A 72,089-nucleotide genomic window follows, 5' to 3' on the forward strand; every position below is an offset into this window, starting at 1 on the left:
AGCAGCAGTACCAGCACCAAAAAAGCACGTAGTAATAATACAATTGTCTAAGCTTGGCGACAGCACACAAAATTGATAACTTTATTCATAACTTCATTATTACCCTATGAACAATTCAATAATAAAATGACATAATTTCAGTGGATTAGTTACTTTAGTTTAATGTCTTTATTATACACCCCATACTCATGGTGTGGGTAGTAGTCAAAAGATTACCGAGGCACAAAATGGGTCTAGGGACTGGGTTGCAAAGTTCTGATAGCTAAACACATTACAGTAGTACATAATGAACTATTTATGTGTTTATGTCTAGTTAAAATTGCAATTAGTTATTTATGCAGACATGAATTAAATCACAATTTTTTTTTTTTTTTAATTAACACACTGGCCGATTCCCACCAAGGCAGGGTGGCCCGAAAAAGAAAAACTTTCACCATCATTCCCATCACTGTGTTGCCAGAAGGGTGTTTTACACTACAGTTTTTAAACTGCAACATTAACACCCCTCCCTCAGAGTGTAGGCGCTGTATAATCCTATGGGTTTAGCGCTCCCCCATGATAATAATAATAATCAGAGTGTAGGCACTGTACTTCCCATCTCCAGTACTCAAGTCCAGCCTGCCAGTTTCCCTGAATCCCTTCATAAATGCTAATTTGCTCACACTCCAACAGCACGTCAAGTATTAAAAACCATTTGTCTCCATTCACTCCTATCAAACACGCTCACGCATGCCCGCTGGAAGTCCAAGCCCCTCCCACACAAAACCTCCTTTACCCCCTCCCTCCAACCTTTCCTAGGGATAGACTCAGAAGTGTCCCTGTTCGCAGATGATGTGAAGCTAATGAGAAGGATTAAAATGGATGAGGATCAGGCGGGACTACAAAGAGACCTGGACAGGCTGGACACGTGGTCCAGCAACTGGCTTCTCGATTTCAACCCTGCCAAATGCAAAGTCCTACCCCGCCTTCCTTCTGCTGCAGACTGATACACTCTTGAAGTCATTCTGTTTCGCTCCATTCTCTCTACATGTCCGAACCACCTCAACAACCCTTTCTCAGCCCTCTGGGCAACAGTTTTGGCAATCCCACACCTCCTCCTAACTTCCAAACTGCGAATTCTCTGCATTATAATCACACCACACATTGCCCTCAGACATGACATCTCCACTGCCTCCAGCCTTCTCCTCGCTGCAACATTCATCGCCCATGCTTCACACCCATACAAAAGCGTTGGTAAAACTATACTCTCGTACATTCCCCTATTTGCCTCCAAGGACAAAGTTCTTTGTCTCCACAGACTCCTAAGTGCTTAAATGTGATTTATAATTACATATTTATATTATCTTTTATTTTAGCAAGGTCAGCAGATGGGTTTATGAAGGATGAGGTTAACCATAGAACTGATGAAGGAAAAAAAGGTGACTGGTGAGTTGAGGTATCTGTGGAGACAAAAAAACGTGGAGGCAAAGAAGGGAATGTACGAAAGTATAGTGGTACTAACACTCTTGTATGGGTGTGAAGCTTGGGTTGTAAATGCTGCAGCGAGGAGGCGGCTGGAGGCAGTGGAGATGTCCTGTCTAAGAGCAATGTTTTTTTTTTTTAATTATCACACTGGCCGATTCCCACCAAGGCAGGGTGGCCCGAAAAAGAAAAACTTTCACCATCATTCACTCCATCACTGTCTTGCCAGAAGGGTGCTTTACACTACAGTTTTTAAACTGCAACATTAACACCCCTCCTTCAGAGTGCAGGCACTGTACTTCCCATCTCCAGGACTCAAGTCCGGCCTGCCGGTTTCCCTGAATCCCTTCATAAATGTTACTTTGCTCACACTCCAACAGCACGTCAAGTATTAAAAACCATTTGTCTCCATTCACTCCTATCAAACACGCTCACGCATGCCTGCTGGAAGTCCAAGCCCCTCGCACACAAAACCTCATTTACCCCCTCCCTCCAACCCTTCCTAGGCCGACCCCTACCCCGCCTTCCTTCCACTACAGACTGATACACTCTTGAAGTCATTCTGTTTCGCTCCATTCTCTCTACATGTCCGAACCACCTCAACAACCCTTCCTCAGCCCTCTGGACAACAGTTTTGGTAATCCTGCACCTCCTCCTAACTTCAAACTACGAATTCTCTGCATTATATTCACACCACACATTGCCCTCAGACATGACATCTCCACTGCCTCCAGCCTTCTCCTCGCTGCAACATTCATCACCCACGCTTCACACCCATATAAGAGCGTTGGTAAAACTATACTCTCATACATTCCCCTCTTTGCCTCCAAGGACAAAGTTCTTTGTCTCCACAGACTCCTAAGTGCACCACTCACTCTTTTTCCCTCATCAATTCTATGATTCACCTCATCTTTCATAGACCCATCCGCTGACACGTCCACTCCCAAATATCTGAATACGTTCACCTCCTCCATACTCTCTCCCTCCAATCTTTCATCACCTAATCTTTTTGTTATCCTCATAACCTTACTCTTTCCTGTATTCACCTTTAATTTTCTTCTTTTGCACACCCTACCAAATTCATCCACCAATCTCTGCAACTTCTCTTCAGAATCTCCCAAGAGCACAGTGTCATCAGCAAAGAGCAGCTGTGACAACTCCCACTTTGTGTGTGATTCTTTATCTTTTAACTCCACGCCTCTTGCCAAGACCCTCGCATTTACTTCTCTTACAACCCCATCTATAAATATATTAAACAACCACGGTGACATCACACATCCTTGTCTAAGGCCTACTTTTACTGGGAAAAAATTTCCCTCTTTCCTACATACTCTAACTTGAGCCTCACTATCCTCGTAAAAACTCTTCACTGCTTTCAGTAACCTACCTCCTACACCATACACTTGCAACATCTGCCACATTGCCCCCCTATCCACCCTGTCATACGCCTTTTCCAAATCCATAAATGCCACAAAGACCTCTTTAGCCTTATCTAAATACTGTTCACTTATATGTTTCACTGTAAACACCTGGTCCACACACCCCCTACCTTTCCTAAAGCCTCCTTGTTCATCTGCTATCCTATTCTCCGTCTTACTCTTAATTCTTTCAATTATAACTCTACCATACACTTTACCAGACTTATCCCCCTATAATTTTTGCACTCTCTTTTATCCCCTTTGCCTTTATACAAAGGAACTAAGCATGCTCTCTGCCAATCCCTAGGTACCTTACCCTCTTCCATACATTTATTAAATAATTGCACCAACCACTCCAAAACTATATCCCCACCTGCTTTTAACATTTCTATCTTTATCCCATCATTCCCGGCTGCCTTACCCCCTTTCATTTTACCTACTGCCTCACGAACTTCCCCCACACTCACAACTGACTCTTCCTCACTCCTACAAGATGTTATTCCTCCTTGCCCTATACACGAAATCATAGCTTCCCTATCTTCATCAATATTTAACAATTCCTCAAAATATTCCCTCCATCTTCCCAATACCTCTAACTCTCCATTTAATAACTCTCCTCTCCTATTTTTAACTGACAAATCCATTTGTTCTCTAGGCTTTCTTAACTTGTTAATCTCACTCCAAAACTTTTTCTTATTTTCAACAAAATTTGTTGATAACATCTCACCCACTCTCTCATTTGCTCTCTTTTTACATTGCTTCACCACTCTCTTAACCTCTCTCTTTTTCTCCATATACTCTTCCCTCCTTGCATCACTTCTACTTTGTAAAAACTTCTCATATGCTAACTTTTTCTCCTTTACTACTCTCTTTACATCATCATTCCACCAATCGCTCCTCTTCCCTCCTGCACCCACTTTCCTGTAACCACAAACTTCTGCTGAACACTCTAACACTACATTTTTGAACCTACCCCATACCTCTTCGACCCCATTGCCTATGCTCTCATTAGCCCATCTGTCCTCCAATAGCTGTTTATATCTTACCCTAACTGCCTCCTCTTTTAGTTTATAAACCTTCACCTCTCTCTTCCCTGATGCTTCTATTCTCCTTGTATCCCATCTACCTTTTACTCTCAGTGTAGCTACAACTAGAAAGTGATCTGATATATCTGTGGCCCCTCTATAAACATGTACATCCTGAAGTCTACTCAACAATCTTTTATCTACCAATACATAATCCAACAAACTACTGTCATTTTGCCCTACATCATATCTTGTATACTTATTTATCCTCTTTTTCTTAAAATATGTATTACCTATAACTAAACCCCTTTCTATACAAAGTTCAATCAAAGGGCTCCCATTATCATTTACACCTGGCACCCCAAACTTACCTACCTCACCCTCTCTAAAAGTTTCTCCTACTTTAGCATTCAGGTCCCCTACCACAATTACTCTCTCACTTGGTTCAAAGGCTCCTATACATTCACTTAACATCTCCCAAAATCTCTCTCTCTCCTCTGCATTCCTCTCTTCTCCAGGTGCATACACGCTTATTATGACCCACTTCTCGCATCCAACCTTTACTTTAATCCACATAATTCTTGAATTTACACATTCATATTCTCTTTTCTCCTTCCATAACTGATCATTTAACATTACTGCTACCCCTTCCTTTGCTCTAACTCTCTCAGATACTCCAGAGCAATGTGTGGTGTAAATATTACGCAAAAAATTTGGAGCATGGAAATTAGGAGGTGTAGAGTTACTAAAAGTACAGTGGACCCCCGCATAACGATTACCTCCGAATGTGACCAATTATGTAAGTGTATTTATGTAAGTGCGTTTGTACGTGTATGTTTGGGGGTCTGAAATGGACTAATCTACTTCACAATATTTCTTATGGGAACAAATTCGGTCAGTACTGGCACCTGAACATACTTCTGGAGTGAAAAAATATCGTTAACCGGGGGTCCACTGTATTAGTCAGAGGGCTGAAGAGGGGTTATTGAGGTGGTTTGTTCATTTAGAGAAGGAAACAAAGTAGAATGACTTGGAGAGCGTATAAATCTGTAGGGGAAGGAAGGCGGGGTAGGGGTCCTCAAAAAGGAGGGAGGGAAGGGGTAAAGGAGGTTTCGTGGGCGAGGGGTCTGTACTTCTAGCAAGCATGAGTGTGTTAGATAGGAGTGAATGGAGATAAATGGTTTTTGGGACCTGACAAGCTGTTGGAGTGTGAGCAGGTTAATATTTTGTGAAGGAATTTAGGGGAAACCAGTTATCCAGACTTGAGTCCTGGAAATGGGAAGTACAATGCCTGGAATTTGAAGGAGGGGTTTGGAATATTGGCAGTTTGGAGGGACTTCTAAACTGTCGTATCTGAGTGCCTCTGCAAAGGCAATGATTATGTATGAATGATGGTGAAAGTGTGAATGATGATGAAATTTTTTTCTTATTTTTTAGGTTTTTCTTTTTTTGGGGGGTCACCCTACCTCGGTGGGAAACGGTCGATGTGTTGAAAAAAACAAAAATGTGTGATGGAGGGAGGGGGTAAAAGGTTTTGTGTGCAAGGGGCCTGGACATGCAGTAGGCATGTGTGAACGTAGATAGGAGTGAATGGAGACAAATGGTTTTTGGGACCTGACGAGTGTTGGAGTGTGAGCAGGGTAATATTTTTGCGAAGGGATTCAGGGAAACCTGTTAGTCAGACTTAAGTCCTGGAGGTGGGAAGTACATGCCTGCATTTTCAAGGAGGGGTTTGGGATATTGGTTGTTTGGAGCAACATCTAAACTGTCATATCTGGGTACCTCTGCAAAGACAGTGATTATGTGTAAATGATGGTGAAAGTGTTGAATGATAGTGAAAGGTTTTCTTTTTTGTGTCACCCTGCCTCAGTGGGAGATGGCTGGAGCATTGAAAAAAAAAAAGTGTGTGAATTTAAACATGTTTAAGTGGTTATATGTTATGTACAGTGGGCAAAGTCAGGGTATTTCCAAAATGGATGGTAATATGCCACTGTGGATAAAATACTTTGACATTTCTTGAATATTTCCGAGTGAGTTGTCTCTGAATTCATTTTATCACATTTCAGCACACAATGATGCAAGGTGTAATGATAGTACATCTGGCAAAGTTTACATTTGGTTATGTCTACGTCAGTTGATGATGAAGACAACTTTCTGGTGTAAAGTTGTAGATTCATGACCCTCTGATGGCAACATTGGTTATTACCATGCACTGTATTATTTTATTTTCATTTTTTTTTTTTTCACTTTTTCTGGAGTCTTCTAATTTTTTACATTTTCCAGTAAGTGTTGTGACCCACGAGACCCATACCTTGTACTGTGTACGTATCACCACCCATTGTATACCACACATTACCCGTACTAACAGTGTAATCAATACTGCCCATGTCAATGGAAGAACCACCATCATATTGTTACAACCACTTTGAGATCGTATATAGAAGCAAACAATTAATTATTGATTTATTAGTCTTAAGATAGGCCTAAGTTTGCCCGAAATGCTCGGCATACAAAGGGGCTTTCTGAATGCACACCTAAATGTCACCCACCTCTGTACAAACATTGTATCATGCTGAAAAAATCTTTAATCTTTAACTAGGGGAAAGGAGTGAGAGTAACATGGCATGGTGGCCAATGGTAAAGATGGTATTCCCACGATGCAAAGCAGCTGCCTCAATTTTTTGTATACTGTGCACACTATCTGTACAGACCTGTTTTCTCATGTTTAAGCCTACCAGTCCTCTCATGCCAAATTTGAGACCACCTGAATATATACATAGATCTACACAAGCAACATTTTTCTCAATAATGTAGGTTTACATGGGAGACACTGAAAAGGTTAAGAGTTACGGACCTCAGATGTTATTATAGTGTTCTCTGATAGAGTATATGAGGCGTTGCATGGCAGAAAAGAATATGCGCCATGTTCAAACAACGGAGAAAAAACCAGGTATAGGGGAGATTAGAACTATGACACTTAAGTTACCATACTTTGTTATGGGCTATGTGCCTAACTTACAGATGTAGAAGACAATATCTACACATTCCCACAAAAAGATGACATATTAAAGAATCATCTTGTTCTTTTCTGCCATGCAATGCCTCATATAATACACCTACTTAATACTGGGTGTATTCTAGACTTCCTTCCTTACCTCTTCCATTGGTGATATACAGAGTACATAATGTGAAAATGAGATAATTGAAGGATATGTACAAAAACCAAGCAAACAGAGAGGATTTTTAATTGTGACCTACAAAGATCAAGCAATAATACAAATAAGTAACTATGTGTTGATAAACAGAAATTAAATTAAAGACCCTCTATTTTTTAAAAAATTAATCTTACTGTAAATTGAGAAACATATATATTAACCAAGTAAATTATTTTATAGAATTTCTTATTAATGATGTCTTGGCCATGCTTGCTCTAGGACTGCAGAGTTCCATATTCAGGAACATCACCAAACAGCTTCTTATAATGTTCAACATAAACATCACAGTGTTCACCTGCAACAGTAAGGTAGATATGTTAAGCAGAAAACACTCTACTACCCTTTGTTATTCGTTATCCCTTTATCAACATAAAGAGCTCTTACAGTACATAAAATAGTATGAAGATATTCATACACATTATACTCATTATACTGTAAGGAAGAGGAATATTTTTTAAATAATCAGATACAGTGGTACCTCGGGATACGAACTTAATTTGTTCCAGAAGGTTGCTCGAGCGCCGATACCAAACGAATCTGTTCCCATAAGAAATATTGTAAATTAGATTAATCTGTTTCAGACTTACAAAAGCACTTACATAAATACACTTACATAATTGTTCGATTTTTGAGCTGTTCGTATCCTGAGGTACCACCACTGTACTATCATTTATATAGCTAGATGTATTTGGGTTACTTTGTGATCCGAGAATTGTATCCCCACATTCCATAATTCCAGCCTCATCTACCTCAAGAACAGTGAAGGGTGGTCATAAAATTCAACAGCAGTAAAATATAAAAAATATGCATATGTGTGTGTTTTTGAGCATGTGAATTTCTATATGTATTTTAAGTTTTATATGTATACATGTGTGTATGAATATATGCCTATGAATGCATATCTGTGTATGGTAGGACCCCCATATTCATTTTTTCAAATTCAAATTCAAAGTTTATTCTCTATAAGGATTACAATGCTGAGTTTACAGAAATTTGGTTATTGTGTGGTTTATATGTAGTAAAATAGTGATTACAGAGTGTACCACTAGAACGCTTAGCATGGCTAGGCATTTCGGGCAGACTTAGTTTTATTCTTAATTGTAAAATATTACAAATTATGAGGTAAGTTGGTATTATGGCTGACTAAATACTAGTTTGTGAGTTTAGCAATGTGAATGCTTTTGTTTTGGCACAGTACATAGTTTCAGTATTGAAGTATCACAGGATTCATTATTTTAAGATTGAGATTAATATTTCTGTTTATGGTCAAATGAGTCGGTGAGTGTAAGTGTGAACCACCAGGTGGTATTCATATAGTTAGTTGACAGGGTGTATCAGGGAGATAAGATGTTTTCTAATGGTAGTTTTGAAGGTGATGAATGTGTCTGCAGTTCTAGAGTTCTCAGGTAGGGTATTCCAGATTTTAGGGCCTTTGACATACATTGAATTTTTGTAAAGGTTTAGTCGGACACGGGGAATGTCGTAGAGATGTTTGTGTCTGGTGTTATGCCTGTGGGTTCTGTCACAACTATCAAGAAAGCGTTTTAGGTCAAGGTTGATATTAGAGTTTAAGGCCCTGTAGATGTAGATTGCACAGTAGTAAGTGTGGATGTACTGAACAGGGAGTAAGTTTAGGTCTATGAAGAGTGGGGGGGTGTGTTGCCAGGGATGGGATTTAGTGATTATTCTTACTGCAGCTTTTTGTTGGGTTATTATTGGCTTTAGGTGTGTTGCTGCAGTTGATCCCCAAGCACAAATAGCATAGGTGAGGTATGGATAAATAAGTGAGTGGTATAGTGTGAGAAGGGCATTTTGCGGCACGTAGTTTCGTATCTTGGAGAGGATCCCAACCGTTTTGGATACTTTTTTGGTTATATGCTGGATATGGGTGCTGAAATTCAGGTTGTTGTCAAGGTATAAGCCTAGGAATTTGCCCCCATTATTTCTGGTAATTAGAGTGTTGTCATGGGAGATGTGTTCCAAGGACCTGCCGTGGATACCAAAACTGTGGATAGTAGCAAACCCTATACATGTATATAAGTCTTATACATACCTATTATAAAGTTTAATTGATAAATTATGCACAATAAGCTGAGAATTATCACTTTTTCATGGGAAGCACTTCACAGCTTCTCTTAGGCTTTGAAGAAGTGCCAGCTTTTATACTTTTGTGCTTTGGGGGCCACTATTATGCAAAATTTAGAGGTATTTTTGTGCCACAGTAAACCATGGATAATTGAAACCATGGATACCAAATCAATGGATACAAGGGTTCTACTGTATTTACATACAATTTTTTTCGGGTATGCAAATGGAAATGTATACTTATGCATATATAGCCTCTCCTCACTTAGCGATGGACAGTGGTACCTCGGGATACGAACAGCTCAAAACTCAAACAATTATGTAAGTGTATTTATGTAATTGCTTGTGTAAGTGTATTTTTGGGGGTCTGAAATGGAATAATATAATTTACATTATTCCTTATGGGAACAAATTTGTTTGGTATCAGCACTTGAAAAGGCTTCTGGAACAAATTAATTTGGTATCCTGAGGTACCACTGTACTTGTTTACCGACACCTCAGACTTATGACGGGCTCTCTGACCAGTATGCATGCCTAAATAATGTATATTAGAGGTGATTTCCTCAATTCTTTTTGTTACAATATACAGTACACTACTGTATAAAATTTAAAAGTATACCACAAATCTTATATATGGTACAAAGGTGACATTAAAACAATATCAAAGATAGATGACACAAACTGTACCATTATAGTATGCGCCTCACTTAGCGATGAATTCATTTACCGACGTTATCTTAGGAACGGAACTCCGTCGTTAAGTGAGGAGAGGCTGTACTAGTGTGTCAGTCATGTACAGTGGAACCTCAAATATCGAACTTTTTTCGGTCCAGAAAGCTGTTCGAGTGCCTTTACCGAATGAATTTATTCACATCAGGAATAATGTAAATTAGATTAGTCCATTTCAGACCCTCAAAAATACACTTATAAAAGCACTTACAAAAATACACTTACATAATTGGTTGTGTTGGGAGCAGTTCGATTTTTGAGGTTCCAATGTATTAGTATGTGACAGACACCTTATTTATTTATTTATTTATTTATTTATTTATTTAGTTAGAAATTTTAGCATACATACAGAGGTACAAAAAAAATACAGGTAAGAGCAGCATGCCAAAGCCACTTATATGCATAGCATTACGGGCTGGCTTAAAATTAACTTAAGATTAACTAAGCAATGATGAAATCAGTGATAAGACATTATTGTAAACAGATAACTATAAAGCACAAATGAGTATTACAAAGACAGGTCATATGGTTGCATGCATTGCTGTTCATTCAGTAGAATGGAGTATTCTGTTAGGTAGTGTATTTAAAAAAATAACAAAGTTAGACTGGGTCATAGGTTTAACATTTATGTGATATAATTGTGAGTAACATTTTGGATATACAATTTATAAGGTTCAGTTATTCAGTATTTATTTGGTTTTGAGTGAGTAAGTGAACTTTGAGAAGAAACTTGAATTTATAAACAGGTAGTGTTGGTAGACAGCAACCGCCCAGGGAGGTACTACCTTCCTGCCAAGCGAGTGTAAAATGAAAGCCTGTAATTGTTTTACATGATGGTAGGATTGCTGGTGTCTTTTGTCTGTCTCATAAACATGCAAGATTTCAGGTATGTCTTGCTACTTCTACTTACACTTAGGTCACACTACACATACATGTACAAGCATATATATACACACACACCCCTCTGGGTTTTCTGCTATTTTCTTTCTAGTTCTTATTCTTGTTTATTTCCTCTTATGTCCATGGGGAAGTGGAACAGAATTCTTCCTCCATAAGCCATGCGTATCGTAAGAGGCAACTGAAATGCCAGGAGCATGGGGAGAAACTTTTGTTTTTCCTTTTGGGCCACCCCACCTCGGTGGGATATGGCTGGTATGTTGAAAGAAAGAAAGAAGACACACCATACCCCCGGCTGGGATTGAACCCGCGGTCATAGAGTCTCAAAACTCCAGCCCGTCGCGTTAGCCACTAGACCAGCTAGCCACAATAAGATGAATCTTATTGTGGCTAGCTGGTCTAGTGGCTAACGCGACGGGCTGGAGTTTTGAGACTCTATGACCGCGGGTTCAATCCCAGCCGGGGGTATGGTTTGTTTGCAATCGTGTCATTACAATTTCTTGAGTAAAGAAGACACTTTAGTGATTACAGCATGTGTGTCTATAGGAAAATAGGTTCTGAGTTTCAAACACTACTCACAAACAATTTTCAGGAACAAATTAATGTCAAAGTGGGATACCAACTGTATTCATGAAAACTGTGAAAATTCACAAGTCACTCAGTGCTGTTAATTGTATACAAGCAAGTATTGAATGTCTTATCTTTGAAAGGTATGAACAGGAGTTAGCATTAGGGATAACATGACCAAATATAATAAGTAGAATTATATTGGTGATGAGTACTTATTTCCCACCTTTAGCAAAAGTTGCACTGCCACGAAGTCTTGTGTTGCGAAGCACAAAAAAGGTAAAGGTGGAGTAAAACACCTGTGGGTTGCCACTCACCATGGCAGCCTCCAGAAATTTACGAGCTGACACTGTCTCTCCGAGTCCCACACTCCGAGCATACCTGTGTAATAAAAAACACAAACAAAATTAATAACTGTGCACCACCTATATGGATTAAAAAAAAAATTCTGAATAGAATTTTCTGAGACCAATCCCGCATTCATATTTTCTTTTTTTTTTTCCTCCTTTCTCTTAGTTTATGTACCACTCCACCAGGGTGATCGGTGCATACAGCTCATTAAGACAGCAGTTCTACCAACCCAGGGTACCATATTATCCTGCAAACCCACAATTTGAGGGGAAAGATGAGAATATATCAAATTATACTGGACTGAAAATGTTGCTTAAAGTTTCCTCCCCAAACTGTGGGCTAACAGTAAATTGTTCCCACCATGGTATTGTGACTTATTCTTCACGACACCACATTAATGCAAACACATATTAAGTTATCCCATATTTACAAACAAATCCAACCTATCACAGCAATACTAGTTGCATGTTCCTGAATCATTTCAAGTTCCCCGCTAAGATATGACTCCTGTGGGCTTTGGGAATGTGACCCCTTGTGCTGACTGCAGCTTAAAATGCTTTTCTGGGTCACTCATCCAACTGGCTGACTTTTACTCTGATTATATATCCATGTCCCATGACCTGGTCCTGGCTCCCCTCTACTTTCTGTAATCAGTCATGTATAGCCTACTCCTGTTCTGCTATTTGCAGCTATACCCTGCTACCTAAGCAACTCCTACATCACTTCGGAACTTCCAAAGTGCCTAACAAAATATATCTACTTGAGATTGTAATTCTACACCTGTGTAGAATTACAAGCTCCCTCAGTTCTGAAGCTGTGTCAGTGACACCAAGCTTATCCAGCTCTGAAGCTGTGCAAATAACACCAATAAATAACAAAAAAAGGCACAATACCATGACTGGAATGATACACAAATAACCTGCACATAGAAGAGAGGAGCTTACTACGACGTTTCGGTCCGATTTTGTAAATGGTCCAAGTCGGACTGAAACGTCGTTGTAAGCTCCTCTCTTCTATGTGTGGGTTATTTGTGTATAGATAACACCAAGCTTCCCCAGCTCTGAGAATGACAGTCACAATACCAATTACATACCAAGAGTATAATTCAGAGGGCTGAGAAGGGGTTGTTGAGGTAGTATGAACATTGAGAGAGGGAGAAAAATAGAATAAAGAGGGTGTACAAATCTGGATGGAGGGAAGGAAGGATTGAAGGGAGGGGGGTAAAGGAAGGGTTGAAGGGAGAGGGGTAAAGGAAAGGTTGAAGGGAGAGGGGTAAAGGAAGGGTTGAAGAGAGGGGGGTAAAGGAAGGGTTGAAGGGAGAGAGGTAAAGGAAGTTTAGAGTGCTAGGGGCTGCAACATCCAACAGGATGTGGTTTTTATGATTTAACATGATGCTGGAGTGTTAGCAAGGTACAGTGCCTGCATTCTGAAGGAGAGGTGGGGATGTTGCAATTTGGAGGGTCATTTGAATTATTACGAGGTGTGTTTCTGGTAAGACAATGAAGGTGTTTTCTTCTTTGTCAGGTCGCCTTACCTTAGTGGGAAATAGCTGGAGTGTTAAAAAAAATTATTGTCACTCACTGTGTATCTACCTCTCTTAACTTTCCAAGGTATATAACAAATTCAAATCACCTTCCACAGTTTACACAAATTTAGGTAAATGTAAGAGCAAGTGAGAACATGTCAACCTTGAGAACAACCTACATCATTTTTCAATATTTTTAACCTAATTGTGATAAATATCTTCAACAAACATTCCTTTACAAGGAATAACAGAATAACTTTTTTTATTATTATTATTATTATTAATATTAACACACTGGCTGATTCCCACCAAGGCAGGGTGGCCCGAAAAAGAAAAACTTTCACCATCATTCACTCCATCACTGTCTTGCCAGAAGGGTGCTTTACACTACAGTTTTTAAACTGCAACATTAACACCCCTCCTTCAAATCGTTATAGCTCTAATATATAATTTTTATTTTTTATTATCACACTGGCCGATTCCCACCAAGGCAGGGTGGCCCGAAAAAGAAAAACTTTCACCATCATTCACTCCATCACTGTCTTGCCAGAAGGGTGCTTTACACTACAGTTTTTAAACTGCAACATTAACACCCCTCCTTCAGAGTGCAGGCACTGTACTTCCCATCTCCAGGACTCAAGTCCGGCCTGCCGGTTTCCCTGAACCCCTTCATAAATGTTACTTTGCTCACACTCCAACAGCACGTCAAGTATTAAAAACCATATGTCTCCATTCACTCCTATCAAACACGCTCACGCATGCCTGCTGGAAGTCCAAGCCCCTCGCACACAAAACCTCCTTTACCCCCTCCCTCCAACCCTTCCTAGGCCGACCCCTACCCCGCCTTCCTTCCACTACAGACTGATACACTCTTGAAGTCATTCTGTTTCGCTCCATTCTCTCTACATGTCCGAACCACCTCAACAACCCTTCCTCAGCCCTCTGGACAACAGTTTTGGTAATCCCGCACCTCCTCCTAACTTCCAAACTACGAATTCTCTGCATTATATTCACGTCTAATATATAAGTAATGTATTAATGTATTAAAAAATAGTCTAGCTGTGGCCTAAGACACAGTGTAATGACCCTTATTTATCTGACAATACGTTACAGACAATTACTGTAGGTTCCTCCTTATATATAAACTGACAAAGGTAAAAAAAAAAAAAAAAGACCGCCCAAAAATGAAAGAACACTTTATGCAAATCGGCTAACAAATTTCCTAAAGGAATAAAGAATATTAAAGTAATAGGCAGCACTCACCTGAGTGCTGGGGTGACCTGGTGCTGAGAGAGTAGCACTTCAATAATCTCATCGTGAGCTGTGTTAAGGCGACACAACATGTCCAGGCTCAGCTGCTGCCCAGCAGAATAAACACCAACAAGAGACAACAGCAGACAGGCCTGATTTAAAGGAATTACACATAACCTACCATCATAATGAGAAAATCCGGTCATGCTTTTAAATACACATCTTGTCCTATTGTACTTCTACTGTAACTACCTAAGTAACTTGCTGTGTCTTCACCATCTCTATTCAATCACTCCACAAAACTGAAGATCACTGAATCAATTTGAAATAATAAATCATACTTTTGAAATTGTACCATTTGTTCATTAGTTACCTTTCTTACTGTACATATGAGTGCATAAGAAATACTACTAATAGTCTATATCTAAATCTTAAATAACATTTAAGCATTAGGGTTAGTTTATCTGAAATGCATAGCACATTAGTGGCTTTCTTTTGTGCCTACCAATGTTTTACTACATGTAAACTATATTAGTTGTACAACATAAAGAAATAAAACTTGTACTGTATTATAAATAAAGTTTTACCTTAATAATAGACACAAACTTGTGACCTTTAATGATAATTCTTCGTCAACTTGACCTATCAACATAAAGAGTATTCAGGGCAGCATCTAAGGCTCTTTAATTTTTTTCATTTACATCAGTATGCCTTCCTACTAGTTGTATTTACAGGAGTTACAACTACCATTATCTGAAATACAGACCCATTTGTCCTCAACATGAATAATAATGACCTTGTAAATATTTCTACTTGATGACAACTGACAAATTCTCACTCAATACTGACAGGACTTCTTTTTTTATAACATTTAAAAACAAACCTTAAAAATGTTTATTTGAACATTGAGGTAAATAATACACAAAGAGAAAGACAAGGTAGACAACTACCTTTTGTTCGAGTTATGCTTCAGAAAATACAACAGGTGGAGTGAGCAACTTATGGGAAAAATTGAGTTACATTCCATGCCATCTATGTCATGAGATCAGCTCACTCAGACAAGCTGTAAGCAGAAAATTTTAGCCTAGATAATGGTCTGTGGTAAGTGTGGACAGTGTCAACCACACATTTGTTATTCCCACAATTCCATCTGCAACCACACTCACACCTGTCCTGGACATGACACCCTCATGGAGCTAAACTCACGAACAGGTACAGAAGGTGCAGACAAACTAGAAAGAAAGACAGACCCTTTTCCCTCATTGATTTGGGGTGGTGAGTGACTGACAGATTCTACCATGTAAAGTGATTAATATGGCATGTTCAAAAATATGCCACAATTTTACAACTGTATGAATGTGAAGAAGTGCTAAAAGATTATGTATTAACTAATGGTCTACTGTATATTTACAGAGAAGTGCTAAACTTATTAGGCTCATACAGCAGCTGGGGAATGGGAGGCAATCAGGTTTGATCTTAGGAAGAGAACAAATCCAATTCCTTAGGTCAGGAACTTTTACTAGCATCACGGCAAACTTCCCGCTTCAAAAGCAATATCTTTTCATTTCTATATATGAATGCTGCAGCGAGGAGAAGGCTGGAGGCAGTGGAGATGTCATGTCTGAGGGCAATGTGCGGTGTGAATATAATGCAGAGAATTCGTAGTTTGGAAGTTAGGAGGAGGTGCGGGATTACCAAAACTGTTGTCCAGAGGGCTGAGGAAGGGTTGTTGAGGTGGTTTGGACATGTAGAGAGAATGGAGCGAAACAGAGTGACTTCAAGAGTGTATCAGTCTGTAGTGGAAGGAAGGCGGGGTAGGGGTCGGCCTAGGAAAGGTTGGAGGGAGGGGGTAAAGGAGGTTTTGTGTGCGAGGGGCTTGGACTTCCAGCAGGCATGCGTTAGAGTGTTTGATAGGAGTGAATGGAGACAAATGGTTTTTAATACTTGACGTGCTGTTGGAGTGTGAGCAAAGTAACATTTATGAAGGGGTTCAGGGAAACCGGCAGGCCGGACTTGAGTCCTGGAGATGGGAAGTACAGTGCCTGCACTCTGAAGGAGGGGTGTTAATGTTGCAATTTAAACTGTAGTGTAAAGCACCCTTCTGGCAAGACAGTGATGGAGTGAATGATGGTGAAAGTTTTTCTTTTTCGGGCCACCCTGCCTTGGTGGAAATCGGCCAGTGTGATAATAAAAATAAAATATGAATGTATGATGACTAAACATGATGTCAATTTTTTTTTTAACAAGTTGGCCGTCTCCCACCGAGGCAGGGTGACCCAAAAAGAAAGAAAATCTCCAAAACGAAAATACTTTCATCATCATTCAACACTTTCACCTCACTCATACATAATCACTGTTTTTGCAGAGGTGCTCAGATACAACAGTTTAGAAGCATATATAAAGATACAATATAAAAAGTGACCTGAAATAAACAATATCAGGATCCCAATTATATATATACTATCCTATTACACATCCCATCAAACTGCCAATATCCCAAACCCCTCCTTTAGAGTGCAGGCATTGTACTTCCCATTTCCAGAACTCAAGTCCAGCTATACAAAAATAACCGGCTTCCCTGAATCCCTTCATTAAATATTTCCCTGCTCACACTCCAACAGCTCGTCAGGTCCCAAAAACCATTCGTCTCCATTCACTCCTATCTAATATGCTCATGCATGCTTGCTGGAAGTCCAAGCCCCTCGCCCACAAAACCTCCTTTACCCGCTCCCTCCATGAGGACGACCCCTACCCCGCCTTCCTTACTCTACAGATTGATATGCTCTCCATGTCATTCTACTTTGAACCATTCTCTCTAAATGACCAAACCACCTCAACAACCCCTCTTCAGCCCTCTGACTAATATTTTTATTAACTCCACACCTCCTAATTTTCACACTTCGAATTCTCTGCATAATATTTACACCACACACTGCCCTTAGACATAACATCTCCACTGCCTCCAACTGCCTCCTCACTGCAGCATTTACAACCCAAGCTTCACACCCATATAAAAATGTTGATACCTCTATACTTTCATATACGTATTCCCTTTTTTTTGCCTCCATTGATAACATTTTTTGTCTCCACATAGACCTCAATGCACCACTCACCTTTTTTTCCCCTCATCAATTCTATGGTTAACCTCCTCCTTTATAAACCCATCCATTGACACATCAACTCCCAAACATCTGAAAACATTTACTTCATCCATACACCTTCTCTCCAATGTAATATCCATTTTTTTTTTTATCTAAATCATTTGATACCCTCATCACCTTACTCTTATCTATGTTCACTTTCAACTTTCTACCTTTACACACTATTCAATATTCTCAGTATAATACCATAACAGTTGTGAGTGTGGGGGAAGTTCGTGAGGCAGTAGGTAAAATGAAAGGGGGTAAGGCAGCCGGGATTGATGGGATAAAGATAGAAATGTTAAAAGCAGGTGGGGATATAGTTTTGGAGTGGTTGGTGCAATTATTTAATAAATGTATGGAAGAGGGTAAGGTACCTAGGGATTGGCAGAGAGCATGCATAGTTCCTTTGTATAAAGGCAAAGGGGATAAAAGAGAGTGCAAAAATTATAGGGGGATAAGTCTGCTGAGTATACCTGGTAAAGTGTATGGTAGAGTTATTATTGAAAGAATTAAGAGTAAGACAGAGAATAGGATAGAAGATGAACAAGGAGGCTTTAGGAAAGGTAGGGGGTGTGTGGACCAGGTGTTTACAGTGAAACATATAAGTGAACAGTATTTAGATAAGGCTAAAGAGGTCTTTGTGGCATTTATGGATTTGGAAAAGGCGTATGACAGGGTGGATAGGGGGGCAATGTGGCAGATGTTGCAAGTGTATGGTGTAGGAGGTAGGTTACTGAAAGCAGTGAAGAGCTTTTACGAGGATAGTGAGGCTCAAGTTAGAGTATGTAGGAAAGAGGGAAATTATTTCCCAGTAAAAGTAGGCCTTAGACAAGGATGTGTGATGTCACCGTGGTTGTTTAATATATTTATAGACGGGGTTGTAAGAGAAGTAAATGCGAGGGTCTTGACAAGAGGCGTGGAGTTAAAAGATAAAGAATCACACACAAAGTGGGAGTTGTCACAGCTGCTCTTTGCTGATGACACTGTGCTCTTGGGAGATTCTGAAGAGAAGTTGCAGAGATTGGTGGATGAATTTGGTAGGGTGTGCAAAAGAAGAAAATTAAAGGTGAATACAGGAAAGAGTAAGGTTATGAGGATAACAAAAAGATTAGGTGATGAAAGATTGAATATCAGATTGGAGGGAGAGAGTATGGAGGAGGTGAATGTATTCAGATATTTGGGAGTGGACGTGTCAGCGGATGGGTCTATGAAAGATGAGGTGAATCATAGAATTGATGGGGGAAAAAGAGTGAGTGGTGCACTTAGGAGTCTGTGGAGACAAAGAACTTTGTCCTTGGAGGCAAAGAGGGGAATGTATGAGAGTATAGTTTTACCAACGCTCTTATATGGGTGTGAAGCATGGGTGATGAATGTTGCAGCGAGGAGAAGGCCGGAGGCAGTGGAGATGTCATGTCTGAGGGCAATGTGTGGTGTGAATATAATGCAGAGAATTCGTAGTTTGGAAGTTAGGAGGAGGTGCGGGATTACCAAAACTGTTGTCCAGAGGGCTGAGGAAGGGTTGTTGAGGTGGTTCGGACATGTAGAGAGAATGGAGCGAAACAGAATGACTTCAAGAGTGTATCAGTCTGTAGTGGAAGGAAGGCGGGGTAGGGGTCGGCCTAGGGAAGGTTGGAGAGAGGGGGTAAAGGAGGTTTTGTGTGCAAGGGACTTGGACTTCCAGCAGGTATGCGTGAGCGTGTTTGATAGGAGTGAATGGAGACAAATGGTTTTTAATACTTGACGTGCTGTTGGAGTGTGAGCAAAGTAACATTTATGAAGGGGTTCAGGGAAACCGGTAGGCCGGACTTGAGTCCTGGAGATGGGAAGTACAGTGCCTGCACTCTGAAGGAGGGGTGTTAATGTTGCAGTTTAAAAACTGTAGTGTAAAGCACCCTTCTGGCAAGACAGTGATGGAGTGAATAATGGTGAAAGTTTTTCTTTTTCGGGCCACCCTGCCTTGGTGGGAATCGGCCGGTGTGATAATAAAATAATAAATAAATAACTGAGGTAGGAAGCTAAAAGTTTATAAGAGAAAACATTAATAAAACACTAACCAAAGGCTTTGAGTCAGCCAAAACATGGTACTGGAGAAGCTGGTGTAGCTGGTAGAATTGATGCGCTCGCACCAGAGCATTAATTACCAACTCATAGAGAAAATGTTGAACAGTCACTCCAACAGCACCCAGAGAGCGTGTGTACTCAATTACCACACCCACTACTATCCTAGGTGATACATTTTTCTCACATCCACCTGCAGATACATTATTATATTCATGAGGAAGCAATAAACCTAATTTCACCTTGATAACTAATGTAAACATTTCATATATTAGTAATGCATGATGAATGTTTGGAGTCACTGTTGCACTTATTTCTTAGGGCTTTTGCCATACTCATCTTATACCGCACATACTATGGCACATCATTCTATTCAAAGATGAATTCTTAATTTTCATTCCATTAAAATTTTCTTAAGAAGTCAATACAGTAACACTGATTTATATAGTACAGTAAAACACTCTTCTGATTAAAAAGAAAATCTCTCTCTCTCTTATTATAATTTACTCCAGTGGTATCTTTCTTTATATAAGAAAAAATTAATACCATAGTGGTAAATATACAATGTCTTTCAAATATAAATTATGAAGGCTGTGAACTTCTAGAAAAAGAAAAAGAGTTAGGGGAATGAATGAAGGTTAATGTGTTTCCTTCTTTGAGTCACTACCTTGGTGGGAAACCAGCCGTGTTAAAAATATCTACGTATGGTACTCTATTAACCCTTTCAGGGTCCGTCCCGTAGATCTACGGCTTCACGTTGAGTGTCCAAACCATAGATCTATGCCAAAATTCTAGCGCCGTCAAATTTAGTGCGAAAGCGCTCATAGGCCTACATGTGAGAGAACGGGTCTGCGTGGTGGGTGTGCGCCATAAACAAAAAATCTAGGCGCCTGCACAGCATTGTGGGAACGCCGGCTCAGTTACCCTTGTTCACCATGCCTCATCGCAAGTCAGCTCTCACTCCCCAGAAAACTGGGACTCTCCTCTTCCTATCTGATAGTTCTGACACTGATGGAAGTGGAAATGAAGACGAATTCTATGGCTTTGATCAGTTAGTGACCGAAAGGAATGACCAGGATATCGATAATAGTGCAGAAAACCCTGACGATCCTCAACCTTCTACCTCTGGTGTGGGCACTCGTGACTCACGGTCAGTTGTGCCTCAACGCAAGAGAAAACTAATATTTTCGCGTGGCCAGGCCTCTGACTTTAGTAATGATGATGATAGTGATGTGGATTGTGATTTTATTGCGCTCGACGATCATTCGAGTAGTGATAGTGAGGAATCATATTCACCAGTGAAGCGTCGGTATGTTCGCTGCCGCATGCGCTCGGGTAGTGTACCCTATGCTGTGCCCAGGGGATGGAGTACATCCCGGAGTACATCCCGTGGCCCTACACCAGTTTTAGGTAGTGATAGTGAGGATGATGTGGCTACACTTGGCATGGATAGACCACAGGCATCAGTGGATGGTGTTAGTGGTGATGGTAGTGGCACCGCCATGCGTGACTCACCAGCCCAGGGTGGGACCCACGCTGCTGACTTGTCAGTTAAAGGACAAAGCGGAGTGTCAGCCACCAGCCCACCACAACCACAACCACCCGCACAACCAGCCTATGATGTCCAGTATCCACCAGCAAACCGTATGTGGGATTGGCAGCAAAATCCCAATTTTGTTCCCAAGCCTCACCACTTTGATGACTCTCAAAGTGGAATTCTACCTACTTGTCCCCTTGGAACCACGGCCAATGAACTGGAATTCTTTGAATTATTCTTTGACCAGCCATTGATGGAAACTATTGTCAGGGAAAGTAATAAGTATTTTGAGTACACCATGGCAAATACGATCATATCACCACAGTCAAGACTACACAGGTGGAAAGAGACGACTGTTGCAGAAATGTATTTGCTTTTTGCAACAATAATGCTTATGCCTCATGTCTATAAGCATAATATAAAAGCATACTGGTCCACAGATCGGCTAATTTCTACCCCGGTCTTCAGTGAAATCATACCAGTGAACAGGTTTATCTTACTCTTACGTATGTTGCACTTCTCTGACAAAACCAGGCCTGACAGAAGTGACAGGTTATACAAGATTAGAAATGTTTTCATGTATCTCAAACAAAAGTTCAGCATATACTTTTATCCATTCAAGAATGTTGTAATTGACGAGTCTTTGATTTTGTTCAAAGGTAGACTGTCATTCAAGCAGTATATACCGAGCAAGAGGAAATGCTTTGGTATAAAACTGTTTGTACTCTGTGACTGTGACAGTGGCCTGGTGTTGGATATTGTTGTATTCACGGGAAGTAAAAAATTGAAAGATACCAAGTTGTTATTGGGTATCTCAGGTGACGTAGTGAGAAACATGATGGCACCTTATCTTGGTAAGGGGCATACATTATATACCGATAACTGGTACACAAGCCCATTACTCAGTGATTTCATGCGAGTGAACAAGACAGATGTGTGTGGCACAGTGTGTTCTAATCGTAAACATATGCTCAGGCTCAACGCAGGTGCTCGTGGTGATGACGTGCAGGTGTTTACTGCCAATGACATCATGGCATTACGGTGGCATGACAAACGAGATGTCACATTGTTGACAACCATTCACCGTAATGAAATGCAAGACAGTGGCAAAGTTGATCGAGTGACTAATGAACGTATTCGAAAACCAGTGACAGTGATTGATTATACACAAAACATGCACTTGGTTGACAAATGTGACATGCAGATTGGTTTTGTTGACTGTGTTCGTAAGAGTTACAAGTGGTACATGAAACTTTTCTTCCATCTCATGGACATTTCAATGCCCAATGCATATAATATGTACCAAATAAAGACTGGCAACAGACCACCGTATGGTGAATTTTGTTTGTCTGTTGTCAGACAACTCATAATGAAGTACCAGGTAAGAACACCTGCTATACAACAAGGTCCTCGAATTACTCAGGATATACCCAAGCGTTTGAGGAAGGAAGGTGATCATTTCATAATACAGCTTCCTTCAACTCAGAAGAAATTTGCTCGGAAGAGATGCATTGTCTGTGCACAAACAAAACAATGGCAACAAAGACGCAAAGACACTCGGTTTATGTGTGAGGAATGTAAGGTGCCTCTGTGCATGGTGCCTTGTTTCAAGGAGTTCCACAAGCTCCAGCAGTTCTAAAACCATGTCCAGTGATTGTAAATATGTAAATATATGACAGAACATTAGTATTATACAAGATTTGTGCATGTTTATTGTAATAAACAACAGTGGTAAACAATAATGATAATAACTTTAGTGTGGTTATTGTGTTCAATACAGTGAGTTTATATATATACATTATATACAGTATTGGTCTCTCAGGCCCCAAATGTTAGTAGGAATAGAAAAAAATTGGAAAAGAAAAGAAAAAACTATAAAAACGCTAAATAATGTAATGCGCGTATGTGGAATTCGTCAATGTTGCCGCCACCACATCATTTTTGACAAACTTCTTGGCACTGTATCTCGGTAAGTACTGATCAGAATTTTTTTTTTTCTTATTACCTTCACAAAAATATGCTCTTTAATTCTTTAATAATTTTTTTTTTTTTTTTTTTTTTTTTTTTTTCAAAATTTCTTGGACACTGGAGAACCACTTCAGATTTTGGCCTTGTACCCTGAAGGGGTTAAAGCTGTGTACAGAATTTGAATAATAAACAAAAGTTTACCTTTATGGCTTGGATTTTCCTTCTGCCTGGCCTCCTCCTTCTCAGCCTCCTCCATGAGTGGGGCTAGGACACTGCTGTACATGTCTGCTTGCTCAATAACCACACCTCTCCTCTCAGGTACACTGGTTGATACCATGGGAGCACTCACACTCTCACCCATCTGGCAAATATAAGAACGATCATAAGGCTAGTTGTAATATATCTATCATGTAAGCCCTTGTGCGCAGAATTTGCCAGTATCAGTGAAGTCCTTACAACTACATTTAATATCTTTTACTCTGCTATTTTATGACATATACTATTAAACACACAAAAATAATCAGTGCAAAAAAAAGACTAACAAATAACTCTACAAAACACAAAAGGAATACTAGATAAATATGTTGTATAGAGGGGATTATGAACACTCACCATGATCTGGCATGTCTTCTAGCACAAGTGAAGCAAGAAAATTATACTGTATTAGATCACTTTGATAATTTGCCCCTGTACGACCTCACCATCGTATCATTTGCATCTTCAGGTGTACAAACTGCTGAGATTACTGACTCAGGACAGAACATTTTACATAAAAAAAAATGAAGAATAATTTACCATGCCTTACCACAACATAGATACTGAACTAAACTGAAATGAATACAGTGGTAGATCAAAATACGTAAAGTCTCATGAATGAAGTTAACAAGTTATTTATCTGAATTGTTTTCAAATTTCATAAAAAATAAAGTTATTATAAAAGAAATAGCTTTTGTAACAGTGAAATGAAAGCATTAAAGTCTACATAACACCAGACTGGAGCCCACCAATAGCAAACACACAGTACTCCTGATTAACCAAACAGGCAGTATCCTAGTCAACACCTTAGCTAACTACAAACATACACCTTAGCAAACAATCTAATACCATGAAGGCCATCATAAAAAAAAGTGACCAAAACAGGCACATATCACTGCAGGGGTCATTATCATAGCTTGTGGAAACTGTGATAAACATACATGGAAGGAAACTTCCAGAGACTTAAAACACTAGAATCAAGGAATACAGATATCCTTGGCAAAGGGACAACACTAGCAACCCATGGACAGTATACTGAAACACCTGTTACTGCCTGATGGATATCCCTGAAGTGAGATTAGTTAACAAAGAAATAAACCAACATAGAAGATTGTGCTTGGAATCAGCTTTAATTACTACTACCAACACCATTTCCCAAAACTTGGGGATTTTCACCATCTCTGAGGAATTAGTAAAGTTGAGACCTACTCCTCTCCCCCTCACCAAAGATCATGATGAACTGTCTCTATGCTTCACAGACCTCTCCTCAGTCATTTTGTAACTTATTTTACTTGTCCCTGTAGTATTTAATAAGAGTCCCTGACACAATGTTTTCTAGTAAAAAACCATGGCTCACACATTGTGTAATTGTCACCATGCTGTCAGTATGTGTTATATATACTGACTTCTGCCTACAAGATTTTCAATTTAGAATAAAAAAGCACAATACCATGACTGGAACAACACACAAATAATCTACACATAGGAGAATGAAATTTATGATGACGTTTCATGGGTTTAGCATTTAACATGAATTAAATATTAAATATCCTCAAATGAGCTTCAAAATTTCAACACTGATGTATCCTACTTTAAAGGAGGTTGGTTTATTTAATGAAGTATGTAGATAGAATTTTCCCACTTTTATTCTTGAAATAATTTTTTTATTAACACATTTAGCCATTTCCCACCAAGGCAGGATGACCTGAAAAAGAAGAAACACTTTCATCATCACTCATTCTATCACTGTCATGTGAGAGGCACGCTGATACTATAGTTCAAAAAACTGCAACATATCTCCACCCCTCCTTCAGAGGGCAGGCACTGTACTTTCCACCTCCAGGACCCAGGTCTGGCTAATCAGTTTCACTGGAATCCATTCATTAATGTTACTTTGCTCACACTTGAAGAGCATGTCAAGTCATAAAAACCATTTGCCTCCACCTGCTCCTATCTAACATGCTCACACATACTGGCTGAAAGTTTAGGTCCCTCACACACTACCTCCTTTACTCCCTCCCCCCTAAGCTTTCCTAGAACAACTCCTAACATGCCTTCCTTCCACTACAAATTTATATGCTCTCCAAGTCATTCTTATTGCATTATTTTGACTTGATGTTGGGGTGAGGCTCTTGACTAAAGGAACTGGATTTATCTTCACCTTGCTTGGATTGAATTTGAAAGCCTGTACTCAAGAAGTACAGTAGATTCTTTCAATTTTCTGTGTTAATTGACAATTTTTTTCCCTCTTTACCCTTAAATGGTGCAAACATGTATATACGTTCTCTCGCGTAGTGCCCCAAATTTTTTGAGAAAAAAAAAATAGTTTTTTTTTAATAGGAAAAAAGAGCATATGGTACCCAGGCATCTCCAATTTTTTTCATATGGTGCACAGTGAGTGCGCACACCCATTCTCTTGTGTCTAGGCAACTCAGGCTTATCGTGCTAATGTTGAATGAATGACAAAGGAAACGTATACATACGTTTGGGGAGCTACGCGAAAGAACGTATACGTATATACGTTTGGACCATTTAAGGGTTAAAGCCACTTATGAGATGCTCATCTACTTATCTGGCCAGTGTGAAAATGACCATTTGACCATGCCATCTGATTAACCATTTTCCAAAATTTTTTGAAAAATAAAGCAACTCAAAAACTGGAATCCTAATATTAATAGTGATGACAACTGCTGACACAAAATACTACAAGGTACCAAAAGGCACTCGCTTAACATGTGTATAAACATATGGTGCAAGAGCAGATGGAAGAGAGGTATAATTATGTCAATATATGCCAAATTCTCAGCATATCTAATACAGTCCAAAAAAAAAAAAAAATAGTCATTAAATATCTTAAATAAATGAACTAACATATGAGGCTATCTCTAGACAGAAGAAAGCATTTATTTTGATAAAAGCACATTCAAAATCATACCTGAGATTGTAAGACAGTGTTAAGATGTTGTCGATAAGCAATATTGATTTTGTCAAATATCTGACCCAAGGATGCTAACTGGCCTGACTCTACCACTTGTCTCACAACAGACAGTACCAGAGGTTTGGCTGCAAAATAACACATTATTAGAAAAACTTACAATTAAAATTAGTACAGTAGTTTAACAACTCATAAAAGCTTTGGACAACAAGAAGTGATTCAGTCAGTGTGTAATCAGAAAAAGGTATTCCCCCCATACTGCCTAACCCTTGCCCCCAGTACATAATGAATGTGATAGGAACATTGCAGTCATAAATTATATCACAGGAAAATGTATAAAAATATGTACGTATATGTGTGTGTGTGTATATATGTGTACATATATTTGTGAGCATATGTACATATATATGTATGTATACACCAGCACTATCTGTACCTCTAGTCTGAAATTCTTAGAATAATTCCAATATATCATCCATCCCTTCACACATTTACAATTTTCTCCTTACTTTGTACGAGACTACAAATGTAATACGATGAAAATCCTCAATTCTGCCAACAATACCACCACCTAGAAATCCAAATTCCAAACTACCTGGAGGAGAAACAGCCCTAAGTGCCCTTCTGGATAGAAACAGGCTATGAATTTTTCTATGATGCCTTTTTTTTTTTTCGCTTGGCACACAATGCCTAAACTGAAACCTAATCTAAGGATTTTGTGTAAAATGGGCTTAGAGGACATCCTGTGCTCACATCAGCTTTCTTCCTGGAAATTCTTTCTTATGAATGTTAATATTAAAAATTTTATACCAATATTTGAAAAAAAATTTTTTAAACATGCTGGCTGTCTCCCATCAAGGAAGGATGAGCCAAAAAAAACAAACAAAAAAAACAAAAACAGAATTAAAATTATTAATGTATTGTTCATATAAAAAATAGGGAGAAATTTCAAATCATTCTTTTGGCTTTGTGCTCACCCTTAACCATACCATTTGTTTACCACAAATGCCAGTCTCTTTCCATGCAATGATGAATGACCATCACAGACTTACTACACTCCATAAATATAATAAAAGCTATAATTTGACATCCCTATAACTTTATAAATGTACAGTAAAACTTCTGTACAACAGATCCATATAGTAAAAGGATATCAGACAAAGCTGGCAAAAAAATCTGGCTGAACAAAGGCTTGACAATGCAATGGACCACATTCACTACATTACAGGTTTGTCTGGTGTTGCCTGCATTCAGAACTTGTCCATTTTCACTGTTCCTGGGTGAGCAGGGCCAGTGACTTGGCCCATGTCAGTTTACTATTGTCTGAATGCATGCTCGAATACTATCATCATTTGGACTGCAATTTTCCCAAAATTTACAGTGATAATCATTACTTTCTCCACAGGGAAGTGGAACAGAATTCTTCCTCCGTAAGCCATGCTTGTCGTAAGAGGCGACTAAAATGCCGGGAGCAATGGGCTAGTAACCCCTTCTCCTGTATATATTACTAAATTTAAAAGGAGAAACTTTCATTTTTCCTTTTGGGCCACCCCACCTCAGTGGGATATGGCTGGTGCGTTGAAAGAAAGAAAGAATCATTACTTTATTAAAGTACACTGAAAAGTGTGATGAATAGCCTTTAATGCAGGTGTTGTCAAGAAGGAATGCTTAAACTTAAGTGGTAAGCAGAAACTTTAAATTAATAAGGATGGTGGAATCTGGCATTGAGTGTGAGGAGTATGGCACAGCAAAGCAAACAGTGTCTCCCACACCACCTACAATGTTACTGCTGGAGCTTCACAGCTCCTCTTGACTCAGAATAAACAAAAATTCTGAGTCACCATTAGAGAGCACAGGAATCCAACAGTAAATTCACTTATCCACCAGAATAAGTAAGAAAATTATTGTACTCAATTGCATTGTATTGTATGTCAACTCTTATTTTCAAGTACCATTCTGTATTGTAATTTGTTGCTAATTTTTTAACACGCTGGTCATCTTCCACTGAGGCTGGGTAACCAGAAAAAGAAGAAACAAAAGTTTTTCTTCATTTTACATTTAGAAATATATACAGGAAAAGGGGTTATTAGCCCCTTGCTCCTGGCATTTCAGTTGCCTCTTATGATACACATGGCTTACAGAGGGAGAATTCTTTTCCACTTTCCCATGGAGATGTAATTTATTATACTGTATTGCAATACTAATTTATTCTGAGTATATTTAGTAGCCCATCAGTGCAATGGACTAACTCCACTGCTTGAACAACTGTCTGTGACTGGTAGTAGATTAACTACCAGACACAGACCAGTGAATATAGTCCACTGCACCTATCACTCTCAAACGGTGGATTTTCAATAAACTGAAAATCACCTCCCCACCATTATAAGTTCATTTTAACATTGTTTCACTGTATATGTACAGTATAGTAAAGCAGTAAAAATAACCATCCATTCTTTGAGTGCTGAATTTAATGAAAGGATATTAGTAGAGTAATTGGTTTTTAACTACAAATTCATATTATGTGTAGTGTATTGATATTTTGCACAGTTATTTGCATTGTGTGTGTAGTGTATTATCCTTGCCATAGACTATGAAGTCACTCGAGTGTAAATTTTCATTCCCTCTGTGGGTGTGCTGTTGCAGATGTGAACTCAAAATACCTCCTACCTTGTTTTCTTCTTAGAAGACAATCCACTAGCTGACTCTTATCTTCTACAGCATTTGCTAAGAAGTCCAAACATAGTCTCAGATGCCACATACACCCAAGACGAGCATCAATAACAATATCAGGCTGTTAAACAGAAATATAAAATAAATAAGATATTTCATTTTTTTTTTTTTAGCACATCGGCCGTTTCCCACCGAGGCAGGGTGACCCAAAAAGAAGAAAAAACCCAAAAACTCATACACAATCACTGTCTTTGCAGAGGCGCTCAGATATGACAGCTTAGACATCCCTCCAAACTGCCAATATCACAAACTCCTCCTTTAAAGTGCAGGCATTGAACTTCAAAAATACTCTTAGAAATTTTCAAATTAAGACCATACTACAAACAAATATAAAGTCAATGCAGTAGTTCCCCTGTATCCATGGGTGATACCTTCTAAGCCATACTGTGAATACCCGAAACCACGGATAATAGTGAACGCTACATATAACTCGCTTTTTGTTTATATACATACCTATGATAAATTTTAATTGATAAATTACACACAGTAAGTGGAGAATTAGCACTTTCACTAATAGGAAACACTTCATGGCTTCTCTTAGGCTATGAAGAACTGCAACCATCACTATTTTTTGTGTTTTGGTACCATTACTGTTATTAAGAAAAATTATGGTTTATTTTCAAGCCATAGTAAACTGTGGATAAAAAACTGGAAATTAAATCCATGGATATACCTGGAGACCTGGAGAGAGTTCCGGGGGTCAACGCCCCCGCGGCCCGGTCTGTGACCAGGCCTCCTGGTGGATCAGAGCCTGATCAACCAGGCTATTAGTGCTGGCTGCACGCAATCCAACATACAAGCCACAGCTCGGCTGGTCAGGTACCGACTTTTGGTGCTTGTCCAGTGCCTGCTTGAAGACAGCCAGGGGTCTATTGGTAATCCCCCTTATGTATGCTGGGAGGCAGTTGAACAGTCTCGGGCCCCCTGACACTTATTGTATTGTCTCTTAATGTGCTAGTGACACCCCTGCTATTCATTGGGGGGATGTTGCATCGTCTGCCGAGTCTTTTGCTTTCGTTGTGAGTGATTTTTGTGTGCAAGTTCGGTACTAGTCCATCGAGGAATTTCCGGGTGTATATAATCATGTATCTCTCCCGCCTGCGTTCCAGGAGTACAGGTTCAGGAACTTCAAGCGCTCCCAGTAATTGAGGGGTTTTATCTCCGTTATGCGCGCCGTGAAGGTTCTCTGTACATTTTCTAGGTCAGGAATTTCACCTGCCCCAAAAGGTGCTGTCAGTGTGCAGCAATATTCCAGCCTAGATAGAACAAGCGACCTGAAGAGTGTCATCATGGGCTTGGCATCCCTAGTTTTGAAGGTTCTCATTATCCATCCTGTCATTTTTTTAGCAGATGCGACTGATACAATGTTATGGTCCTTGAAGGTGAGATCCTCCGACATGATCACTCCCAGGTCTTTGACGTTGGTTTTTCATTCTAAATTACAAGAAATAAAAAGTTGGCAAAAATGAACAACAAAATGTAAATATGACAATGGCCATACCTGAAAGACAACCCAGGTTGGGGCATACAGCTCACATGGAAGAGATATAGGCTGGGAGGTAGTGGAAGGAACAGCCTCAGGTTCAACCAATGAAAATGGCTGAATAGATCTGGGCACAGTAATTGGGTATACTGATGTTACCCCAGAACTGACTTCTCCACCAAGCAAAATATCAAAAAGGAGAGATGTCTGTTGAGAGAAAACAAGATATACAATTAACACATACAGATGTGTAAAGTGTCTTATCCATATCATCATAATAGAAGTCTTATTACCTCTAGAAACTTCCCTTCTTTAAATCATCTAAAATACGCTTTTAATAAAATTTTGATCTGAATTAACGTAATTGTGAGGCCAAAAATAATGGATTTAAATTGGGTAAATACAAATTTAGCAAGGATGTAGGAAAGTTCTTCAGCAATAGAGATGCCGATGAGTGGAAGAATATACCAAGCAAGGTCACTGCTAAAATTTTGGGTAGCTTGAAAAATAAGTTAGACAATTATATGAGTGAGAAATGTTGAATTTGAGTGGGATCTGCCTAACACTGGTACTACTATTACTACTTCCACCACTAATACTACTGCTACCCATGTGACATTCCAATGAACTCCTGCCACTACATATACTTGTTTTCTTGGTTATCTCTGTATTAGGACTGAAGAAGCCACTAGTGGCAAAACTTCTTGAATTAATGTCCTGAACTGTACATAAGTGTCTTTTTCCATAAAATGTCACATTAGTTGCACTTGTGTTCTTTTACCTAACATAACCTACCATTATTGCACTATTTTGTTTACATGCATACACATGCAAGAGCTACATTCATTTACTTAAACAATTCATCCAATTTTTCAAACTTTTTAATCTTGTCATTCCGATGTGCATAAAAATGTAAAACAGCAATTTTAGTTAAATTTCATAATTTTCATCCATCTCCCTCCATACTTTTACAGCAAACATATTATTTAAGCACTAATGAATGATTATTTCAATTGTTTAATTACCTTGGAAGCCTGGTGGTGGACAATAATGAGGCTGTCAATGATATTAACAGCAAAACGCCCAGTTAACTCCAGACGGCAGATGTGATTCCTCTTAAAGAGCCCATCCCTGCAGTAATTAATTATTGATAATAAGTTTAAAAATTTGTTTACCACACTAGCTCGAGCATGTAATTAGAATGCCTGAGAGATAGCTGGTGTAAAAAAAAATGATAATTGTACAATAGTAATAACGGTAAAAAAAAAACATACCATTGGGCCAGCTAGCTGGCCCAGTGGTATGTTTAGCCACTGGGCCAGCTAGCTGGCCCAGTGGCTAACGCGACGGTCTGGAGTTTTGAGACTCTCTCACCGTAGGTTCAAATCCTACCTGTGGTATGGTTTGTTTGCAATTGTGTCATTACGATTTCGTGAGTCAGTAATAACAGTTGTTGTAATAATAATATAATCTTACAGTGGGAGGAATTTTTTTTTTTTTGGCTAGTCAAGTACAGGCAGAGGTATATGTCATTGATAGTTGGAGTTGTGAGGTTAACTGTGTGATGCCTAGTTCAGCCTCACCAGAATCACTGAAGAAATTGCATAGGTACCATTCAATGGTTGCCTATTTTTTACCTATGGCCAGTCTCATCCAAAACACCAGTGAAGTTTTTCACTATTGTTGAGACAGTTTCCTTTGCCTGAATACAAGGCACAGACACTTTTTTTCAATCAACCAATTTATTTCCATAAATACATCATTTATTATTAAATGTAAAAAGAAAAACTTTTGTTTTTCTTTTTCGGTTACCCTACCTTGGTGGGATACGGCTGGTATATTGAAAAAAATATATATACAGTGTTTGTACAAAATTGGATGACATTATATCTCTCACATGGAAAATCCATTAGTTATGCAGAGCATTTCTGGCAAGCATAAAACTAATTTATGTCTTGAAGGGCTATAGTATTTCACATATATGTATATAAGACACCTAGGTAGTAGGTTGGTAGACAGCAACTGCCCAGGGAGGTACTACCATCCTGCCAAGTGAGTGCGAAATGGAAGCTTGTGAGTGTTTTACATGATGGTAGGATGGCTGGTGTCTTTTTTCTGTCTCAAGCATGCAAGATTTCAGATACATCTTGCTACTTCTACTTACACTTAGGTCACATTACACATGCATGTACAAGAATATATATACACACCCCTCTGGGTTTTCTTCTATTTTCTTACTAGTTTGTGTTCTTGTTTATTCCCTCTTATCTCCATGGGGAAGTGGAACAGAATTCTTCCTCCATAAACCATGTGTGTCATAAGAGGTGACTAAAATGCTAAAGCAAGGGACTAGTAACCCCTTCTCCTGTATATGTACATTACTAAAGTTAAAAAGAGAAACTTTTGTTTTTTTTTCTGGGTCACTCTGCCTCGGTGGGATATGGCCAGTTTGTTGAAAGAAGAAGTATACAAGACAATAATAATTTTCACAATAAAATTGATTATATGTATATTCAACAAATTTATATAAATTTTCTTTGTTTTATGACTTGTCTGAGGGTTTTTTCTTACTGAAGAGGTATGAAATCTGAACAAGATTGTCATGTACCTTCCAGTTTGCCTAACGTAAGTGCTGTTTTAATTTTGCAACAATCTATGGTGATATTCAGCTCCATTTTAATCATTTGAAGAGTGAGAGTCTGGGAACACTGTGCTATTAATAGTAATAATAATAAAATAATAATCTTTATTTGTATAAGTAGATGATACAACTTATACAAACCCAGCTGACATCAATGCCTCGGCATGATAGTGGCTTTCTTTGCACCAATCAAATTATGAAATACAATACAATTTTTATTTCTTTGCAAGTTTGCATTGAGATTCTGTAGTTACAATAATGAGTTGCAGTGCAAAGAGAGCTGCTATCATGCCATGGCATTATGGGCAGACTAAATTAATGACTTAGAGACTACTTAATACTAGAGAAATTGATCATAGTTTGTTTAAGCAGACAGTAAGTTACAGTCAAGTTACAGCACCTAGTGTAACCTTAGCATAAAAATAAAGTTTTGATATTTTTTTTTTTTTTGAATAACATACTATATAGAAAGCCCCTGGTTATGCAGAGCATTTCAGGCAACTTAAGTTAATTTTGCCCCAAGGATGCAACCCACAAGAGTCAACTAACACCCAGGTATCTACTTGCTCCTAGTTGAGGAGGGACAGCAAGTGTCTTAAGGAAACACATCCAATGTTTCCACCTGTACCAGGGATCAAACAACCGACACTCAGCGTGTGAGCTGAGTGCACTACCAACCGAGAATCTGCTAGCTGTTGCTTCTCAACATGATCTGCTTGTTTATGCAAATCTTCAGTAAACTGTGTATCAGTGTGTATTTTCCAGTCCACATAGCCTATTTTTATAAATTTTTTCATTGAGAGAATTTATTTGCATTTCAACATGGTTCACTTTTTCACTAACTTTGACTGTTGGTCATATTTCTAGCAGGATTTTCCCTAACACTTTTTAGATTGATTAACTTTTTAGTAAGCAAGGTCAATGTGTCTTGCATAGTTTGCTGGCAGGCTAACCAAACTTCCATCACATTTTTCCACAAAGTGACGACTTTTAGCATGCTAATCCAATTCTACATACTGTACACTGAGTACTGTATGTATGGATGACAATGTTGCAGTTTGGAAGGCCAACTGAACTGTGATGTCAGAATGCTTCTGGCAAAACAGTAACTTAATGAATAACAGCGAATGTGTTTCCTCTTTGTCAGGTCAGCCTACCTTACCGGGAGACAGCCGGTGTGTTAAGAAAAAGTATGGGTAACTGTTTGCCTGGTATTAATCAATTTTGGTCCTCATTTTCTGAGGACCAAAATGAAGTTATCAATTATCTGAGGAATTTGATTCCAAACTTATGCTCTGTTGTAATGCAGATTTCCATTACAAAGCCCATTCTCAGAAGACATTGTCTGATAGGAAATGCTACACAACTACATCATGGTTTAAAATTCTTAAGTTAAAAAAGAGGAAATTATAACAGACATATTAAGTAATAAATCAGACATACTTATTTTGGGTGTAGACATCAAGGTGTGCCGCAACGGTGGGCGTAGATGGATGACGCAGCACACAGCTAGACACCAGGCCATATATGGTACCAACACACACATCCCGCTCCCCCAATGTCACTCCAGATGAGTGACTCCCACTCCCACTACTTACTTCCACTATGAAAAGCAAACAAGGAATTTGACTGAAAACTTAATTCTTGACAGTGCAGGAAACTATTTCAACATCAATATAAATGCAATCCAAGAACAAAAGCATTAAAGTAAATATACAATATGATAAACCAACCTTCAAACTTAGTGAGTTTATTAGATTGACCAGGCTTGAAGATGAAGGGTTGGAGTGTGGTGGTGGTAGGAGCAGACCCAATACACAGCAGTAATAGTGAACACTCTGTACTCCAAACAAACCAAGAGCATGTCAGGCTGTAGCTTCTTATGTGACGAATGGTAACACGATCCTTTGCAACGTGTTGTATCTAGAGAAATACCATATTTAGTTGGGTAAATCAATCAATTTTTATTTCCTTGCAAGATTATATTGAGATTATGAAATTACAATAATGAGTTGCAGTGCAAAGAGAGCCACTATCATGCCTAGGCATTATGGGCAGACTTAATTTAATGGCTTACAGACTACATAATACCAAAGAAATTGAACATAGTTTAAGTTGTACATCTTGTTTATTTACAGTACACAGTAATTTTACTCAAATCACAATAGTTTCAATAGTTAATATTGAAATTATATTATGGGAATATAACACTGTGCCAGACAGTTCAATAAAAAAAAGTATTATAAGTCAAAATTTTCACAAATTGTTCAGCTACAGAGGTAATAAGAAAAAGAAATACCCACTTCAGATATGTTATTCTGAAAATTAAGAGATGAGTGAAAATTCTGCAGAAATACTTATAAGACAAAAATAAGTAAACAAAAACTGCAGAAATACTTATAAGACAAAAATAAGTAAATAAAAATAAATTATTCATTAGGCAAGAAAGGATGATAAAAAACAGAGTATATAGTAATAAAACACTGAGGTAATACACTAGTGAGTTTGTCATCTGCTGAAATACAGCAGCTGTGAAAGTAAACCAGACACCATGAAATTGCCACTTAGCCACCAAGAAGGTTCCAACAAGCACACCTCACTATCACCCTTCGACATAAGTCCTGCCTGCCAAACATGTATCAATTTCTCCTATGTACATGTTTATTATACATACAATTATAAAATGAGACTATGGAAAAAAGAGGTTCTGAGTTCTGAACACTACTTACAAACGAATTTCAAGAATGTTGAAAGTTGGGGCCCTACATTTTGTTAATACTGTACTACACTGCACATAAAAAATTGAAGCTTGAATTGAGCCTATTGAGATATTTTTAAAGTGAAGTGAATAAGTGAAGTTAAAATAAAAGCAATGGAAAAACAATGGGTACCCTCAAGACTTAATACTATAAAATTACTATACAGTAGGTATAAATATACAATAGTATACAGAAATAGAGAAGAATTTATGACACTAATATTGACTAGTACATACAATAGCATTAAGGCACATGAGTCATTTTGCCAAAGGACAGTTGCTCTTTATGGTTATGTCTATAATCTATGTCAAAAGCAATTTTAATTTTTAATAAAATTTAGAGACATGCTTAATACAATGAATAAAATATACAATACCTGATAAAACTCAACACCATGATCTGTTACTAAGACCAAGTCATCATTGTGTGTCCAAATAAAGCCCAGCAGATTTGCACCTTTAGCACGACATTCTTGCACACTTCCAGGACCAACTTCACCCTCAGAATAAGTGAGCAATTCCTATAGTAAAATGAAGTTTTATATATAATGAACAATATTATAAACACAGAAAGTGATAAAAAAAATATGCATTATTTGTCTTAGCTTTAAGAAAAACAGAAATATAAATTTAGCTAAGAAAGAAACTTATACAACATGTAAATTAACTTGAGTTAACAGACAAAGTTTAAGTATGTTTCAAAGAAAGTGGCATAGTATCTCCTTTTATAAATATTTAAGCAATTTAAATGAAAATTTAAAATACTACTTGAAAATTTGTAGGAGGTAAACCTTAAGTCAACGTGTAGGTAGGTACAACTAAGCTACAGGATCCTTATAGTACGAAGCTAAATAAAGTTGCTGCAAAGAGAACTCTGAACATTTCTCCTCCTTCCTTTGAAACAATAAGTAGCAGAAGAATGCTATCTTTCTGCAAAAGACAAATTACATTCATGGGGGGCACTAAACCACTAAGGGTCATACAACACCTGGGAGAATGAGAAGCATTTAGATTCGAAAAGGAATTAATTCTCTGATATATCCCCACAAACAGTATATTATTTTGTCAATCACTTTATTAACTTTGCTATATTATTTCAATACTATTTTAACACATCGGCTGTTTCCCGCCGAGGCAGGGTGACCCAAAAAGAAAGAAAAAAACAATAAGAAAGAAAAAACTTTCATCATTATTCAACACTTTCACTATTACTCATACATAATCACTGTCTTTGCAAAGGCACTCAGATACGACAGTTTAGATGTCCCTCCAAACTGCCTATATCCCAAACCCCTCCTTTAAAGTACAGGCACTGTACTTCCCATTTCCAGGACTCAAGTCAATATACATGTATATGTATGGAAAATGTGATGCTAAATGTGATACTAAAAAAATCTTTGATTTTTTAGATTTAAAAGAATAATTTCTTCACTAAGTTCCAATACTCATGTGGTGACAGAGACAACTTGGAACGTAAATTCCTGAGATAACTGTGAGTCAAGTGGTGTGCAATTATAAGGGCAACATTAGAGAGAAATTCTGTACACATCTCCACTCACTGTTTAATTTGATGTGACACCATGTGCTAATCATTATACTCTACATTGTATTCATAACATTGCTACTAAACACCGACATGGCTGAAAAATAAATTTATCCAGGATATATATAATACATTGCAGTAAGATATATGCACGGTTATTTTGAAGCAATTTTATACAAGTAATTTTGAGATGCTTTATATCAGTCATAACATACAATGCCTTCTAAAATATATCAAGTAATTACTGCAATTACGATAACTGCTAATACACAGGGCTACTAACAAGACATTTTTAATGTGGTGTCTAACACCTCTGAGGCATCAACATGCCAGATTTGACACCAGTCTCTTACATGGTTCAGAGAATGCATCACAGACCAAAAAAATTGACCCCCAGAAAAATTATTTCTGTTGTCGAAATTTGGGACCCTATAGGAATATGTCATACCTAGTGTCTACTTATCCTAACCCCAGTAAAGTCTTAGTTTTCATCCTAGAAAATATCTCAGAGTTGCTATTTTAAATGAAAGGCAGACCTACATGATGGCCACTAAAAGGGGTTAATAATTCTGATGGTTGAATGTGAAGATTCTTGTGAGGCCTATAAAAGGCCTCAAAGAGGGCAAATTGCTGTTGTGTAAAGTGCTCGCACAGCCTTCAATTTTCCACCTGTGTCATTCCTAAAGTATTACATCAAATTTTGCACTGTTGGTGTCATTACCTTCAGAAACATTCTCTACCATTTAAGGAAATATAAAAAATATTTATTAAAAAAAAATGGTGGGGAGTGTCAATAGTTAAGGGATTAAGAGTCAGCAGATGTTATGGTTGCTAAGGGAGAGAACTAGCTAGAAACCAAAAGGACCTGGGCTAAATCATTGGTGGGATGAAAAATATAGTCCTCTACAGGCAAGTCTCCTAAACCTGTAGCCCCATTACCTGGTGGTACAGTAAACATGTATGTGTACCTGGAAATTAGCAGGTCACACCCTGGGAAATGACATGACAAGAACTATAATGTAAATAAATCACACTGCTTGAATTTCTTGGGTTATTCTGATTATTAACCCTCTGGGGTTATTAATATGAATAAAATCTTTTTCCCTTCTACTTTATTTTGTATGTGCATTCATCTTCTCGAGTTGGCCAACAGGCTAACAAAGAATTAAACAAAATTCCTAGTGATATCAAATGTTTATTTAACCCGTAAACGGTCCAAACGTATATATACGTTTTTTCAACATTTGAAAGCATGTAAAAAAAGTAGATCTTCTTTTTGTTTTTTTACATTTGAAAATGTGTAAAAACTTCGATCTACTTTTTTTTTTTTGTTATATTTGAAAATATGTAAAAAACGTAGATCTACTTTTGTAGCACTACACATGTGAACGTAGATCTGCTTGGACCGTTTACGGGTTAAGAAAAAGTAATACTATAACAGTGATAAATACAAACATACCACTGCATTCTTGCTTCGTTGAACAGCTAAAACTGAGTGGTCTGGTGAAAATTTAAGGCAGGATATGGGTCCACGATCTCCCATTCGAAAGGTATGATCACGGCCAATGCCCCGCACTACTACCCCTAGTGTTCCACCACCTCGTACACTTAGAACCTGCAAAACAAATATTTTTTTTTTTGGTTATACATTAAGGTGTAAATGCAAGACTTATACAGTGGTACCCTGAGTTTCGAACTGCTCTTAACTCAACCAATTATGTAAGTGTATTATTGTAAGTGCTTTTGTAAGTGTGCTTTTGGGGGCCTGAAATGGACTAATCTAAATTACATTATTCCTTATGGGAACAAATTTGTTTGGTAACGGCACTCAAACAGCCTTCTGGAACAAAGAAAGTTCGAAACTCAGGGTACCACTGTATACTGTACATCATACTGTAACAAAACTATGTCATAAGGGAATTTTATATCCTGTGGTTCAGTTGCTAGAGCACTCGGCTCACATACTCAGCGTTCATGATCATTTGGTAAAGACCCAGGCCAGGACAAGACTGGCAAACCTACTAGAACTACTACTCAGTGTTCGTGATTCAATCTCCGGCATGGGTAGAAACAGTGAACATGTTTCCTTACACCTGCTGTCCCTGTTCACCTAGCAGTAAGTATCTGGGTGTTAGCTGACTGTTGTGGGTCACATACTGGGGTATAAGATTAAAAGGACCTCAATGGAAATAAAACAGTCACCGATGATGCACTGACTTTATTGGGTTATCTTGGGTGGTTAAGCCTTTGGCATAAAAATCCAAATAAAATCTTACTTTTATATTATACTCCAATAAAAGGTTTTGAGGAAATCAAATTATGTGTATACTTGTCATTACACCTAGAAGATTTGACAGCTCACCCCTCCAAAGTAGACTTAAACCAAGTCAGACCCCTAATACAGTTTAATTTAAGCTGGAAGCCATGACACTCCTATATGTTTTGTTCTGCAGTTTTAGAGCAAAATTTGTTTTAAGGCTTAACAGAAACCCATCAACCAACAGTCATCTCCACTTCCATTCACACCATGATACCAGGACTAAATGTGGTATTCTCATAAAGGTTTCCCCCAAGAGCTCTGAATATCTGCAGATATGAATTCCTGAAGAGTGCTTTTTCCCTAAATAAATTATCAAACTACAATATTCTCAACATTTCATCAGAGATTGCGGATAATGTGCCCATAATATTTGTCCAAACACAGCAGTGACAAAATGAGGTAAGCTGTCGTTCCCAACAACCCAACACATCTCCAAAGTCTTCTCCAGGGAGGGAAGGAAGGGCAGGAAAGATGGAGGGAGGGGTTAAAGGAAGTTTCGAGTGACATTACAAGCTATTCTGGAAATATACCCAGACTTTACATATTGTAAATAACTCTTAACTACTTAAACTAGTTTAAATTCAACCCTTTCCTGCTAAAACATAAGGTATATTATTATTATAATCAAAAGGAAAACATAAGGTATATAAATAATTCAAGGAACTAGGTATCACTCCTCAGCAGGGGTGAAACATAGGGCTGCCTATTGTCCTAGAAGTAGGTACCTGGAAGAGAAGATTAAAAGACCTCAATGGAAATAAGACTGATAGTCCCTGATGATGCAAGGACTTCACTGGATTGCCAGAATGGCTAACCTGCAGGCTAAAAATCTGAACAAAATCTAACTCATTTTGATTGTAACCAGATATAAACATGTAAATAGTTCATTAACAGGGCCTTAAACTCTAATATCAACCTTGACCTAAAACGCTTTCTTGATAGTTGTGACAGAACCCACAGGCATAACACCAGACACAAACATCTCTACGACATTCCCCGTGTCCGACTAAACCTTTACAAAAATTCAATGTATGTCAAAGGCCCTAAAATCTGGAATACCCTACCTGAGAACTCTAGAACTGCGGACACATTCATCACCTTCAAAACTACCATTAGAAAACATCTTATCTCCCTGATACACCCCGTCAACTAACTACACGAATACCACCTGGTGGTTCACACTTACACTCACTCACTCATTTGACCATAAACAGAAATATTAATCTCAGTCTTAAAATAATGAATCCTGTGATACTCCAATACTGAAACTATGTACTGTGCCCAAACAAAAGCATTCACATTGCTAAACTCACAAACTAGTATTTAGTCACTTAGCCATAATACCAACTTACCTCATAATTTGTAATATTTTACAATTAAGAATAAAACTAAGTATGCCCGAAATGCCTAGCCATGCTAAGTGTTCTAGTGGTACACTCTGTAATCACAATTTTACTACATGTAAACCAAACAATAACCAAATTTCTGTAAACTCAGCATTGTAATCCTTATAGAGAATAAACTTTGAATTGAATTGAATTGAATTGAACAATGTAATTTATTTGGCTATCATAACTACTGTCCACGGGATAGGTATGAGGTGCACAATAAAGATATTAAACCAACTAGCCTAACCAAAAAAGCATTTACTCCAAAAGTACCTCCAAAATATTTAATGCCAGTAATTACTGAGATTAAGTCTTGTGTGAGTTGAGCAATGAAGTATTCCTTAAAATGCTCAATATTAGGGGGCTTTTGCCAAGGATATATGCAAAAAGAAAAAAAAATATTTTTGACCCCAGATAAGCAATTATATAAAATAACATTCGTACCTCTTTACTTGTATCGTCGAAGAATACATTAGTGACTTTGCTAACAGGCTCAAACCTAATTGGATTCTGAGACAATTCAAGATATCCATTTTGATCTCCTAAATGATCCATTTGCTTTCCCCTCTCAAATATTTGTTCTTGTAGTTCTTCTCTCCTAGTAATGACAACGCAAGCTGTAATCACTAGTGCCACTAAGATGGTGCAGGTCACCACTATGTGATTATGGATTTCTTCTTGTTGTTAGAGTTTATAAGGTCAAGAAGAGATTTCTTGAGGTTAACTTATCTTTTTTCTTGTTATTGTTGTTGTGAGTTTTGAAGGCCACTAAAGTTTACGCCTTACCGAGGTCTTCCTCCTGTAGATCTCATCTTTAGTTTAATTTAATTTAATATCTTTATTATGCACCCCATACCCATCCTGTGGGAGATAGTGAAAAGATTACAGAGGTACATAAAGGGTTCAGGGACTGGACTCCAAAATTTTGATAGATGAACAAGTTACAAAGGTAATGAACTCCAGGTAGATCTGGTCACAATCATGACGAGTTACAAAGGTAATGAATCATCTACACTTCGATATATGGTTACAATCATGAACAAATTACAAAGTAATGAGCCATTCACACGTCCACACCCGGTCACAATTATTAATTGGGTTTCATCACCAGCTGATTTAAACAATGATATGATAATGATATCTTTATTTCTACAAGTACATGTACAAGGTATGCAGGCCTATCTGATATCAATGACGTGCTACTATATAGAAAGCCCCTCGTTATGCAGAGCATTTCCCACAAATTAGGTCAATTTTGTCCCCACGATGCGACCCACACCAGTCCACTACACCCAGGTACCCATTTTACTGATTGGTGAACATGGACAACAGGTGTCTTAAGGAAACACGTCCTAATGTTTTTTCCAGCCATACCAGGGATTCGATTCCCTGACCTCAGTGTGAGAGCTGAGTGAGCTAGCGATCGAGCTAAGTGACACATGGATTTCCTACTCTATTTATGCAACATTGAAAACTCCTGATGATGTGTTGATTACAACACGAAAGACCTAGAGCCATCATTCGACTCTCCCTGTGGTTATTTTGCACTTATGAATATAAGAATGGAGGTACACTGCAAAAAGTCTACCGGCCCATACGAAACAGGTCTTTTCAAGCCAAATCCTGTTAAGAAAATATTTTTCCAGCCCATTTATAGACGGCAAACTCAGGGTATTTTTGCAGAACGGTTGGTAATATACCAGTGAGTGAGTTGTTTCTGAATTCATTAATTTTATCACATTCCAGTATATAGTGACCCAAGGTGTGACAATTGTCAACATGGCAAAGTTTACATTTAATTTGGTCTATATTTAATCAGCCAGAGATACTAACCCAGCCGGAGCCGGGCGGTAGTGACAACGTAAAACCTGCTTATTTGGTTTGATGCACCTGATTAATGTTTGCATAAATAACTCATTAAGATTGTGACCAGATATAAACCTGTAAATGGTTCATTACCTTTGTAAGTTGTTTTGCTATCAAAACTTTGTGGCCCAGTCCCTGGACCCATTTTCATAAGCTAACTTCGTTACCTTATGAAATATGTTTTATAGAAAACATGGAACCAAAATATCTTGTGATAAAGATGTTTGAACTAATTTTTCCCTTCAAATTATATCCTAGAATTTGTATTGATAAAGCCACTTGTGGAAATTATTTAATTTCCGAAGCTATAGTGTCTAATAGGTGTTTAATGTGTTGATGTGGGTCAGGAAATGTATTTGAAAATGGACTAGAACCAACAGGGAAGCTCTGTGCCTGCACTGATGGGCAGGGAAGAGGTCGAGTCGAGGCATCACGAGCGGGAGTGTTTTGAATGGAGTTAAGAGGCTGGGAAAGCATGGGACCAGGAAATTGGCGTTCACGGCGGTCTGAGGATTAATATAGGCCTCACTTCATAATAGGAAGTGTCGTAACTGTTCCTGGTGAAGAGTGAGGGAACGTGATTTACGGGACCACCGTAATAAAGTGGTAAAATTAGTGAATAATGGTAGGACCGGTGGTGACTGGTACGACGTCATGGAGGGTGTCCAGGGGAAAATACCCGTGATTTAATCATCACTCATTGGTCTCAGATCTTAATGGAGTGACCTCTAATGTGCATAATAATTATGAGACATTAAATCGTCGTGTGAATTGTAATGTAATCGCTGATAATAACACTAAGTTAAGAGAATGTGTGAAGTGAAATAAGTCGCCTTACTCCGAATGAACACGTGGAGTCCTCGTGGTTCCTGTCCCGAGGATAGTGAAGTTTTTATGGAGTCCCGACTTCTAAACCGGGACAAACCAACGGATACCTCGTCCTGCTGGAATAAGAACCATGTCGGTGTAGCAGGACATCGAAATGAGATAGTGAATGGAGGAAATAAGGAGCATCAATCACCCAAAGTTAAGTAACCCTTCTAGTTATAGCAGACTGATACTGGCCAGTTAGGTATGTTGTAATTGGATAGGTTGGGGGTGATCCAGGTACATCAATTGACCACCAGAGAATATCTGGTAAGTGGTGGTATTATTTACAAGTGTTTTTTCCTTGATGGATATATACATGTGCAACCTACCCCTCCCCCCCTTCATTCAGTTAAACTAATATAATCTATACAGTCCGCAATTAATTAGTAGTGCCGTACTTGTGGGTGCTATCCAATTCATACTGGTCTCGGATAGATATGGATAAGATTGTGAGGTCGAAGGAACCACCTGCAGGGACCAGGGGTGGTTAAGTTTTCTCACATGTCTACACGGGGTGACTACGGTAAACAATATGGTTGTTGTCTCCCAATGAGATTACTTATATGTATATAATGTTGAGGTGCATACAGGTAACCCCCTATAAAATTTTCCATACCACTGGATGACGAAACATCTACAATAAAGATACCCAGATGTTTGCACATGTGTCTATATTTTCAACTTCATTATTCCATCTTCGCGGTCGTATGCATGTTCGATTCAATTGCTTTATATCAGGAAAATGAGTTGATGGATGAACGGAAGGCTCTGCGCATGAAGGTTGTCCAAGAAGAGGGAACCCCCAGTGCAGCTTATTTACTACCCGCCAAGTGTGGTAATGGTGCGTGGTTTCAAGCTCTCTGTAGCATAGTACCTCTGTCTGTAGCGAGACGTCAGGGAGCTGGAGGAAAGGTTTCAGTAGCTGCAAGTCGCCCGTACTGAAAACAATGGGTTACACAAAGGTACTCTTTGTGTCGCTCTCTCACTGGTGTTTGCAACCATAGCACCAGTATTTGTTGTGTGGTGCCAGTGTAGCGGTTAGCGTGTTAGGCTGGACACAGACATCACTACTGACACTGTTGTCAGTAGTGACACTGTCATCACTAACACTGCTTCACTGACCCTGGTGTCAGTAACAACACTAGTGTCAGTAATGACGATTGAGATGTTGGCCCTAATTTATAATAATAATAATTAAAAATAATTTATTTATTTTGGAAATGATACATAGTTGTACAAAAGAATGTAATAGTTGGATGTACCTGCCAGAAGCCCCTTTGTGTGCAGAGCATTTCGGGCAAACTTAATATTAACTTAAGATTAGGAAGGCAATAACAGGTTATTATTTGGATGTTGATGGGTTACAGTGATTACATTAATTACAGGATGTATACTGGTTTTAGTACTGGTAGTGAGAGCCGTTCCTGAGCTAGAGCTTGAGTCGGTAATTGCTCGTTTTAATGGAAGAGTTGGGTGATCGTCGCTGCTCTTTTTTTCCGTGTAGTAAACCCTGAATTATATTTGTTATAATATGACGAGTCATCGTGATTTATGCATAACGAGGTGTACATGGTGAGAACAACTTGCAGTTCAACTGAACACCTACACTGAATGGAAGCGATGCCAAAATCCCATGTACCATCTCCTAAAGTGGGAGCAGCCCTGCACTTGAAGCCGCCTCGGCTTCAAGAGCTAAAAAATAGGGCGTTGACGAGTATTACTTACACAGGTGTATATATGGCCTGCACACCTTGCCGTAATACGAAAACTACACTTAGGAACGAGCAAAAAAAAAGACAGCAGGAAATAAATTAATATATTTTCTTCACCAAAAAACAAGCTGGAATTTACAACATATATAGCCTATGTGCAGTATTTACAGTTATGTACTATGAGGAAAATGCAAGCATAAGACACGGTAATCTATGAGGTAAATGCCAGCACAAGCTAGGGTCAAACTGTGGCTACAAGCAGGGAAGGTAACTCTGCCAAAGTTACACAAATAACCCGCACATAAAAGACAGAAGCTTACGACGACGTTTCGGTCCGACTTGGACCATTGACAAAGTCACACTCCAAGTCGGACCGAAACGTCGTCGTAAGCTTCTGTCTTTTATGTGCGGGTTATTTGTGTATCGTTCCAGTCACGGTATTGTGCCTTTTTGTTATTTATTTATCTGCCAAAGTTGTTTCACGAGTGTACTACATCGCTTCAACAGCTTGGTGGGCTTCCTTGTGATTAGCTGGTTGAACCAAGGTACTGGAATAATGACGGGGCCCTTTGATCGTCAAACCCTTAGCACCTGGTTCACTGGTCGGGAGGCATGAATATATGAGTGTGTGACATACGCCGAATAAAATGTAACGTACTCTAAGCATGACATATCCCCCACCCAAAAGAGGCTATGATGACACTATTCAGGTCGCTTATTCTATCTAGGCTGGAATATTGCTGCACACCAACAGCACCTTTCAAGGCAGGTGAAATTGCTGACCTAGAAAATGTACAGAGAACCTTCACGGCGCGCATAACGAAGATAAAACACCTCAATTACTGGGAGCGCTTGAGGTTCCTAAACCTGTATTCCCTGGAACGCAGGCGGGAGAGATACATGATTATATACACCTGGAAAATCCTAGAGGGACTAGTACCGAACTTGCACACGAAAATCATTCACAATGAAATATTGTCTGCATCGCTATTGGGCCGTGCAGACCTCCTGCGCAAACGCTCTTCAGTTCCCTGACAGCAGTAGTGTGAGGTGGTGCTTGTCGCGCCTCTGTCGTCAGACCAGGAGAACTACTATTAGTCAACATGGCGTGCAGTTACAGACGCAGGATTAACACTGTCGGTGTTGAACTTCTCAGTGGGGCAATAACGCCAGCCTCAGCCCAGGTATTACTACCTAAAATAATCAGAGACACGTATGGCATTCAGGATGGAGAGTTGTACGGCGTAGCATTGAACGGAGCACGTAGATTTTTTGTGAAACTGCTCTCAGCAACGGTTTACGAGTCGTTGGTCAACCGTTTTCAGGACGTAAGTCTTGATGCAACACCAGCTGTGCGTGTGAGGATGATCGATGTATCCAGACATTATACATGGATTAAATTGCGTAATGTCCCCTTTGAGGCGGATGAGGCAGATATCAGAAACGTATTTGAGGAATACGGAACTGTTCATTTGGCCCAGCATGGTAAGTGGGTGTCGGGTGCCTACACAGGTATGCCGGAGGGCACTTTTAACCTAAAAATGTCATTGCGACACCCCATACCATCTTACGTGTACCTAAAGGAATTCAGGACACAGGTCATGGTGTCATACGCGGGGCAAAGGCGTACCTGCCGACTATGTGGGGAATATGATCACATAGCGGCGGAGTGTGGGAAGCGGCAACGAGCTCCTGGCCCAGAGGCGGAGACATCCGCTTCTACACCAGGGGAAGCAGGTGTTGATCAACGACGTGAAGGAGGGCGTGGTCGTCTATGGAGCGAGATAGTGGATGAGGCGTATAAGGCTGGGGGAGAGGGTGAGGCCCTTGACCAGTTACCTGGTCCAGACACACTTCCAGTGGATCGAGTTGAGCAAAAAGTACAGGAGGAAGTGTTGGAAATTGAGGAGGAATTAGCCGAGGTTTTGAAGTCCTTGTCACCGCCTGAGGAGGTGGCTGCTCCTGGCAGGGTAGAAGAAGATGAGGTGAAGGCTGTGGGGCATCAACAACAGAACTATTCGGACGAAGGGAGTGACAGCGTGACTGAGGTGTCACCGAGATCTTTGTCACTGTGTACAGTGGAGGTAGAGGTACATTGTGAGGCATCCCCAGACCAAGCCATGGAGGATGCGCCTGTCACAAGAAAGAGAGCCGCTGCATCGGATTCAGATGATGTCCTAACGCCGGCACAGAGGACTGGGAAGCAAATATGGGCAGAAGGTGAAGGTAGTGGTGGCCATGACAGGAGGCACCGAAAGACGGGGGGGGGGAGAGAGGGAAGTGTGCAGGTGGCAAGTGGTCCCACACGTTCTGGTGGCCATCGGAAGAGTGAAGAGAGGAGGCAGGGGTGGAAACTCTAATAGGCCTCCGGTGTATGACAGTAAACGTTAATGGTTTGTGTAATAGTGTAAAGAGAGAATGGTTTCGAGAGTTTCTGAATAAATTTAGAGTGGATGTTGTGTTCCTACAGGAGCACAATTTTAAGGAGGGTAGGGTGTTGGAGATGGAGGGGTTTCAGGTGGTAACCCTGCCATCTGCCCGTTTAAAAGGGGGGGTGGGTATCTTAATTAGGGAGGCGAGCCCGTTTGTTTTGCAGAGAAGTGAGGGGGGGGGAGGGGGAAGGGTGTTGCGCGTAGATGGTTTGTGGATGGGAAAACGTGTGGCTTTTATTAGTGTATATGCGCCTGCAGAGAATAATGTACAGGTGAAGCAGGAGTTTGTGTGCGAGGACCTTGTGTTTTTTTTCCGTGCATTACCGGAGGTGGCAATAGTAGGAGGTGATTGGAACTGCGTCATTAGGAGGGCTGATGTGGAACCAAAAGGGGCAGGTTATGTGTCGGTGGCCCTACGAGATTTATTGAGGGATATTAGGTTAAGAGACGCATTCGAGGGGGGGGCGTGGGAGACAGAGCATACATTTGTTAGGAGAGGGTATGCAGCGAGGTTAGATAGAGTGTATCTTTCTCACGGGGTTGTAGTGAGAGCTTTCAAAACTGTTGAAGTTGCATGGTCAGATCATAGAGCAGTGTTGGTGGAGGTTGGGTGGGAGGCGCTTGCAGAAATATACAGGAGTTACTGGAAATTAAATATAAGTGCATTGAGTGATGAGGAGGGGTTAGAGGGATTTTCTGTCCTATGGAAGGAGCTTAGTGAGGAGGCACAGGGAGTGGAAGATGTCGTACAATGGTGGGATTGTGTTGCCAAGGAAAGGATTAGGAAATATTATGTGGGGGTGGGCAAACGTATAAATGATTTTAAATATGGGCTTTCAAATTATCTGGAGGACAGGTTAAGGGGCTGTTATGAGAAGGGGGCTGTGGGGGGCAACTATCCTATGGATGAAATTGTCGAGGTCAAGGGGAGACTGAGGGAGTTACAAAATGAGAGGTTTCAAGCGGTAAGGGTGCAGGCAGGGGTAGAGGAGGTGCTTTGGGGTGACAAACCATCGGCGTGTGTGTTGCGACGTCAAAAACAAAGACAGCAGGTTACAGCTATTCCGAGGTTAGAGGTACACGAGATGGCGGGGGGTTATAGAATGGGTCAGGAGATACTAACTACAAAAGGAATGTGTGTGTATGCGGATAAATGGTATGAAGGGTATTGGACAAGTGGGAAGGTGGGAAATGTGGATTTAGAGAAGGTGTGTGAGTATGTGACGTGTAATTTAGGGAATAGTGATAGAAAGGCTTTAGGGGGGGTAATAACAGAGGAGGAAATAGAGTTGGCTTTAAGGGGAATGAGGAAAGGTAAAGCACCGGGAATAGACGGTCTCCCGGCTGAATTTTATCTCCAACATTGGGAGGTGATAAGGGGTTTCATGGGTAGGTTATTTAATCAGATGAAGGAGAAGGGTGTGATGGGGGACAAGCAAGCAACAGCAGTTGTAGTGTTGGTCCCGAAGGGTAAGGGGCAGCACACCCTCAAGGAGTACCGTGCCATATCCCTGTTATGTGCTGATTATAAGTTGTTCGCTAAAGTCTTGGGTAATAGGTTCAAATGTGTGGTAGGGAGAGTGGTTTCGAAAACGCAGTATGGTTTGCCTGGAAGGTCGATGATTGAGGGTCATGGAATACTGAGAAGTTTTGTGGAGTCAAAAGGGGGGGGAGGGAGGGCGGCGTTGTTGGCTTTAGACTGGCAGGGGGCCTATGACAGGGTGGAACGAGGAGCATTGGGAGCTATACTTAGGAGGCAGGGTTATGGGGATGAAATAGTTAATTGGGTAACCACGTTGTACAATGGTGCCAAGATGAGGGTACAGATTAATGGATGCTTGGGGGAGGGGATTGTAATGGGTAGGGGACTTAGGCAGGGGTGTCCCATGTCACAAATGTTGTTTGCGTGCATTCAGGACCCCTTCTATAGAATGGTTGAACGTTGTGTATGTGACACGAGTGGAGGTGGGGGGGGTGGGGTAGGGAAAGTGTGGCCGGGAATAATAGGATACGTAGACGATACAACAGTCCTGGTTCGGGAGGGGATGACGTTGGGTGTTTTGGATGCTGTTGTGCAACAGTTCGGAAATGCAACAGGGATGCAGGTAAATAGAGAGAAGTCAATGATCATGGGGTTGGGTGATTGGGTGGAGGGGGGGGGGGAGATGTAACGTTGTGAGAAAACAAACGGTGTCTTTAAAAATTTGTGGTATCACCTATAAGGGTGATTTGGAAGCTGCTCGGGAGGAAAACTCGAATAGATTAATGGAAAGGATTCAGGGGCGTCTGGGTGCATTGCGACCTCATCATCTGACTCTCGTGCAACGAGTGATTGTTATAAACGTATTATTGTATAGTAAGGTTTGGCACGTAGCAGCCGTGTTCCCATTAACAGGGACGGCGATTGTGGGAATTCTGAGACGAGTGTTTAACTTTTTGTGGGGTTCAAGGTGCGATTGGCTGAGGAGAGAGGTTGTAATGTTACCTGTGCGCCAGGGTGGGTTGGGGTTGATGGATCTGAGGAGGAGGATTAAATGTGTGTTTCTTAAATGGGAGGTTTTGCGCGAAGGTGTGAGTGGAGGGCAGCTGGGAAAAGTACATGATAGGTTGGGTAAGTTGTATGGTGGTGTGGAGGTGAAGGGAATGTGAAACTATTTTGAGGGCTTTGATGTTGGTTAGAGAACCCAGGAAAATTCGAGTAGGGGTTTTGTGTAAGCTGCTTGCAGACAGGATTGTTGTACCAGTTGAGGGATTGTTCCCCATGTACGCATGGACGAGTATTTGGTATAGGTTTAGCAGGTTGAAGTTAAAGCCTAGGGTAAGGGAGGTAATGTATCGTTTTTTGCATGGCATACTACCGTCGGGGGAGGTTTTAAGAACCAGAGGGGTAATTGTGGGCGGAAGGTGTGGAATCTGTGGGGAGGATGAGACGGCGTTCCATGCTGTATACTTTTGTGGGGAACTGGAGGGTGTTAGGTATTGGTTAAGTAGGGTAGTACAGGGGGTGGGGGGCAGAGGGGTGTCGGTTCTGCGTGCACTAAGCCTAGATGTGGGAGGGTTCGATGAGAGTGTTATACGAGCTTTGGATTATATAATAGTGGATTATATATATATATCGTGGGTGATGAGGGGGAGGGGGAATTGTGAGGTGCGGAGGCGGGTACTAGCGGTAACGGTTTATCGTACGATGTGTCGTAATAGAGAACTGTATGGGAGGAGGTGGGAGAAGGATTTTTCGGAAGGGTATAGAATGTTAACGTTAGGTTTTCTCATCAATCTACGACTTGGGCTGAGTGAGTAAGGGGGGGGGTTGGGGATTACATACGGGAAGGGGGTTTTCAGGGGGACACAGCGGGGTCGCCTCCTGGGGAGGGGTGTGAGTGTAGGTGTATGTGGGTATATGAAGGTGTAGATGAGTGGCATACATGTATGTAGCATGCAAGTGGGCACAGAAACCAAAGATGATATCAAGTAATTACGTAGTACCTGAATGGAAAATTCTGTGTTTGATGTGTCAGGGTCGTCATGACCTTCTTCATGAATTAAGTGTGAATGGTGTCAAGATTATAGTTTTAAGACCGTGAAGAGCTTTAGGGCTTATGTAGAGTGTGCGTTTATAGCCTTTATTGGGCATAAATCATGTGCGATAATTGTATCGCAATGAGAGGTTAGTAAATTATGTTTGTGTTGAGTGTTGTGGGTTTTTAGCGAGTGTACTGTCTTTATTTTAGCATTATATAATGTGCTCATCCAGTTGCTGCTAGATGGAACGATAATGACTTCCATAAATTTGTAATGCCTCGTTAAAAGTTTGTAATGGGACAGTATGGTTTAGTCTCTTACTTTATATAATGTGCTCAGCCGGTGGAAGAGGCTGTATTAATATTTAGTAATATTTGTTAATATTTATTTAGTATAAGTGTGAGGCTTAGGATTTGATTTTTGATTTAGGATTTGTTTTTGATTTTGATTTTGATTTTGATTTTGATTTTGATTTGATTTGTTTTGATTTGATTTTGATTTTTTTCAATGCTTAAAAAGAGATTGTAGTGAGGCACGTATGTATGTGCTTAGGTACTTCTTATTGTATAGGGGTTAATTTTGGGAAGAGTTTGTGATTGTTTTTAACTGAGATTGGGATGTAAGGTTATTACTCTGTTTATCTCCTGTGAAGGTTGTGAACCTTTGTCATATGTCCGTCATACTATGTTAACTATACAAATCTGAAAGTTGTATATAGTTTATATTTTATATAGTTTATATAGTTATAGTTTATTTTGTTTATCATAGTATGTTATATGGAAAAGTTTGTGTGTATATGGGTAACCTCTTTTATGTCAATTACAATGTGTTGTTAATAATTGGCTAGTGTATGTTGTGTAGGATTGAGGATCCTACTGTATCCATTTTATATCTTAATTTAATATCAAGCTGTAAAGTTTTTAAATAAAATATAAAAAAAAAAAATTACTGGGAGCGCTTGAGGTTCCTAAACCTGTATTCCCTGGAACGCAGGCGGGAGAGATACATGATTATATACACCTGGAAAATCCTAGAGGGACTAGTACCGAACTTGCACACGAAAATCATTCACAATGAAATCAAAAGACTCGGCAGACGATGCAACATCCCCCCAATGAAAAGCAGGGGTGTCACTAGCACGTTAAGAGACAATACAATAAGTGTCAGGGGTCCGAGACTGTTCAACTGCCTCCCAGCATACATAAGGGGGATTACCAATAGACCCCTGGCTGTCTTCAAGCAGGCACTTAAAGTCGGTACCTGACCAGCCGTGCTGTGGCTCGTACGTTGAATTGCGTGCAGCCAGCAGTAACAGCCTGGTTGATCAGGCTCTGATCCACCATGAGGCCTGGTCACAGACCGGGCCGCGGGGGCGTTGACCCCCGGAACTCTCTCCAGGTAAACTCCAGGTAAACAGCCAGGACTAGGCATCCTCCATGAGTAGTGTGCCACCATGGCACGAATTACTAATGGAACCGCCTTTACTTTCAACTATCCAGCTCATTAGGTAGTGTTAAACTTCATGGGACTTCCAAGTTAGATACGGCCTTAGAGCGAGACAGCAGACAGTAGGGCTAGCGTAGGTTCAAGACACTTGTGGATGGAAGCAAGTGTCCTCTCACTAGAAAAAAAAAGCCTTATGGCGAGATTAACCCATATTTTACTTTATGTCTATAATGTAAAAAAAGAGCTTACTACCCGCGTTGTTTCTAACACATTCTAACAACATAAAGATTTAGACTGGGCGTCCGTGTTTTTGTTCTTCATTGAACTGAGGTACATCAGAGGATTGTGGTCACTGAAGACGGTGACCACACGTGACGTACTGGAACACGTCGAAATGTTCCAGCGCAAGTTCCAGGGCCAGGGCCTCTTTTTCAATAGTAGAGAAGACCCGCTGACAGGCCTGGTACTTGGCTGAGTAGTACGCCACAGACTGCAGACCACTCTAACCAGGAGCTTGGAGTAACACTGCCCCAACCCCCGAATCCCAAGCATCAACCTTCAATACAAAAGAATGGGTGCAGCACATAAGAGACGATTAACACGGTTAAACGCCTCTTGACGATTTGGATTATAGCAAAATCATTGCATACACAAATTTTCGCTTGCCTTCTTCGGCAAGAGGAGCGTTGCTATTTAAGCCAAAAATCGCAAATTTTACCTATTCGGCATATATATATATATATATATATATATATATATATATATATATATATATATATATATATATATATATATATATATATATATATATATATATGCAGGACAAGTCACGGGGGTAGGAAATCTTTAGCTCAAGTACTTTCACACTTCTCAGTGCGTCATCAGGAGCTGTGCAATGTTGCAAGGGAGCAACCAAAGCAGGGAGACAGGTCTCAGAGTAGCGTAGGTGTCACCGGCCACGGTTACCCTTAGACTGGGTTAGTTGTCAGTGCCATCCCCACCCTGCCATCATCCCCCTACTACCCATATGGGGTAGGAGGATTTCTGAGATGTCAAGTGGGAAATTATAAGATATAAAAAGCCAGCCCTAAGCTTTTTCTAATCGTTTATAACAGGTCATGTGGTTTGAGAAAATAAGTTTCTCGTCAGATACTGTAGACATGGATAGCTATTATTCTGTGTGACCTTTTTAAATAATGAAAGGAATATAATGTGGTCTTTGTCCGTTTAAATGTCCTGCTCTGGGGTACTCGAATGTTGTACCCATGTACTCAGAAGTATCTCTTCCTACATATTGTCTACCATTTTCTCAGTGGCTGTTAATATGCCATACATGGGGACTTCTATGCTTATCCGATATTACTATGATCTAAATTATACTAATACCCTTTAACCTTTCCTTACGTTATATTGTGTGCTTGTCACTGTATGGTACATGTATATATATATATATATATATATATATATGCAATAAGATCACAGTAAACAGGTGATTTCAGAATATGCAAAACAACCACTGTGAAAGACTATAGAAATTCCAAGCGCTTTCGTGACTACTCACATTATCAAGGAACTATGAAAGTAAAGCATCCAAGGAAGGTATACAAGGGGTCTGGCCAACACCTCACTATCAGATCCTTTGGTTTATATAAATTAGATCCATTTATAATTAATAGAATTTAGGAATATATATATATATATATATATATATATATATATATATATATATATATATATATATATATATATATATATATATATATATATATATATATATTTATATATATATGTCGTGCCGAATAGGCAGAACTTGCGATCTTGGCTTAAATAGCAACGCTCATCTTGCCATACAGGACAAGTGAAAATTTGTGTATGCAATAATTTCGCCAAAATCATTCTGAACCTAACTACAAATATATATTTCTCTGTGTTTGTTTAGTATTAAATTATTGTAAACAAATCTAAAATATATTTAGTTGGGTTAAGCTAAAATAAATTGTTCTTGTTATAATAAGGTTAGGTAAGTTTTCTAAGTTCCTTTTGGTGCAAAATTATAAATTTTTACATCAATGTTAATGAAAAAAATATATCTTTAAACGTATAAGAGAAAATTTTAGAAAGGACTTAATTTTAAATATGTTCTTGCTAATTGACCAGTTTTACATATTCGGCACGACATATATATATATATATATATATATATATATATATATATATATATATATATATATATATATATATATATATATATATATATATATATATATATATATATATATATATATATATATATATATATATATATATATATATATATATATATATATATATATATATATATATATGTGTGTGTGTGTGTGTGTGTGTGTGTGTGTTTTTTCTTTAACGTCAATTTGCCACTCATAAGATAAGACTTATCTTACTTCCGCCACTTTATTTGCACTAACGACCACTCAGGCCGGGATTTTTACCTCAGTCATACACGATAATGTTGAGTAGCTGCACTTGCTGACTTGCTGCACGACTGTATACCAGGCTGTGACGCTGTGTAGAACTACATCGGTGCTCCTTTACATTTATGTTCCATTATTCATATTGATTTCTAGATTTCTTGCTTACATTCACTTTCTTGTACTCGCAAACATCACTGAAAATTGTTTCATTCTGTTTCACAAAATGGTTTTACCACTGTTTACTGCAAACTTTGGACTCGCTTGGTGAACGACTCTTGCTCTGACGATTTCCACACTTGCTTTCATTCAAGATAAAAAGTATTATATAACAATAGTGCACTTTTACTTTTGCACGCATATAAATTGTGTTTCAGAACTGTTACGTCACAATGTGTTCCAAGATCACTGACGGACCCCTTGACATTTTCCGAAAAGAAAAAAACACACACATGAAAAACCTGGTACTAGATGGCGTGTGATAGTGACGGAATGCGCGCGCGCGTGTGTGTACTCACCCATATGTGGTTGCAGGGGTCGATTTGCATCTCTTGGCCCCGCCTCTTCGCTGGTCGTTACTAGGTCCAATCTCCCTACTCTAAGAGCCTTGTCGTACCTGCGTACTCACTTGTTTGTGATTGTAGGGGTCGATTCGTAGCTCATGACCCCGCCTCTTCGCTGTTCGTTACTAGGTCCACTCCCTTCTCCAAGAGCTTTATCGTACCTCTTCTTAAAGCTATGTATGTATTCTGCCTCCAATACATCACTCTCTAGATTGTTCCACTTCCTAACAACTCTATGGCTGAAGAAACACTTTCTAACATCCCCGTGACTCACATGAGTTTTCAACTTCCAGTTGTGTTTCCTTGTTGCCGTGTCCCAGCTCTGAAACATTGTTTCTATCCACCTTGTCAATTTCTCTCACTATTTTCTATATTGTTATTATGTCCCCCTGTTCCTTCTGTCCTCCAGTGTCGTCAAGTTAATTTTCCTTAACTTCTCCTCGTAGGACATGCCCCGTAGCCCCGGTATTAGTCTTGTTGCAAACCTCTGCACTTTCTCTAATTTCTTAAAGTGCTTGGGTTCCATACTGGTGCTGCATACCCCAATATAAGCCGGTGTACAGTTTTTTTGAATGACTTCTCAATCAGGCTTCGAAATGCTAGTCTTAGGTTTACCAGGCACCCATATGCTGCAGCAGTTATTTGGCCGATATGCGCCTCAGAAGATGTGCTCGGAGTGAGGTTTGCAGTCTTTGGCCCCCCTAGAGTGTACTCTGAGGTCTTCTTTGACCTTCGTAAATCTTCATGACTTTGCACTTGGTGGGGGTTAAACTCCAGGAGCCAATTGTTGGACCAGGCTTGCAACCTGTCCAGATCCCTCTGTAGTCCTACCTGATCCTCTGGCGCTTGAATACTCTGCATTAGCTTCACATCTTCTGCAAACAGGGACACCTCTGAATCTATCCCTTCCGTCATGTCATTCACATAGATTAGAAACAGCAGTGGCCCTAGGACTGACCCTTGTGGAACCCCGCTCGTCACATGCGCCCACTCTGACACCTCGTCACATACCAACACTCGTTTCCTTCCTGTCAGGTATTCCCTGATCTATTTCCTGGAGTATACCTAGAGAGGGTTTCGGAGGTCAACGCCCCTGCGGCCCAGTCTGTGACCAGGCCTCGTGGTGGATCAGGGCCTGATCAGCCATGTTGTTACTGCTGGCTGCACGTAAACCGACGTACGGATGTACGGACCACAGCCCGACTGATCGGGTACTGACTTTAGGTGCCTGTCCAGAGTCTTCTTGGTAATCCCCCTTGTGAATGCTGGGAGGCAGTTGAACAGTCTTGGCCCCCCTGTGTTGTCTCTTAGCGTACTCGTGGCGCCCCTGTTTTTCAATGGGGGGGGGTTATTGCATCTCTTGCCGAATCTTTTGCTTTCGAAGGGAATGATTTTCGTGAGCAAATTTGGGACTAGTCCCTCTAGGATTTTCCAAGTGTATATTATCATGCATCTTTCTCGCCTGCATTCCAGGGAATACAAATCAAGGGACTGTCACTAGCACGTTAAGAGACCATACAATAAGTGTCAGGGGCCCGAGACTGTTCAACTGCCTCCCAGCACACATAAGGGGGATTACCAACAGACCCCTGGCAGTCTTCAAGCTGGCACTGGACAAGCACCTAAAGTCAGTTCCTGATCAGCCGGGCTGTGGCTCGTACGTTGGTTTGCGTGCAGCCAGCAGCAACAGCCTGGTTGATCAGGCTCTGATCCACCAGGAGGCCTGGTCACAGACCGGGCCGCGGGGGCGTTGACCCCCGGAACTCTCTCCAGGTAAACTCCAGGTCATCCATTCCCAGTATTGCAGTGCCTTTCCTGTTATTCCTGCCTGCTCCTCCAGCTTTTGCACCAATCTGTTGTGCGGAACTGTGTTGAAAACCTTCTTACAGTCCAAGAAAATGCAGTCTACCTATCCCTCTCTCTCTCTCTCTCTCTCTCTCTCTCTCTCTCTCTCTCTCTCTCTCTCTCTCTCTCTCTCTCTCTTCTGTCTTCTGTTACCTTGTCGTAAAACTCCAGTAGGTTTGTAACACAGAATTTCTCCTCCCTGAAACCGTGCTGGTTATCGTGTATAAGCTCATTTCTTTCTAGGTTCTCCACCACTCTTCTACTGATAATCTTCCCCCTGACTTTGCATACTGTGCATTGTCTGTGGCACTAGTCTGTAGTTTAATGCTGCCTGTCTCTCTCCTTTCTTGAAAATTTAGATTACATTTGCAATCTTCCACACCTCAGGTATTTGCCTCGTTACGATAGATGTGTTGAAGAGTGTTGTTAATGGCCACACAGTGCCTCTGCTTTCTTCTCCCATCGTCTTTGAGATATCTAGTTCGCTTAATAGTCTCTTCACAGCCTCCTGTAGTGTGTAGTGTGTCCAGCATTTGTTAGTGAATCCTGCCATCCCGGTTTACTGGATACCTTTCTGTCTCTACGGAAAATACCTCCCTAAATCTCGTGTTGAGCTCCTCACATACTTCTTGATCGTTTCTTGTGGCCTCTCCTTCCTTCCTTCCTCCTCCTGATTACTTGGTCCTTGATTGATGTTTTCCTCCTGGTGTGGTTGTACAACAGCTTTGGGTCAGATTTGGCTTTCGATGCTGTATCATTCTCTTATTGCCGCTGGGCCTCTCTCCTTATCCATGCATATTCTGGCTCTTTGGCTCGTCTCCTTATTCTCTTGGGTACTTCGTCATCTCTACCCTTTCCATGCTCTAGCACACCTACCCGTGGCCTCTCTACACCATCGGGTGAACCAAGGGCTCGTTCTGGTCTTCCTATTGTTTTTGTTGCCCTTGGGTACGAGCTTCTCCTCTGCCTCCCTGCAATTTTGTGGCCACGTGTTCCATCATTTCATTTACTGTCTTTCCTTCTAGTTCTCTTCCCTACTGCGCCTCGTTCAGGAATTGCCTCATGCCTGTGTAGTCCCCTCTTTTGTAGTTGTTTTGCTGCTGCTGCTGCTGCTATGTGTGTGTGTTTGTGTGTGTGTGTGTGTGTGTACTCACCTAATTGTACTCACCTAATTGTGGTTGCAGGGGTCGAGACTCAGCTCCTGGCCCCGCTTCCTGAGCTTTATCATACCTCTTCTTAAAACTATGTATGGTTCCTGCCTCCACTACTTCACTTGCTAGGCTATTCCACTTCCTGACAACTCTATGACTGAAGAAATACTTCCTAACGTCCCTGTGACTCGTCTGAGTCTTCAGCTTCCAGTTGTGACCCCTTGTTCCTGTGTCCCCTCTCTGGAACATCCTATCTCTGTCCACCTTGTCTATTCCCCGCAGTATCTTGTATGTCGTTATCATGTCTCCCCTGACCCTTCTGTCCTCCAGTGTCGTCAGTTCGAGTTCCCTCAACCTTTCCTCGTACGACATTCCCCTGAGCTCTGGGACTAGCCTTGTTGCAAACCTTTGTACTTTCTCTAACTTCTTGACGTGCTTGACCAGGTGTGGGTTCCAGACTGGTGCTGCATACTCCAGTATGGGCCTAACATACACAGCGTACAGTGTCTTGAACGATTCCTTATTAAGGTATCGGAACGCTATTCTCAGGTTTGCCAGGCGCCCGTATGCTGCAGCAGTTATTTGGTTGATGTGTGCCTCCGGTGACGTGCTCGGTGTTATGGTCACCCCGAGGTCTTTCTCCCTGAGTGAGGTCTGTAGTCTTTGTCCACCTAGCCTATACTCTGTCTGCGGTCTTCTTTGCCCCTCCCTGATCTTCATGACTTTGCATTTGGCAGGATTGAATTCGAGAAGCCAGTTACTGGACCACATGTCCAGCCTGTCCAGGTCTCTTTGCAGTCCTGCCTCATCCCCATCCGATTTAATTCTTCTCATCAACTTCACATCATCTGCGAATAGGGACACTTCAGAGTCTATTCCTTCCATCATGTCGTTCACATATAAAAAAAATAGCACTGGTCCTAGAACTGACCCCTGTGGGACCCCGCTCGTCACAGGCGCCCACTGTGATACCTCTTCACGTACCATGACTCGTTGCTGCCTCCCTGTCAGGTATTCCCTGATCCATTGCAGTGCCCTCCCTGTTACATGCGCCTGATCCTCCAGCTTCTGCACTAATCTCTTGTGGGGAACTGTGTCAAAGGCCTTCCTGCAGTCTAGGAAAACGCAATCTACCCACCCCTCTCTCTCGTGTCTTACTTCTGTTACCTTGTCATAAAACTCCAGGAGGTTTGTGATACAAGATTTGCCTTCTATGAACCCATGCTGGTTTTCATTTATAATCTTGTTCCGTTCCAGGTGTTCGACCACTCTCCTCCTGATAATCTTCTCCATGACTGCACACAATACATGTCAGAGACACAGGTCTGTAGTTTAGCGCCTCGTTTCTGTGTGTGTGTGTGTGTGTGTGTGTGTGTGTGTGTGTGTGTGTGTGTGTGTGTGTGTGTGTGTGTGTGTGTGTGTGTGTGTGTGTGTGTGTGTGTGTGTGTGTGTGTACTCACCTATTTGTGGTTGCATGAGTCGATTCATAGCTCCTGGCCCTCTGTGTGTGTAAGGATTGGTTGCGAAGATGAGACAGCAGTTTCAGAAGAGCTCACAAAGACCACCGCTTGGTAAACTATGAGGGGCAGCCACTGACTGTAGAATCTGAGAACACCTGGCGGATGATGCAGTAGTCGCAGCAGTATCTTTAATAATTAGCATCATTATGATTACAATAGTAACTATACCTAAAATATAGTCACAAATGTGAAAGAAGATTTTTTTTTTTTACCCGTTAGAACGAACCACACCCTACCTGTTCTGCATGACTTGCGTTGTTTATACACAAGAAAAAGTTCGTTCTTTCTGAGCGGGATAAATATTGTGAAGCTCTTGACCCACACAAGCCCCTCAAGGAAGGTTCCTTGATGTTGGTGAGGGGCTCTTGATTTAGGGAATTGGATCTGTGCTCCAGTTCCCCGAATTAAGCCTGAATGCCTTCCACTTCCCCCCCCCCCAGGCGCTGTATAATCCTCCGGGTTTAGCGCTTCCCCCTTGATTATAATAATAATAATAATAATAATTGACCCACACAATACAAGAAGTGTTTACAGAGTGTCACTTACGCTAAAACATGTGTGGTTCAAACTAACATATTTTCTATCGAAATCCAGAATGATGATGATGATAGCGAGTGTGGGGACTTGAAAAGAACTGGCACTAGTTTGGTAAAGTGATAAAGTATGGAAATATCCATCTGAATCAGGGTAATTACATTCCGCAAAGTTTATCGTCACTTTGCTGGTAGTGTGACTGACGGGCACGTTCCTTCCCTCCCTGTGGTCTATACCATGGTGTGATCTACTCTGGAAACCACATGGCGTCTTAATTCACCCTAAATTGCTTCTTGAATTTAAACTTATTGCATTTCTAAAGATTATAAACTTAGTGTGAACTTCGTAATGACTAGAGAAACATGAATGATTTACCTGTGTTGGCCTCGAAATTAATTAATTTATTTTTCCTGGATACGTCCTACTTAAATCATAAGAGTTCCTAGAATAAAAACAAGCAATGTGAAGATGGCACTTGATGACCTGCTTTGAAAAGCATGTGTTAAAATTACGTCAGTATATAGCAACAGCTGGGGAAGTTATTCCTTACTCCTCTCATGTGATAGCTCATGTATATAGCTGGGGATCTATAGAAAGAAGTTTGGTTAAATTAAAATGAATAGTGTGGTAGCGCAGGTGAAGCAGGTTACCCGCAGAGGTTATGCAGTGAGTGTAGAATGTTGTTGGTAGTATTTTCTCTCGTGTATTTCTACATTAGACTCAACCTAGCGAGAAATATTCCCTCAGTCACATTACACTTGTAATTATTCGAATTATTACTTGTTTATTCATATTACATTTCTTATTATTATAACCAATAGCAATAATATGGTAAATTGAAGTTATTCTTAGCGTTTCTCACAAACGCCTGAACGGTGTTGACACAGTATTCTCAGTGATGTATGCATAATACCCAATGCACATCTCTGCTGAGACACGACACAACATCGTAGCAATTCCACTAAATCTTAGAACAATCAGTAGCCATCCACTGTGCACATTCATAGCTTTCTCGTCGCAAATATAAAAGACAAACACTGTATGCTAACAGGCTGTACCTTACATGTAACTGGTCGTGTTGGCATTTGTCCTTGTCAGTGACTGGACTTCAATGAACCAAACGTACCCTGGCCAGACCAGCCCTGCAGAGCCACAAAGTATTAACTTACTGTCCTTAATGTGAAAGCTCAGACTACTGCAGTTATTTTTCAATAATAAGAAAATGAGTTCATTATATGTACGTCAATGTTAAAAGCTAGCATCAACCGCCTGGAAGAGAGAGACGCAATTCTTCAAGAGAGAAGATTCAAGGCCGTGTAGAAAACACTAATGATAAGCCAACGTGTTTGTGAAGGTTCAGTCTTCACTGTTCATTGTGCTGAATGACCCAGGTACCGCTCAGTACTTCCTACTGTATAGTATTAATAATAAGGTGCGGCCCTAGTAACTACATATCTGAGATTTTTTTATGAACTCTTCTCCCACCAGTACTCGCTCCCATTCTATTCCTCATCGTCATTTCTGACATAGACAGAGATGTATGCCATAGCTCCGTGTCTTCCTTTGCGGATGACACCCAGATTACCATGGCAGTGACCTCCATCGAAGACACCGTGAGACTCCAAGCGGACATCAACCAAATCTTCGAATGGGCCGCTCAAAACAATATGAAGGTCAACGAGGAGAAATTTCAAATACTCAGATATGGAAAACTTGAGGAAATTAAAAACGTATCAGGGTATACGACAAATCCTAACCATACAATCAAGCGAAAAAAAATGTGAAAGACCTAGGAGTGATAATGTCAGAGGATCTCGCCTTCAAAGACCATAATAATGTATCTACCTCATCGGCTAGAAAAATGATAGAATGGATAATGAGAACCTTCAAAACTAGAGACGCCAAGCCCCTGATGACACTCTTCAAATCGCTTGTTCTCTCTAGGCTGGAATACTGCTGTATACTAACGGCCCCCTTCAAGGCTGGCGATATTGCAGACCTGAAGAACGTACAACTTTCACAGGACACACAAGTACGGTAAGGCACCTAAATTACTGGAAACGGTTGAAGGTCCTTGATCTGTATTCCCTGGAACGCAGGCGAGAGAGATACATGATAATATACACTTGGAAGGTCCTGGAGGGATTGGTACCAAACCTGCACACGAAAATCACTCCATATGAAAGCAAAAGACTCGGCAGGAGATGCAACATTCCCCCGATGAAAAGCAGGGGCGCCACGAGTACACTGAGAGACAACACAATAAGTATCCGGGGTCCAAGACTGTTCAACTGCCTCCCAGTATACATAAGGGGGATTACCAATACACTCCTGGCTGTCCTCAAGAAGGCACTGGACAGGCACCTAAAGTCAGTACCTGACCAACCAGGCTGTGGTTCATACATCAGTTTGCGTACGGCCGGCAGTAACAGCCTGGTTGATAAGACCCTGATCCACCATGAGGCCTGGTCTCAGACCGAGCCACGGGGGCGTTGACCCCCGAAACCCTCTCCAGGTAAATTCCAGGTAAACCATAGGTAAGTCGACCACCCGTACTTTCGGCGCTAGTGATTATTATTATTATTATTATTATTATTATTATTATTTCAGGAGCCAGTTGACTGAAGAACTGTAGTACGAGAGAACCGGTGGTTCTGCAGGGATACCTGGAGGTATACCTGCTGTGTGCTGACATAATACATCAAACTAGTTAGGTATACTTGGGATCATATTTATAACAAGACAGTTAACCCTAAATCAGCTACAGAACCATTAGAAAATATTTAAACTCTTAGGATATATTCCATGACAGGACCTGTCAGATGTGCCCGTGTGATAGTCATGCCCCAGCAGCAGTGCCCAGCACTGTACCCATCACCCAGCAGTGTACCCATCACCCAGCAGTGTAACTATCACCCAGCAATCTACCCATCACCCACCAACGTACCCATCACCAACCAATGAACCCAATCTTCAACTTGTCGGTTTTCTAAAGCATTTATGACATGTGTCAGACACTGCAGCATCATGGGATCTTGATATAAAGAATTCTTCAACACTTGTCCAACCTTTGGAGGAAGACCTACTTACACTAGTGGATGGTACCACTATGACCCCGCCTCCGCCTGCTTCACCTCACCTCACTACTTACACTAGTGGATGGTACCACTATGACCCCGCCTCCTCCTGCTTCACCTCACCTCACTACTTACACTAGTGGATGGTACCACTATGACCCCGCCTCCTCCTGCTTCACCTCACCTCACTACTTACACTAGTGGATGGTACCACTATGACCCCGCCTCCTCCTGCTTCACCTCACCTCACTACTTACACTAGTGGATGGTACCACTATGACCCCGCCTCCTCCTGCTTCACCTCACCTCACTACTTACACTAGTGGATGGTACCACTATGACCCCGCCTCCTCCTGCTTCACCTCACCTCACTACTTACACTAGTGGATAGTACCACTATGACCCCGCCTCCTCCTGCTTCACCTCACCTCACTACTTACACTAGTGGATGGTACCACTATGACCCCGCCTCCTCCTGCTTCACCTCACCTCACTACTTACACTAGTGGATGGTACCACTATGACCCCGCCTCCGCCTGCTTCACCTCACCTCACTACTTACACTAGTGGATGGTACCACTATGACCCCGCCTCATCCTGCTTCACCTCACCTCACTACTTCAACTAGTGGATGGTAACACTGTGACGCCGCCTCCTGCTGCTTCACCTCACCTCACTACTTCAACTAGTGGATGGTACCACTGTGACCCCGCCTCCTGCTGCTTCACCTCACCTCACTACTTCAACTAGTGGATGGTACCACTGTGACGCCGCCTCCTGCTGCTTCACCTCACCTCACTACTTCAACTAGTGGATGGTACCACTGTGACCCCGCCTCCTGCTGCTTCACCTCACCTCACTACTTCAACTAGTGGATGGTACCACTGTGACCCCGCCTCCTGCTGCTTCACCTCACCTCACTACTTCAACTAGTGGATGGTACCACTATGACCCCGCCTCCTGCTGCTTCACCTCACCTCACTACTTCAACTAGTGGATGGTACCACTGTGACCCCGCCTCCTGCTGCTTCACCTCACCTCACTACTTCAACTAGTGGATGGTACCACTGTGACCCCGCCTCCTGCTGCTTCACCTCACCTCACTACTTCACACTAGTGGATGGTACCACTATGACCCCGCCTGCTGCTGCTTCACCTCACCTCACTACTTCAACTAGTGGATGGTACCACTATGACCCCGCCTCCTGCTGCTTCACCTCACCTCACTACTTCAACTAGTGGATGGTACCACTATGACCCCGCCTCCTGCTGCTTCACCTCACCTGACTACTTACACTAGTGGATGGTACCACTATGACCCCGCCTCCTGCTGCTTCACCTCACCTCACTACTTACACTAGTGGATGGTACCACTATGACCCCGCCTCCTGCTGCTTCACCTCACCTCACTACTTCAACTAGTGGATGGTACCACTATGACCCCGCCTCCTGCTGCTTCACCTCACCTCACTACTTCAACTAGTGGATGGTACCACTATGACCCCGCCTCCTGCTGCTTCACCTCACCTCACTACTTCAACTAGTGGATGGTACCACTATGACCCCGCCTCCTGCTGCTTCACCTCACCTCACTACTTACACTTCACTACTAGTGCATGGTACCACTATGACCCCGCCTCCTGCTGCTTCACCTCACCTCACTACTTCAACTAGTGCATGGTACCACTATGACCCCGCCTCCTGCTGCTTCACCTCACCTCACTACTTCAACTAGTGGATGGTACCACTATGACCCCGCCTCCTGCTGCTTCACCTCACCTCACTACTTCAACTAGTGGATGGTACCACTATGACCCCGCCTCCTGCTGTTTCACCTCACCTCACTACTTCAACTAGTGGATGGTACCACTATGACCCCGCCTCCTGCTGCTTCACCTCACCTCACTACAGTATATTAGCTACGTCTACGGCCCTATGCTGTACATTCTACAAGATTGATGGACTGAACACATCGACTCCAGGCTGAGGGACTGATTACCTCAAACTCCTCCTCTACTTACGCCTTTCTGCTTTGTATTGGACTGATGAAGCCACTGTGTGGCGAAACGTTTCCTCAGCAAAGATTCCCAAATGAAGCCAATACCTGCCGCCAACATACCTGACGCCTAGCAACGTACCCAACGTCTAGCAACGTACCCAACGCCTGCCACCATACTGCATACCACCGTACCCATGATAGACCAACGGACCCAACACGCTTCAACGTGCCCAGCATGGACACTGCATTTGTGAACACACTTTTACTCACTCCCAGAAGACTGGGAGTGAACAAAATTAGTGTTCACAAGCCCGACCAACACTTGCAGTACCTGGGAGTGAACAAAAGCAGTGAACAAAACCCACTTCTGGTATTTGGTTGTGTTGCCCATTTGGTGCGGAGTTCTGACCCTGCGAGGACATGGAGAGTGGTCAGCGAGAGTGAGTATGGAGTTTGAGGTAATCAGTCCCCCAGCCTACAGTACCTCCTCCTCATCTTACACCGTTCTTTGTATTGAACTGAGGGTGACTATGCACCTGTACTCCACTCACAGACTTCAGGTGCTCGTACACAACCCGCACATGAGAGAGGAGCTTACGACGACATTTCTGTCCGACTTGCGAGTTATTTATGCAATGCTCCAAGTCACGGTATTGTGACTTTTTGTTCTTCAGATACTCGTCTTTTGATACAATCTTGATGATCTGATAAGTCAGAGGAAGATCTCAGTCACATGAACAAGAGCCCTACTGAGTGGGTTATCACATGACTTACATCACTGCCAGAAGAAATTGTCTTTGATCCGTAGAATTTTCCTCTTCCTGCCCTTGGTGGTAGAGCGGGTACCAGATAATAGGTCAGCAGTTGATCTGACTAGAGATGACGCCCCAACCAAGTGAAGGTCACTGTAGCACCACCAGTAACACTCGTGAATGTCATTCTAGCAACACTAGTAACACTCGCGAAGGTCGTTCTTGCACCACCAGTGTAAGTTTATTTAGGCACAGATACACATAATTACACTTATACATAGTGTAAATTACCTAGAATAACCCCCCAAAAATCAAAGAGACTTATTTTCATTCTGGTCCTTGAGCACTTAACATTGATAATAATAAATCATACAAGCGCATAAAGCACACATACGAAATATAAAATATACAAGCCTGTTAGTGTAATTCACAAGCATTATAGATCACAATAAAATATACACAACAAGAGATGAGTTGTCTTAAGTTGTTTAGCCAGATATTTGTGTTTGGTGTGACTGGCAGATCCTTTTGATATTAACTGGAATATTGGACATAAATGCCTTTATTTCTTCCTTGACTGATTGTGGTCGTTCCCTCTTGTTATATTTTATGTTTGTGAGTACAGACTGTAAAAAAATGAGACGCTTATGCCGCTGTTGGGAATCATTACTGTGGAAACGTTTCGCCAGCCAGTGGCTTCTTCAGTCAAATACAGAGAAAAACGATGGAAGATGAGGAGAAGGAGGAGTTTGAGGTAATCAGTCCCTCAGCCTGAAGCCGATGTGTTCAGTCCACCAGTCTTGAGAAATGTACAACATATGGTTAGGTTAGGTATTAGTTTTGTCAGGAAACAGGATAAGTGTTTCCTGACGAGGATCTTAGTCATAAGATGACCCACAGCTGGAGTTTATCGTCATCTAACCCAGGACTTGCTGGTTTACCCCTCCACTCCAATGATTATAACCATTTCTTGTACAACATATGTGCAGAGAAGTGGCTTATACACCACTGTGGACAGGTTAGTTGAAGCAGGAGGTGGTGGAGTGACCGGTGGAAAATCCACTAGTGTAAGTAGGCCATCCGTATATATAACAAGGACCCCAATGAAAATACAAGGACCCAATGGAAATACAAGGACCCCAATGGAAATACAAGGATCCCAATGGAAATACAAGGACCCCAATGGAAATACAAGGATCCCAATGGAAATACAAGGACCCCAATGGAAATACAAGGACCCCAATGGAAATAAGTCACTTTGACTTTTTTGGAGTTATCCTAGGTAATCTACACATATGCTGCTATGTAATAATTTATGTGACTATATTTATGGATATCTGTACCTGAAAAAACTTACTGGGCAAGAGTTGAATAATTCCCTCATATAAATCACTCATATAATTGCACAAAAGAAGTGTTAGACTTGCCGACACTAACAATACTCTTTTCTGTCATCCTTCCAGATGGATCGAAAAAACTGGAACCGACCTCCGCATGAATCAGATACATGATCTATGTCAAGTAAGGCAACAGCGGCACTTCTCCGCTCCATGGAATATTACCCCATTCCAAACTACCATTCCTCCATTTCCCCCCAAACTACTTCTTAAATCACAACCAAAACTTGACTTGAATTATATAACATGAGCTATGTAACTGGGGAGCTCCCTCAATCTTGGACCAACAGCCTCATCATTCCAATTCCTAAGCCCAATCAACAAAATGCATTTCGGCCAATATCTCTTACTAGCTGCTTGTGTAAAACATTTGAGAGAATGATTCTTAATCGTCTCATGTACAGAATCAAACAATTTTTGTCTCCCCGGTTGCATGGTTTCATGCATGGAAGGAGCGTGCATCATTGCATAGCCACCTTTCTCACCCTGCACACTGACAGCTCATACACTACCTTCCTTGACCTTAAATCCGCTTTCGATGTAGCCAACCGACATGTAATCATTAGTGAACTTGCCAGAATGGATGTTGGAGGATGGCTTCTCCGCTGGATTAAAGGCTACCTGTCCAACAGAAAATCGTCTGTGTTGTTCCAGGGACATAGAAGTGTAACTAAAGACTTTGAATTAGGAACCCCACAGGGAGGTGTGCTCAGTCCCACACTGTTCAATATTCTAATTAATGCATTACTTAATGCTATGCCTAGTCAGCCCCATCATTATGTGATTAGTTTTGCTGATGATATAATGATTCACACCACCGGATTCTCCAACACCCAAAACATTCTTAATCATGTACTAGCCTCGTGTCAGGACCTGGGGTTGATAATCTCTACTGATAAAACAAAGATACTCAATAGGCGTCCTCCTCGACAGAGAGGCACAGTTCGTCAGATCCCATTGCATGATGGGTCTCTTCTAGAATATGTAAGCAGATACAGGTATCTAGGTTTTGAGGTTCCACTACTTGGACCTGTTGTAACAAGACTTTGTCGCCAATACAAAGAACGACTAAGAGCACTTAGAGTTGTGGCAGGGCTTCACCCCAGGTATGGTGCTAATGTTAAAATTGTGAAAATGATGTATCTTGCTTATATTAGATCATTGGGTGATTATGCTGCGCCACTACTTGCTCTTGTGTCTGACTGGAAGCTTGGAGGGCTGGAAAAACTGCAGAACGAAGCAATGAGGATCATTTTAGGATGCCCTCGTACTGCCAAAATTTTAAATATGCAAAAAGAACTTGATATTCCAAGCATCAGAGATCGTGTTACTGAAAGAAATATCCTAATTGGAGTTAATATGCTCAGGCAAGCTCATTCAAACCCCTGCACAGAAGCCCTCCAAACTTTCCTCAGCACTGGTGAACATATTTCCAGATGGATCGAAAAAACTGGAACCGACCTCCGCATGAATCAGATACATGATCTATGTCAAGTAAGGCAACAGCGGCACTTCTCCGCTCCATGGAATATTACCCCATTCCAAACTACCATTCCTCCATTTCCCCCCAAACTACTTCTTAAATCACAACCAAAACTTTGCCTTGAAGCCAAACATGAGGCCTTACGCTGTATTGATAACTTAGTCACACAGCACACACTCTCGCAAATTATTTACGCTGATGATTCTGTTCACCAATCCACTGGTGCAGCTGGTAGTGCTGCTGTTGTCGTACAGAGTGATGGCTCTCTTAAAAAAATTGGAGCACGCATCAATAATTGGGCCTCTCCCCTTCAGACAGAACTGTTTGCCATACTCCTTGCACTGAAATGCATCTATGTATCAAAGATTGACAGTTTAATTGTAACTGATTCTCTGTCATCCATAAATGCTCTCAACTCATTAAGCATAAATTGTTGCATGCTTGTGTCAGAAGCCAGACACAGGTATGGTAGAATTGTGGACAGTGGAGTCAGAGTGCACATGCTGTGGATTCCATCTCACATTGGTCTTCAGATGCATGATAGAACTGATAAATTGGCTAAGCTGTATGCTTTCAAAGAGGGAGTAGATTACAATCTTGGCTTGTCAGGTAGTAGTTTGAGAACAATAATACGAAAAGAACTTCAACTGAATTTTATGGACTTAAGGCTCAGGGAGATTGACACCAGTGAGTCCATTTATCATCATTCTATCATGCAGGAGGAGCCACATGTCTATGGTGCATCCAACAAAATAAGCAGACTCTTGGATGTCACTACTGCCCGGCTCCGGCTGGGTTACAAGTATCTTTGGCAGGTTAAATCACCACCACCAGATGTAGACCAAACGAAATGTAAACTTTGCCAGATGGACTATTGTCACACCCTGCGTCATTATGTACTGGAGTGTGATAAAATAAATGAATTTAGAAACAACTCACTCAGAAATGTTCAAGAAATGGCAAAGTACTTTATGCACAGTGGTATATTGCAGACCATTCTGGAGAAATACCCTGACTTTGCTAGCTGTAAATAAAGCATTACCACATGTGTGTGTGTGTGTGTGTGTGTGTGTGTGTGTGTGTGTGTGTGTGTGTGTGTGTGTGTGTGTGTGTGTGTGTGTGTGTGTGTGTGTGTATGTGTGTGCACTCACCTAGTTGAGATTGCAGGGGTCGAGTCCAAGCTCCTGTGTGTGTGTGTGTGTTTGTGTGTGTGTGTGTGTGTGTGTGTGTGTGTGTGTGTGTGTGTGTGTGTGTGTGTGTGTGTGTGTGTGTGTGTGTGTGTGTGTGTGTGAGCGTGTGGTGTGTATGAGTTAGACCCTAGTTGGCAAAGGCACTTGTCGAAAGACAACCTATTCTGTTAATGGTGTATGTGTACTCACCTATTTATGGTTGCAGGGGTCGAGTCACTGGCTGTGTGTGTGTGCTCATAGCTCTCTCTCTCTCTCTCTCTCTCTCTCTCTCTCTCTCTCTCTCTCTCTCTCTCTCTCTCTCTCTCTCTCTCTCTCTCTCTCTCTCTCTCTCTTTCTCACTCTCTCTCTCTTTCTCACTTTCAACATAGTGCCATAAAGATGACGCGACTGGGTACATGACTTGAATCTCTCCACCTTATGACCCTTAGTCACAGCAGGGAGACAGAGAGAGAGAGAGAGAGAGAGAGAGAGAGAGAGAGAGAGAGAGAGAGAGAGAGAGAGACAGACAGAGAGACAGACAGAGAGACAGACAGACATAGGGTGAAACATTACAGTTTAGGGTGAAACAGAGATGGACAAGTGTAGAGAGTGAAAGTTGACTGAGGTGCAGGCACTCGGATAAAAAGATAGGCAAACCAGTTTCATTTAAAATTACCAGGTTGTCTCCTGTGTGGTAAGACTTAAGCTTAGTTACCGGCTCAGCTAACTTTGTTATTGTTCTTACCTGTAATGCTTGTTCTACGTTATTGTTACCTGTAATGTTTGTTCTATGTTATTGTTACCTGTAATGTTTGTTCTACGTTATTGTTCTTACCTGTAATGTTTGTTCTATGTTATTGTTACCTGTAATGTTTGTTCTACGTTATTGTTCTTACCTGTAATGTTTGTTCTATGTTATTGTTCTTACCTGTAATGTTTGTTCTATGTTATTGTTACCTGTAATGTTTGTTCTATGTTATTGTTCTTACCTGTAATGTTTGTTCTATGTTATTGTTCT

At 40.7% G+C, this 72,089-nt stretch overlaps 1 protein-coding gene across 6 annotated transcripts; it reads right to left on the reverse strand.

Moving 5' to 3' along the window:
* Positions 1-7,133: 7,133 nt before the first annotated feature.
* Bulli (regulator of MON1-CCZ1 complex protein bulli) lies at positions 7,134-55,626 on the reverse strand. 6 transcript variants are annotated; one of them, XM_070096555.1, is made up of 16 exons: positions 55,603-55,626; positions 39,035-39,190; positions 36,410-36,553; positions 35,008-35,197; positions 34,718-34,877; positions 31,659-31,764; positions 30,652-30,840; positions 29,088-29,211; positions 26,421-26,548; positions 23,843-23,860; positions 23,432-23,591; positions 19,722-19,918; positions 14,537-14,676; positions 11,624-11,778; positions 7,612-7,656; positions 7,134-7,414 (listed from the first exon to the last, which is right to left on the reverse strand). In XM_070096555.1, the coding sequence occupies exons 1-16, from the start codon at positions 55,609-55,611 to the stop codon at positions 7,335-7,337; spliced, it is 2,001 nt and encodes a 666-aa protein (XP_069952656.1). In that variant the 5' UTR covers positions 55,612-55,626; the 3' UTR covers positions 7,134-7,334. The 6 variants fall into 6 exon arrangements, with proteins under 6 accessions (XP_069952656.1, XP_069952652.1, XP_069952654.1 ...); XM_070096551.1 differs by lacking the exon at positions 55,603-55,626 and adding an exon at positions 41,728-42,055; XM_070096553.1 differs by lacking the exons at positions 7,612-7,656; positions 55,603-55,626 and adding an exon at positions 41,728-42,055.
* Between the last annotated feature and the right edge of the window lie 16,463 nt (positions 55,627-72,089).

Source organism: Cherax quadricarinatus, chromosome 54 (genome assembly GCF_038502225.1).
Source record: "Cherax quadricarinatus isolate ZL_2023a chromosome 54, ASM3850222v1, whole genome shotgun sequence".
Lineage (NCBI taxonomy): Eukaryota > Metazoa > Arthropoda > Malacostraca > Decapoda > Parastacidae > Cherax > Cherax quadricarinatus.

Excerpts from the sequence above, each read along its gene's own strand:
- Bulli (XM_070096551.1), bottom strand. The coding sequence starts at position 41,838 with ATGGATCATTTAGGAGATCAAAATGGATATCTTGAATTGTCTCAGAAT. Across the intron at positions 31,765-34,717 it reads GATGTCTACACCCAAAATAA|GGATGGGCTCTTTAAGAGGA; the intron begins GTATGTCTGATT and ends TAATTACTGCAG. Across the intron at positions 7,657-11,623 it reads CAGTGCAACTTTTGCTAAAG|ATTCGTTTGGTATCGGCGCT; the intron begins GTGGGAAATAAG and ends TTATGGGAACAG.